This window comes from Oreochromis niloticus, linkage group LG3 (assembly GCF_001858045.2).
Source record: "Oreochromis niloticus isolate F11D_XX linkage group LG3, O_niloticus_UMD_NMBU, whole genome shotgun sequence".
Lineage (NCBI taxonomy): Eukaryota > Metazoa > Chordata > Actinopteri > Cichliformes > Cichlidae > Oreochromis > Oreochromis niloticus.
The window spans coordinates 51,339,711-51,411,799 of NC_031967.2; the positions used below are offsets into that span (position 1 = coordinate 51,339,711).

Sequence of the window (72,089 nt, forward strand, 5' to 3'; positions counted from 1 at the left end):
ACAGGGAACATTCACGATGTGCTTTCAATCTAGAAATTCTTCTGTCCTCAGATCAGTCATTCAGCTTGGTGACATGATCACACCAGCAGGAGATTTACAGACATGAAACATTTGAACTTGTAACTTACCACGAAGAGGATGTTTTCTATTTTTTATATATTTTTTTGAACCGACAGACCAACTGTCCGTCCAGCAGTTGCTCCTGGCTGACCTGCAGGTGAGAAACAGGCGTGTCAGCTGTCAGGTAGGTGATGAGTGAAGAAAAGAACAGAATCCATACAAAATCACCGCTTACTGACCAATCAGTAATTCCAAAAATTGCATCACCATTCCTGGAAGATCACCTGAACCTATGCAAGGAGAGCAGGAGGATCTAAAGGCATTACATTTCCCTTTTTATTACTTTATTCACAGCACAGAATGTTGCAGTAATTGTATCTTTCTATAAGCAATAATATATGATCCAAAAACATTACATCTACACGTACTTGCTGATTTTGCATCTGTTGTATCTTGTAAATTTTTATGTAGACTAAGTTAAACAGCAAAACTAAAACTATCAGGAGCAGGTTATGTTCTAAAATTTGGTTCAAAATCATCTGAAAGTGCCACATCTTCACTGACGTCTTTCATGTGAATAAGTGGGGAAACTCTGGGTTAACTAAACAGTATTAAGTTACGTGAATCCAGACAATGGAAAGTTACCCCTGGGTGCTCGAACCTAGAAGAAACATCAACAACCAGGAAGCAGCTTCACCTCTGATTACACACACACTCAACGCTACTCACTCACCTGGAGGATCAACAACACTCAGGTAGATGATGCTGATGGGGTCGGTCTTCAGATGAGCTCTCCTCTTGCAATTTGTTCCTGTCTTGATACAACACTCGTATATTCCAGTGTCATTAATGTTCACATCGGTTAGAATCAAAGACACGTCTCCATCCTTCATCTGTCTGTCCTGCAGATCCACCCTGTCTATAAAGTATGGATGCTGCTTGCCTCTATCGGGATGACCATCCAGGAACAAAAACACATACTCATCCTGCAGGTCAGCTCTGTTCCACTCTACAACTCCGATCACCTTGTTTGGAGCTCAACATGGCAGAGTGACGTTCTGTCCGACAGTGGCTGTGAGGTTCACGTGGACTGAAGGAGATTTAAAACAACACTAAGCAATTCAATTCATTGATACCAAAGGAGACAGAATCAAGTGTTTCCTGAATCAAAAACTCAAAACAAGTCAGAAAGATACATGAAGGGAGAGACAAGTGTACGATTTGTTTTTAAAAAGTGAATGAGTTACAATGCTGCTTGATCACACATTCAAATATAGATCAGTTATCGGTTAATAAGCTCATCCAAACTTGTTTCCTTCTCCTATGAAACATCTCAAAAATCCAACCTTTACTATTATTCAGTCATTTCAATGACAGTTGCAGTAAGTCCTCTCTAGCCTGTCTTCAAATGTGCCAGAACGCTGCAACTAGTCAACAGCAACAACTAGAGGGCATGAACACATCGCTCTTATCAGTGGCGGTCCTAGCCTGTTTGGCGCCCTGGGCGAACACCCCCTCTGGCGCCCCCCCCCCCCCACACACACACACACACACACAGATGAAGAGAGAGAGAGAGTATGCATTGTATGCAAACGGCTACTAAACAGACATCATAATATATAATATATATATATATATATATATATATATATATATATATATATATTGTTTGGAGTTTAGTCTGTTACTGTTACTATTTTTACCATTTCTTCTTGGAGGAACTGCAACCCACATAATTTCCTTAGGGATTAAGAAAGTATTCTGATTCTTAATGTTTTAGGATACATGACCTGCCATTATCCAATGACACATCTGCTTACCTGTATCTTTTGCTCGTTTCTCCTTGTAGGAGCCATAATTAAATGTATTGAATTTTAATGATCACTGGGTTTTCATTTGTTTGGTTGCTATGGTGATGTGTAACGGGAGTCACGTGGGTGGTAGCGGTGACATTAAGAGGGCGTTGTCAGTCTGTCATTCACTGGTTTGATTTTGACAGAGCAGGGCTGGGTAGCCGTAGTTTTTGTTGACCGCAGCACAACGAGTTTCCCCTTGTTGCATTAGAGCTGTGATGTTTTAAGAGTTTGAATCGCGAGCCGATCACATTGCTCTGTAAACTTTTCAAGCACTTTAATAAACAAGCAAGCAATTCCACCTCTCGCTACACTCCTCTTCTTTTCTCTTTTTTTAAAACTTTAAAAATGGGTTGTGTGTGAGACTTTAAATCAACAAAATATAAAATATACATTTTAAATTGTTACTGATCCCTTTACCCCGAGTCCTAAAGTGTGTATTTACTTTTTTTTTTACTGTTAAATATTTATTGTTTGTTTACTTGCACTGCTGTAACTGGAGCCTCGTCGTCTCGTCTCTCTATATACTGGACTGTATGTAGCGGAGATGACAAAGTTTACTTTGACTTCAGCAGCGAGCAGGCGCACCGAGGGCTCTCGCGCTCACTTTTCGCGTATAGAATTTTGAAAAAACATCGGTGCAAATTATAAGTCTGTATCATAATGTCTGCTGTTTTCGTGTTTGTTGGTTTGTTTTTATTTTATTTTGCGAGTTGGTTATTAGACGCTGCTCCAGTCAGCCAGAGAATCCCCCGCCGCCCCGCCCTCTCCTCCCTGTGCCGCAAGCAGCAGGCGTACCTCTTAAACGGAGGGCGCCCTTACTCCCAGCAAATGGGCGATAGAAAACCGATCGGTGCCTATGACATTCCCAATATGCGCTGGCTGATGTCGGGGCAGCATGAGTACGAGCAATTTTTTTTTTGCCGATGCCCGTGATGCCGCCCCCCACCACGATGCTGCCCTGGGCAACCGCCCGCGTCGCCCGTATCTAAAACCGCTACTTGCTCTTATTGTAGCTTTCCTTTAATGACTTCCATTGAAATTCAGAGTTCACGTTAAATTTCTATTATTAACTTGTAGAGCTGAGCATTGCTTATATAGGAAGGCTGCTAAGACCTTATAACAGCAGTTAGCCTCTGACCACCTAACCCTGTAAGGTTAATTTCATCTATGGTTTGTTTTAATTGACTGACAACTTTTATATATATATATAGGTTTACTTTTCCTTGATCTTTCTCCCATTATTTTGGCCATAATCGACATAATCTACCTCTAATGCATGTATGGAAGTGTTTATGTTTGGAACGAATGGAAGACTACATGTTAAAAAAACTGCCTGTAACTTCAAACTGCGAAACACTTTGTAACCGAGTGAAAAAATTCTAAAAAAAAATTAAGTTTTTATTGTAATTATTATAATGTTATGGTTGTGTTTCATTGTGGAAACCCTAGAAACAATTATCAGATTACCCGAATGACTATATTCCAACCAAAACCTGTGCACAGGGTCATAACACTGTCAGGCAGGCAGGACTCTCACAGACAGAACTGAACTAAGAAAAAACCACAGCTTTATCACTGGAATTACAGGTTATAAAGCTAAAATTGCATATACACTACAAGTCTAGACTAACAGGTAGAACACCAGCCAGGGAGGGAGGGAGATCATGACAATGGACAGGAGACAGACAATATATACACCACAGGGAATCAGGGCAGAGAGGAAACACGGCTGCACATAATCTAACTGACGAGCCCGGGAAAGCAAAACTGAACAAGATGCACACAGGACAAGAGACTGTCAGGATAAAACAGGAAACAAGAGAAACTCACACTGAGACGCAGACTGAGTAAATACAGGGAACAGAGGGAGAAGACAGAGACAAGACTAGGAAGACACAGAAACAAGGATGAGAGGGCACGGGACAGAGAGGGTGAGAGAAACCACACCGAGACACGATTGGGAAAACAGGCGAATAAACATGGAGAGACAGACTTCACAGTGAGGCACAGAAAACTAACAAAGGAGATGCTGGAGAAGACACACAGAAACAAGACCAAGACAAACTGGACATGAAAGGAAACACTCAGTTAACTAAGAACAAGAGCAAACAAATTCAAAACATGGGGTCAAAACCCAGAATGATGGTATTACAATCGGCCAAGCTGAGAGAAAGTAATGTAGAGGATTTCAACATAGAGAACTGGTTTAATGACTTTCTGAATTTGTTATCAGTGGAACAGACTTTTGCAGTTCTATAAAAAACAGACACACAAAGACACTGGGACATAGAGAGAATGACACCAATTCCAAGTGGACATTTTTTTTTTTTTTTTTTTTTTTTTTTCTCCCCCCACAGATGTCCTTATGACAGAATCCCCAGTGGCAAAATCACAGAGCAGCATAGAAGCCGCTAGTTTCAGATTAAAAGCCACCGCAGTGGCTTAAACTGGTCCAAAGCATCATCCGTCATCAGGTTCCCCACCAGCAGTGACTGTTAAGGTTGGCTGTGTGGCAGGCAGGCAAGGAGGAGTGGTGGACCCAAAATGCAGGACTCAGACTCAAGGGATGAACTCAAAATACTCAGCTTTATTTGCTGGCACGGGAAAACGAGCATGCAAAGCAAACTAAACTAAACTGGGAAACAACAAACTCACGGGAAACACAGGGAGATCCACACAGCATGAGGGACGACGCAACACTGACTCAAAGAAACACAGGGTTTAAGTACACTGGGAAGTAATGAGGGGAATGAGACACAGGAGGGCACAGCTGGGAGAAATCAGAACTAACGAGACAAGGAAGCAAAGCAGGACACATTCACATAAGACCCGGACCTTCAAAGTAAAACAGGAAGTAACACAGACTGAACTTACAGACCCAGACTCACAGGCAAGCACTACAGAGGGAACAGAGAGGTGGGAACAGGGCAGACACAGACACTGACTGGACACGAGGATATAGCGGACAGGGGAGACAGCATTACACAGAGACAAACCATAAGACATGACTCTAACAAAAACCCAAAGACTAGAAATTATAAATAATATAATAAACCCAAAAATCCTGGGTCAACGACCCAGGCATCCTAACAGTGACATCTACATAAGCATTCAGCTTAATGAGAAATGTACACGCCCAGCAAACTTGCACAGGCTGCAATGCTTAATGGATTGTTTCTGGGTGCTGTGAGACGCTTCAGCTCTACTGTTGAAATGAAACTCTACGGCTGAAATGTTGCCCCAAATCCAAAATTTAAACTGAAAATGTCAAATGTTTATTCATCACTCCAAGAAACTTTTAATTAACGGTTATTTTTACCACTAAATGTTTCAGTAAGTTGCAGTATGCTTTATGATGACAGTGATAGTAAAATTTTGAAGGAAAGTTCAAGTTTTGATTCTAAAGCTGCTGGTTGTAAGTTTGTTGCAAAGACACCTTTACTGATTAGTACTCGTTGTTATTGCTCATCAACTCACAACACAATTGATAATGAGGAGGAAAACTACCCATAAAGGCAAAAACTGCTTTGTTGCAGACTGTAAAAGATTTATATTTTGCTGTGAATAATTTGAACATTTTACAGTCTTTCCTGCGATCATAGAACTTGATTAATGATTGAAATCTGGGTTTGTGCAGTGGGCACAGACTTATGATGGGGAGCTGTATGAGTTCTCTATGAGAGACACGTAGCACACACAGTCCTGGTAATCAGCACTGCACTCTATGAGCTGTCTGTAAGTCATCTTCAAGGCTACAGAAAGCTGCTGCTCAAGTATCGATGAGAACACACATTTGTAAACACATCGAAACTCTCAACGTGTGAGAACAGAATTTAGAGTATGTGTGAGTCCTTGGCATAAAATCTGCACTGATCTGGAACAAAAAACTTTGTTTCGTTTAGAAGTCACGAAGAGTCATGAAGAATCTAAGACAAGGTGATGTTGAGTCATTTGCACTGCACCTGTTAGCAGCACAACAATGCAAAGTATTTCAACCATCACATACTGTTCATACTTAAACCCTCACAGTACAAAGAACTAAAGGAGCAGAAACTGAAACTGTGGATACAGAGTCACTGACAGCTAAAAGAGCAAAAAACAAACAAACATGAAAAACAAGAAGATAAAGAACAGCTATTAACAAGATTCGTGTCCAAATTCATGGGCTGCATCCTCCTGAGGACCCGACCCACGTAGACCGCGAAGGCCGGGTCCTCAGGAGGTCAGGCAGGCCGGAAGTAAATGGCTGGGGAAATTGGACGGTCTAGCCTTCTGATTAGCGTCACCGATGTCTCGGTGGAGTTTAATAAACTCGGCCGTCTGCTCCTTGCTAAAATTCTTGACCGTCTCACACTTCTGTTTAATCAGTTTTCTGTTTGACGTTTAGTCAGCTGTGTAAAAACCAAGGAGAACCCACCCGGGGTATTAATAAAGTTTTATTTTATCTAATCTAATCTAATAACTTTAATCTCAGCCAAACCGATTTACTCACGAAGAAACAAAACACTGGAAAAAGCCCAACAATAACATTTTTAGGTTGTCTCAGGTACTTATATACTATGTTTAACCCGAGTAGCGAAAGTCCGCGGTGATCTGAAAATGATGTGCCGGAGTTGTGCCGTTCTCGGCGGCTTCAGTGACCCTCGAGCTCCCGGCTACCTATCGAGCTGGTGGGTAACAGACGTCTCCGAAATCGTTGAAGCACTTTTGCAAATATGCGATATCTTGATAAACCGAGCAGATATTTGATATTTACACAGCTACGTTCTCGTCTGAAAATATGTTAAAAGTTTATTTTGTGACCCAGAAACATTAGTATGAGTAATTTTAAAACTTAGTAGTGGCCGCCATTGTTGGAAACTGGAGTTTGGCTGCGCCGCGCTGTGAATTCTGGGATATGGTGGGCCACGAAGGACACACCCGACCAATCCTTCAAATTCGGGGAAAAGGAGGACGCATTTGTCGGATGCATTCGGAGGAGTCTACAAATTTGGACAGCCTTTGGCGCGTCGCTGTGACGTAATCGGTCTACAAATGCGGCCTCAGAAGGATGCAGCCCATGAATTTGGACACGACCAATCATGATACAGACAAACAGCAAGAATGTAAAGACAAATATAACTATCTGCATGTATAGTAGCTCACCTGTGAGAATAGCTTTAATTAGCAATTATGCTAACGCTGTTAACATTAAAATTGATACAGTAATCCTCTGCTCTGGTCAAAGAATAGATGATGTGATTTAACAGCATGGTATTATAAAGTGTTGATGTGCATAAATTCATTGTTGAAAAGCTTCAAATGTAACAATATGGCAGAGCTATTCACGCCTCCTGGCGGCGTGGCAGTAGGACGCAGCGGCCACTCCGGAGCCAAAAATGGTGCTACATTGTTTACGTTTTTGTGTGTATCGTGTTTTTATTTTACTCCATGTATGGATATCGTCGGAACTGGTGTCCGTACATACAACAGCCAGACACTTTGCAACCTAAATAACCCGGTTAACGACATCCAAGAAGGGCTGCGGGAAACGCTACGCGAACTCGGCTTGCTCCGCGAACCAGGCCTCGAAGCCTCGTCGTTGCCTGATGCCGGCGGCCGGAGGAGGGGACATCGGAAGCGGTGCGCGAGGAAGCGGAAGCGCGGCAAGCGGGCGGGAGTCTGTGCTAGGCTAAAAACAAACCCTAGCCGGCCGGCTCTCCCGTCCATCATCTTATCCAACGTCTGCTCCCTGGATAATAAACTGGACTACATCCGACTCCAGCAGGCTACACAGCGTGAGGTTAGAGACTGCTGTGTCTTTATTTTCACGGAGACATGGCTCAGCGACAGAGTACCGGACGCCGCTATTCAGCTGACCGGGCTGGCCTCATTTCGTGCCGACAGAAACGCAGCTCTGTGTGGTAAGACTCGCGGTGGCGGCCTGTGTATTTACATCAACGCGAAATGGTGCAAGAACTCTGTGCTAGTTTCTAGCTATTGCTCATCGCTGGTGGAGTTTGTGACTGTTAGATGCAGACCTTTTTATTTACCACGGGAATTCACCACTGTTTTTATTATCGGAGTGTACATTCCACCTAGCGCTAATGCTAAGGAAGCGTTAGGGGAACTGTATACAAACATCAGTGAACTGCAAAACACACACCCGGATGGACTGTTCATTGTTGCTGGAGATTTCAACCATGCAAATCTCAAGTCAGTGCTTCCTAGATTCCATCAGTATGTGGACTTCGCAACAAGAGGGGAAAACACGCTGGATCTTGTTTATACAAACATCCCCGGCGCATATCGGGCAGAGCCCCGCCCCCACCTTGGCTACTCAGACCACATCTCTGTTATGCTAATTCCAGCATACAGACCACTCGTCAGGCGATCAAAACCGGTTCTGAAGCAGGTGAAAACCTGGCCAGCAGGAGCCACCTCTGCTCTTCAGGACTGTTTTGAGAGCACTGACTGGAACATGTTTAGGGAGGCAGCAACTTACGGCGACTTCACTGACTTGGAGGAGTACACGTCATCAGTGTCCAGCTACATCAACAAATGCAGCGATGACGTCACTGTCTCCAAGACCATCATCTCACGACCCAATCAGAAACCGTGGATTACTGCGGAAGTGCGTGCACTTCTGAGGACCAGAGACTCTGCCTTCAAAGTGGGAGATAAGGTGGCGCTTAGCAGAGCTAGGGCCGAACTTTCTCGGGCCATCAGAGAGGCGAAGCGTGCACCTGCCCAGAGAATCCACAACCACTTCAAGGACAGCGGCGACACACGGCGCATATGGCAGGGCTTACAAGCCATCACCAACTACAGGACGACAACACCTGCCTGTGATGGTGACGGCTCCCTCCCAGATGCGCTGAACAACTTCTACGCTCGGTTCGACAGGCAGAACGACGTGGCGGCGAGGAAGTCCACCCCTCCTCCGAACGACCAGGTGCTGTGTCTCACTACAGCTGAGGTGAGGAAAACTCTACGCAGAGTCAACCCACTCAAAGCTGCTGGTCCAGACAACATCCCAGGCAGAGTGCTCAGAGAATGTGCTGAACAGCTGGCAGATGTTCTCACCGACATCTTCAACATCTCTCTGAGCAGTGCCGTCGTTCCCACGTGCTTCAAGGCCACCACCATCGTCCCCGTGCCCAAGAAGTCTTCTGTGTCCTGTCTCAACGACTACCGTCCTGTTGCACTTACACCCACCATCATGAAGTGCTTCGAGCGGCTCGTCATGAGACACATCAAGACCCTGCTGCCCCCCTCACTGGACCCACTGCAATTTGCATACCGCCATAACCGCTCAACGGATGACGCCATCTCCACTGCACTCCATCTTGCCCTCACACACTTGGACAAGAAGGACACACACGTTCGAATGCTGTACATAGATTTCAGCTCAGCATTTAACACGATCATCCCCCAACAACTGATCGGAAAGCTGAGCCTGTTGGGCCTGAACACCTCCCTCTGCAACTGGATCCTGGACTTTCTGACCGGAAGGCCTCAGTCAGTACGGATCGGGAACTGCACCTCCAGCACCACCACACTGAGCACTGGGGCCCCACAAGGCTGTGTGCTCAGTCCTCTGCTGTTCACACTGCTGACTCATGACTGTGTGGCAACACACAGTTCAAACCACATCATTAAGTTCGCTGATGACACGACCGTGGTGGGTCTCATTAGCAAGAACGACGAGTCAGCGTACAGAGAGGAAGTGCAGAGGCTAACGGACTGGTGTAAAGACAACAACCTGTCTCTGAATGTTGACAAGACAAAAGAGATGGTTGTTGACTTTAGGAGGACACAAGGCGACCACTCACCGCTGAGCATCAACGGCTCCTCTGTGGAGATCGTCGACAGCACCAAGTTCCTGGGCGTCCACCTGGAGAAAGACCTCGGATGGTCCCTCAACACCAGCTTCCTGCACAAGAAGGCCCAACAGCGTCTCTTCTTTCTGAGAAGACTGAGAAAGGCCCAGCTTCCACCACCGATCCTGACCACCTTCTATAGAGGAACTATTGAGAGCATCCTGAGCAGCTGTATCACTGCCTGGTTTGGGAACTGTGCCATATCGGACCGCAAGACCCTACAGCGGATAGTGGGAACAGCAGAGAAGATCATCGGAGTCTCTCTCCCCTCTATTAAGGACATCTACACCACACGCTGCATCCGCAAAGCCACCAGCATTGTGGCTGATTGGACACACCCCTCTCACACACTCTTCACACTCCTGCCATCTGGAAAAAGGTACCAAAGCATTCGGGCACACACATCCAGACTGTGCAACAGCTTCTTTCCACAAGCCATCTGTCTCCTCAACAAAAAGGGACTGGACTGATAAACACACACACACACACACACACACACACACACACACACACACACACACACACACTCTATCACTCAGCTCAACTCAACTACCTCAAAGCACTGAGACTGGACTTACACATCAACCTGTAAATGCTCTTTTTGCACAATATTTTTATGTTTACTGTCCCTGCACTACCTACATACCAAGTATGTTTATGGTTTCCTTTGCACTACCTACCTACCAAGTATGTTTACGGTTTCCTTTGCACTACTTACCTAGTTAGAATAGTTAGTTTTAGTTAGTTAGTTTTTGTTAATTTATGTTGTAATTTATGTTAGGTCAGTCTGTCCTGTCTCTAGTTAGCTAGTTTAGTGATTTTCTGTTAATTTATGTTGTAAATTTATGTTGCATGTAGCACCTTGGCCCTGGAGGAACGCTGTTTCGCCTCACTGTGTACAAACTGTATATGGCTGAAGTGACAATAAAGCCAACTTGACTTGACTATACAGCCTGTTACCAGCCAGTCAGCATAAGGCCACTTCATTCTGAGAATTTGCCCTGCTGAAGCCGCATATTGAAATCTTTTATCTTTGCTTGAGGCTATTTTAGTGTTGCTGTAACAGGATTCAACAACATTGACAATGAGATTCTTTTAAAATGTTGAGAGCTTGAGGTTTGGCCTGAGTGCAACACTGTTGTTGTTGGGTTTTTTTGTGTCCCAACAGGAAACTGCTATTTATTATCAGCTCACTCCGTTGTGTCATTAATCAAGGACACATTTTAGGCCCTCTTTTAATTTTCATTGTATATGCTGCCCTTTAGCTCCATCCATCCATTCGCTTCCACTTATCCTTTTCAGGGTGGCGGGGGTGCTGGAGCCTATCCCAGCTCTCATATGGCGAGAGGCGGGGTACACCCTGGACTGGTCGCCCTTTAGCTTAATCTTTTGAAAATATTCACTGTCAATATTACAACTGCCCGGTTTTCCTTGTATTAGATTAAGAATATTGTGAAGGGAGAGTTTAACCAACTGAAAGCGATCCCTAAATTACGTGAGTTTCCTCACTAAAGGATCTGGAAAGAATTGTCGGCATCTTTTCTTTGTAACTGTTGACTGGAGAACTACAACTGCTTGTACATGAGAGTTGCAGGACATGCAGTAATCCAGTAGATTTTAATGTTAATGCTGCTTAGGTTGCTTAGGTTGCAAAGATAGCTTCCTCAACCAGCAAGTGGTTTTTCCTGCTTTGGTACAGTTGAGACCTTTTATTTGTTTTTAAACTATTCTGTGAACCTCTGAAGTGACAAGCCTTGGGCATAAAGGTTTCTATTATTGTTACTAGTAAAACAAACACAACACTGAAGAAGAGGCATGTAGCTGAGTCAAGAATCATACCAACATTTTTAACATCACTGCAGTTTCTGTTTGTAAGGTCACGTTAACTTCACTGTTTTATTTACAACTGAGCAAATCAGTTTGGCTCAGATTAAAGTTAAGTTTCACAACTGCATAGTTTTAGTGAAGTTTAATGGTCTCTTTTATCCCTACTGCGTATTGTCTCCTTAATGGCAAATAATTGTACTCGAACTTTCTATCATTATTATTGTCATTATTATTTTATAGTATTGTTCTGTTTATTTTTATCCTGCTGCTAAACTAATTTCCCCTTGTGGGACAATAAAGAAATTGAATTGAACTGAATTGAAATGTCTCACTAGAGCACATGGTAGACTGAGCCATCCTATTTGCTTTATTACCTGGTTTTCATATGTGTTCGATTTTTTTCTTAACCATGAATTTTGAGATAAAGCTAACATTAAAAATAATTTTTATAAAAGGAGGAAAAAGAAAGTTCATTTACACCGATGTTGGTGTTTCGGTCATGTAATGTTTAACTGTCAAAGGCTTGTTAGACACTAAGAAAACTAATACTGCTCATGAATGAGACTAAAGTCAGGAAGGTGTCCTTTACAACTAAACATGTTAATAACACCTCCACATTTATATCATAGTTTATGATATAGCACGTGTATTTCAGTAATAGCCTACTTATTTCAGTGTAGTGGTGAACAGTCACACAACTCATGTGGATGTTATCTGTAAATGGCCTGTATTTATATAGCACTTTTACTAGTCCCTAAGGACCCCCAAAGCGCTTTACACATCCAGTCATCCACCCATTCACACACTGTATCTGTGATACTCCTTAACTATAATTTAATCATCTTAACTTCAGTTAACCATTCAGACAGTTCTTTTGCAATAAGAAACATAAACACTCATACCATCGGTAAGTTTCCACAGTACCAGCTGTTTAATTCGCAGATGCTTATGCAGTAACCATGGTAACCACAAACTCTGAGTCTGTATCGACACAAGTCAGACAACAATTTTACATATATGATCTTAAGACAGCCACTATACGTGCTGGCCTCATATCAAATGTGAACGCAGACTGAGTCTATGTTTGACGTTTGTTTTATATCTAATCTTCCTCTCACACATTTAAACAGCAACGTGTGTGCAGCTGAGGGAATATAAACTCCAATTGTCTGAACAGGTTTGATTGTTACTGTTTAAAATCAGCTGGAAGCACCACGTTTTCACTCAGTCTTTTATTTACAGCATGATGAATGAATGATGGAGGAAATCTCTGCACAAACAGTGCCTGGCATTGTCATGCTTTAAAGAATCAGATCTGGGATAGTTGGCTGCTCTATGTAAGGTCTCCTCTTTACATATGTTGTGATAGGTTACTTACATTTGACTGAACTCTCAGGTCTAACTTGATGTTTTGATAATCACAGGGCCAATAATGTAGGGCACAACTGCTCACAGTTACGTCAAAAGGAAATATTTTTTGGTATTTATGATTCCAGACACTATAAATGAAGTGAACCTGTTACAAACACGTTTACAACACATGATCATATTTTATTCTCTTGATAGTGAAGGCTTCAAACTTTATATTTATAGAAAATTGTGTTTTGTTCCAGTTTAAAAGCCAATTTGTCAAATATCAGTGTGATGACTCCAGTTTCACAGATGGATGAAGAAGCATGAAGACATTTGTTTTGTCTTTCTTTGTATAACAATGTACAACACTGTATATGTTTTGCAGATTTTACATATCATGCAGCTTTCTGTCCAATCAGAGGTGTTGAAATGTCAGCTGACTGACCCTGTCCAACATGCTTGCACATATCTCATCAATCTTGCCCACTATATAGGTGGTTGTGTAGGTCGCCTACTAACCGGAAGGTGGGCAGGTCGATCCTAGTCTGCTCAGGTCTTCATGCCAAGTGACCTTGGCCAAGATAATAATTTCATGTTGCTCACATATGAATGTGTGTCAATGTTAGATAGGTAGAAGAAAGAAAGTTGTGTACTTTAATAACCAGTGAGATCTGAGTGAGATGTGAACACAGATTTATAAAGGGAAGCTGTTCATGATGGACCACATGTAGCAGACCCATTTCCAGGAACCAGCAATGCATCATGTGACTAACCTTTAAGGCATCTTCAGGTTGAAGAATGCTGCTGCTCAGGTCCTGATGAAGACAGATGTATGAACACTTAAAAATGGGCATGTCTTTCTGTTAAATGCATCACTGGGTGAGGCTAAACATGTGTTTCTTTAACACTACAGTCATGAAGAGTGTGACACAAAATGTAGATTCAGTTGTATCACAGCTGTTAGCAGGACAAAGAGCTTTAAGAAGACATGAACAGCATTATTGTTGAATGTCTTTAATCCTGCAGTGACAAACTTATTTCAGTGTTTCCTGTTGCTGTTGTCCTGTTTGTGTAAGAAGAGGCTGAATAAGCATCCATCAGTGGGAGGTTCCCATCAGGTGTCTCCACCGTGGACTCCACCTCCAACCCCGCTCTCCAGGATCCACATAAAGAGAGACGGACGGAGAGAGCAGCGTCCTCTTCACAGAGACACCAACAGAAGAATCACCAGAGAGCCTCCTGAGCAGCAGCCTTCATCCTCCTCATCCTCCATCAGAGCTGCAGGTAAGACGAGCTGCACACCTGGACTCTTGCTCTGCCTCTTGTAACACATCAGGACGGCTCAGTGGACACATGTCAGAGCTGAACTACACATCAGTGTTAGGACTGTTAACAGACTGCACAACAAACACATCACAGACAGATGAAGGTGTGAAAGCTGACGTTTAGTGTTTTATCCAGATGTTAAAAGTTGAGTTGAGTGTTTTGGGGCTGGTGGTCATCATTCCTCCTGTTCTTACTGGACATCAGGAGATCCTTTCCTGATGTGCTTGGAGCACAAAGCTCCACAGAGAATAGATTTGAATGTTTGTCTAATTTATCATTGTTGGAGACAAACTTCCTCAAACTGAACTAAAGTAAAACAGAAACATTTTATTTGGGCCTCCAACCTGTTACATGGATACAACAGTGCTGTTGGTCTGTTAGTGTTTCCTGTCAGGAACCTCGCTTACTTTCAGCTCCAGCTGAGCTCAACATCCTGGCTTTTTATGCACTCACACTTTTATTTACTTGTTTTATCTGATTGATTATTTATTGTTTATTTACTGCCTGTTTTGCATTGTTGGAATAATTTGGTGAATTTCCATCAAGCTGCTGACTCGCCCTCCTGCCCCTCCCTCACTTTCTTCTTAATAAAGCTTCTTATGTCCATTGTTGATAAGCTTCAGCTGGTTAGCAAACACCAGTTTGTCAGACCTGGACCAATCAACACTGGCAGCTTACAGGTGCTGTCGGAGGAACGCAGTGCTGTGATTGGTTTGTGATGATTAGGTAGTCTGGTCAGAGACCTGAGTGTGACTTCTACTCAGATAAACTGTGACACCTGAACACATCTTTACTTTATAAACATTTATTTTTATACTGGAGCCCCGAACGCCTCGGGCTGAAGACACGCCCACCTTTATTTAACCTTCAGAGCTAAAGAAAGCTGCTGCTCAGGTCCTGATGACAGAAACCTGTGAACACGTCAAAGCTGACAAAGAGTCCGAACACAGTTTGATGAATGTGTGAGTGCGTCACATGACACTGACAACACTGCTCAGTGGACACAAAAACACTCAGAGGGTTTTTTGTGTTTTTTATGTTGTTAATGTGTGATGTTATATAGAGCTGATCATGTATTATGTCATCTATAAGTTTGTCTTTGTAACATTACTGTGACAGAGTGTGTTTGTGTATAATGTGACACATTAAACACTTCAATAACTGATTTTTGTCTTCTTGTTTTCAGCAGAATCACAAACACAGCACAGGTTGGTTTTCCACAGAAACACAGCTCATGTTCATGTTTATGCTCGAGGCAAATACTGAACTCTGTGAGCTAAAAGGAGATAATGTTTGGTTTGATAAATCCATAAACTACAAGTGAAGTGACCTTGTTACAAACAGGTTTAAAGCACATGATCATGTTGTATTCTCTGGATGGTGAAGTCAAAACTTTACATTAGTGAAATTAAACTTTCAGAGAAAATTTTAAAAATACATGAACAGATACAAAAAACACAAACTGTGTTACAGGTTTCTGTCAGCTGATTGGCCCTCTCCAACATGCTCCGCCCTCTGCTCTTCCTGTGTGCTCTCATAGCGGTGACAGGTAAACGCACACACCTGTCAGCCATTTTGTCCTCACAATACTCGACTGCAAAAACATGAGAGTGACGATGAAGAAAGGTTTAAGTACAAATAATCGTCAGCAAACTTTCATCCTTTTTTTCCAAGATTTTAAATTATTTAAATTATTCTTTAACAATAAAGTAAAACAAAGTAGCAAACATACAAAAACAATAATTCAAAGTAAACAAACAACAATCTGCTCCTTCTTCAACCCTCAACATCCTCCAATCAGAGAAAACACACATTCAGATTTACACAGAAAACAACAACAAACCAAATGGATCACAAACAGAATCATTTGTGTTCATATTATTCATGAAATCAATAAATAGAGTTAAAGTTGAATAACTTATTATCTGCTTATTAAAATGACATTTATCAATAAGTGACATAAAGTCTCTGGTCTGTTATGTGTGTTTTCAAGAACAGCTAACTGATGATGTCATAGTAAAGCTTTACACTGATTGGTCAACGCTGTTTAATCCATTCATGAAGTCAGTTTTTCAGCCTGCAGCTCTCCCTGTTTGTCCGACCAGCTAACAGACTGTAGCTCACAGCTCTCATGTGTCTCTGTGTCTTCAGATGGTCAGTGGTTCTATCAGTCTTCAGTGTTCGACATCAGCTCATGTCCCATCACGTATTACGGACAGCAGTACGAGCAGCTCTATGTGAGTAGGATGAAGCCTGATGTTGTAGCAGATCTTTGTGTTTCCATCACTGTTGCTGTTTAGTCTCCACCTGTGGCAGAGATCATGTTTGCAGACTGAGTGAACATCAGCAGTTCATGAAGGTCACACACTCTCTGTTCCCGGGTTCAGGCCCTCAGAGGGCAGCTGGCTTTAAGCTCAGAGTCTCATTAATGTCCTCTGCAGTGATGCTGAGTATGTGAACATCAGCTGATGCAGCTTCCTGAAGCAGAGCGAGAGCTCTGACTGAAACCTGAGCAGCTCTGACACCAACAGTTCGGCTGTAAATGACTCAAAGCATAAAAGATGTTGATGTTTGACTCGTTGTGTCTCTGATTTTCCACAGGTGAACATCACATCTGGAAATCTTACCTTCTGTTTCAACGGCTTTTTCAGTCCTGAAACTGGAGGCGACTGTATTGTGGAGCGTCCACTGGGCACAGACCAGTTTTACTTTTACACATATTCATATCATTCTTATTATTATCCTTATTGCTACTTCTATATATCTTTCAATAATGTGAGTGTTTTTCTGTATCACACAGTTAAATCTGTCACTTTTCACTGTTTTACCACAAATTAATTGTATAAACACTGCAAACCAAAAATAAAATTTGAGGTTTTATCACATCAAACAGTTTTGTAAAAGCCTTTAGAGGAAACTTCCTGACAGTAACTGAAACTTTTCTGTTTGCTCGTTACAGTTTGCTTTGGTTCATTATGTCTATGACACACAACCATATCTGTACTCGTACAATTACATCTCTGATCCAACGGTGAGTCTCTGAGTGTTTATAAACAACTTTACATGTCTGTTAATGTTTAAATACTACATTAAATACTTTCTAACACAAACATCGTTTTCTCTGCTTTGTGGTCATAACATTGATTGTGTTTGTTTCTGTCCAGGTGTTTGAGCTTCAGGTCAGTGGAACCACAGTCGATACAGTGAATTTTACTTCATATTATTATTATCAATACTTCAACATCGGTGGATGCAGACACTCAGGTAAGTGAATCTAAAGCTCCAATTCTCCGATTCTGTGTCTTCTGTAAAATTGAACTATTTAAATGTTATTATGATGTTTGTGCTCACAGTTGTTAAATGAGTCAGTGATCTGCGAGTGTTTGAATTCCTTCCATCCTCAGGTCAGATGTATCGACCTGGTACAGTGATCAGCTCTGATCCAGAAACCTGCTTCAGTCTCACCTGTGATGAGACTGCACACCTCCACAACTCCAGCTGTGGTCCGCAGGAGCGTTGTCAAGGCAACAACATGTAAATGTCTTCTTTGTATTTTAAAAGAAAGTAGGAAGTGTTAGCATTAAATCAGCAGTGATTGAACTCATTTTGAACAGCAGCTCTAATCAGATCAAAGAGCTCAGTGAACAGTGAGTTTGATAAAATGCTCACACTTCACACACAGCTGCTGATTCACAGCTGGATTATTTGATGAATCAGGTTTCAGTTCAACCCCTTTTATTTGTCTGGCTGGCGTCTTGAACATGAGAGCTCCCCCTGGTGGCTGCAGCTCCCAACAGCAGCTCATTAAGATGTTCATGGTTGGATTTTTTTTTGTTGACCAGGACATGTCCTTTAGCGCACATATTAAACAAATATGTAAGACTGCTTTCTTCCGTTTGCGCAACATCTCTAAAGTTAGAAATATCCTGTCTCAGAGTGACACTGAAAATCTAGTTCATGCATTTATTACTTCCAGGCTGGACTACTGTAATTCATAATTATCAGGATGTCCTAAAAAATTGCTGAAAAGCCTTCAGTTAAACCAAAATGCTGCAGCAAGAGTCCTGACAGGGACTAGAAAGAGAGAGCAGATCCCTTCACAGGGACTCTAGACTAACTTTTGTCACGGTTGTTTTTCTTACATGCATCAGCATAAAAGTTGCACCCAGTTTTTTCAACTGCATTGCTTAACCCCACTGTTTTAAATGTTCCCTTTTTTAAATTGCTGTCCATACAGACAATATTGATTTTTAAATTTTAACTAACAATCTTGTCAACACAAAGTTCTTTATTTAGAGCAAATTTCTACAAGAAAGATAAGTTACTGGAAAAGTGCTCGTGCTTAAAGTGCGTTGGCACTTTAGCGCTTTTTGGCAATATTGTAGACAATGTTAAACTGAATCATCATCTCGGCTCCTCTGACGAGCTGTTTGTTGTTGCCTGCTGCTGAAAGGCAGTGAGGAGAGGGGACACTTGGGCAGTGCACTTATCACAGCATATAATTATTTCTGGATTTGATTCAACTTAGCCTCAGACAGTCAGAAATATTATAATTCTGATCATTTATCAGGGCTGACACTTGTGAGACTTCATCAGAGGTGTGAGCATCACAGCAGATGCCTTTGTGTCAAAGTAACTGAGGATAAAACAGAAAAACATGAAGGAGATTTTTCTGGCCTGGATTTTTATAGCAGAGAACCTTAAAATATTCTGCAGTAGATCGAAAACTGAAGAAAAACATGACTCAACATATAAAATTAAGTGAATGTTACAGAGGTTTTATTAAAAACACTGCTGAGCATTTTGCAATTTGGCATCTTTTTAAAACGTTCTTCGGTATTAAACAGCAGAAATAAGGCTTTCTTGTCAGAGGTCATTTTTGAAAAAGAAAAAAACAGCTGCTGACAGCGCTTGTACACAACAGTGTGAAATAAGCAAATGAATGGGAGAGAGAGACAGAGCTGTGCATGAAGCGTGATTTCATCTTGGTGGAAGCTAAACAGCAAAGATAATAGGGAATTAATGATGATATTTATCAAACGGGAACAGCAGTTTGGATCTTCTTTTGCTGCTGGCTCAGTGAATTTTGTTTGGAGAGTAAAAAAAACCTGCAGCTAAGAATCTGTGAGCTGTTTCAGCCCCGACAGCGTGTCCATGTTCATGCTGTCGGGAGAGAAAGCCGACAGCTCACAGATTCTGACGCGTCGGGTCCGCTCTCTTGGTTTATGTCTTTGTGTAGAATCTGTTTACCTGCTCTCATTTGCTGTTTTAGCTGTTTGGTGGTTGTTGAAATAGTTTTGCGAGTTTCTGGCAAAATAATTTACATTTAAAAATCGATTCAGGATTTAATGAATAAATATCACCTTATTCAAGCTGAAATCCATTTTAATTAGAAAGTTATTGAAACCCAGCCCTACTACTCACCTCTGTCTATCTGCCTGCACTTTCAAACATACACACACGTAGGGAGACAGAAATATCTGGAACACAATATGGGCATAATGTGTGTCTGTTGTTGACCACACGACTTTCAGAGTTGCTCAGACTTTTTGAGGGGGACCGAACGGGTGGTCGCACCAATACTATTTTGTTTTTTTGTTGCACCATTGAGAAATTAAGCCACATATGCGACCAAATTGGTCGCACTTTAGAGCCCTGCTTCATTGACTAACAGGTTTCCTCCTGATAAGATAGCACATATCCTTCAAACTGTCGACAAAGTTGTTGCACATAGGACGTGACATGATTGTTGGAGTTTTCATTCTAAGGTCAAAGGATCTTTATGTCTAAGTGACTGTTGTTGTGATTTAGGGCTATAAAAACAAAACTGAATGATGTCGAATTTTCTGCTTTTATCAGCTGCGTGTTGGATGCCATGTTGGCCTCCACCTGCACTGTGACCGGCCCCACTATCATCGACGTCCACGGCCAGATTAACTCCATCCAGGATCGGTGTGCGTACTCTCTGTTCTCGACTCCGTCACTCCCAGACTTCCAGGTTCTGGGGAATTTCAAGGACCGGCGTCGTAAAGATGTGAGCTTTTTGGACAGTGTGACGCTGCGTGTGGACGGGCATGACATTCACCTGGAACAAGGTGGGAGAGTTCAGGTAAGCGACCTACAGCCACAGTTCATGTGTCAGAGTGGAGTCTGATCCAAAGTCCTCCCTCATCCTCTGCTGTGTCTCCTCTCATCTTTCTTCTCAGGGCTGTTAGAAGCAGTTCTTTCAGAGCTGCTGAACTCAGTGGTTGTTGCTGTGAAATCAGCCTGTTTGTGTGTTTGACATGTTTCACTCAGTGTTTCCTCCACTTTGTCTCTGCTGTGATGCAGCTGGACGACTCCACGCTGACCCTCAGCAGCTCACCTCAGCTGGTTCACGGTGTGCAGCTCTCTAAGGACCAAACTGGAGTCACCGCCAAGCTGTCGCTCTCCAACCTCACCATCTCTGTCTTCTTTGATGGCGACACCGCACAGATCCACTTAGAAGGTACAGAAAATAAAAAGTTGAATAAATGGAATGTAAACTCCAAACTGTGCTGTTATTTATTGAGCTGCTATGTCTGTCCATTTTGAATATTGATGCTGATCTGACTCATTCTGTCCTGATCCTGTGCAGGACCTGCTGGTTCATCTGTGGAGGGTCTGTGTGGAAACTCCAGCAGGTCTCTGAGTGACCTGAGGCTCTCTGAGTACAGCTCCACCAGGTAAGACCTCATCACAAGAGTCCCTCTGACTGCTGCTGCTGATGTTGCAGATACAGTGGAACCCCGACTTATGAATACCCCGTTAAACGAAAAATTCAAATTGCGAAGGCACTGAACGGCAGTATTTCTGCCCGTGTTACAGCAAAATGCCCGTGTTACGAAATCCGCTGGCTCTGATTGGCCGAGCCCAGAATGCCCAGAATGCCTTTCCATAAAATTAATTGGATTTGGTCAAACAGATGTGTGGCAGACTTGCGTTTCAGTAGCTGCTACCGACAAACCAGCAAAAAAAACAAAAAAAAAACGCCAAATGTGTCATCTGTGACACTTGTGAGGTTATCTCAAACACACTCCGTCAGTCTTGATGCCGTTGAACAACAAAATGTTTAAAAATGTCGTGAGTTTACCTGGTGATATCCTCATGCATGACGCGATCGCGAAAACAGCAAACAATTAACACCACGCTGGTGTTGTTCACAGGACAGCAAGAGTAAACGATTGGGAGACTCTAGTCATTGTTATCGTTCCCCTCCTATGTTTTATAAGATAAGATAAGATAAGATAACCTTTATTAGGAAATTTGTTTTGTCACAGCAGGAAGTGGACAGTGCAAAAGTTATGAAGCAAAAATTAGAATAAAATAAAATAAGAATAAATACAGTACACAACTGTACAGAATAGAATAAAATAAAATACTATATACAGTAGAATAAAATAGAATAAAATATACAATGAGATAAAAATAGAGTACAAATGCTATATACAACTGAGTAAAAATACAATGATGCCAGAAAAGATTATTGCACATTAGTGTTATTGCACATGTGTGGATGTGTGTGTTTGATCAGTTAAAGTCTTTATTGTGGAGTCTGACAGCAGTGGGGAGGAAAGATCTGCGAAATCTCTCCGTCCCACACCATGGGTGCCGTAGTCTCCCACTGAAGGAGCTGCTCAGTGCTGTCACAGTCTCATGCATGGGGTGGGAGATGTTGTCCAACAGAGATGACAGCTTAGCCACCATTCTCCTGTCACTCACCACCTCCACTGGGTCCAGAGGGCATCCTAGAACCGATTTCACCGTTTTTGCTTCACAACTAAAGCGTGCAGTTTACTTTGTGTTAGAGATGGCACGATACCACTTTTTTATGTCCGGTACCGATACCGATATCATAAATTTGGATATAGGCCGATACTGATATGAAGTCGATATAGTGTGGTTTTTAATCAATAAAACTGTTTTTTAATATCTTGCTGCTTTTTGTATAAGTTCATACTCAAGTTAAAAAAAAAACACTAAAGCTATTCTGTTATACAAAAAATACACTGCACCCAAAATATTTCATAGTTCAGCAATACTGATCAATCTAATAAAGTTAAACCTACTCCATCCTTGCTATTGTGGTATTTTAAAGAGTAAGCAACCTAACCAATACGGTTCTAAAACTCCCAGCAAAAAATAAATAAATAAAAAAAAATAAGGAACCACCCTCCACCTCATGATGCTTAATTGACGTAATAAACTTTAATTTGATGCAGTGTGAAAAAAAATGCCCAGATATAAATTATTTTTCAAGAATAATTAAATAGATTCAACATCTTTCTTCAACAGAATTGCAGACTGCACAGATGGTACCTTCCCAAAGGAAAAAGTACTATAGCTTACTAGGGTATATTAAACTTAACAGTTACTATATACAGTAATGGACTTCTATACATTTTACATCCGATTAAAACTTTGGGTGTAAGATTCAGATAATTATTTATTAAAAGCTAGACATTTTAAATGAGAATAAGAAAGAAAAGTATGTCTTTGTGCCCCCTTTTCCCTGTTGATGCCCTATCGGCCCCCCTGGCTAAACTTTGCTAGACCCACCCCTGCACAGTTACCAGCCGTCAGGTACGTAGAAAACGATCCTGGTGTGGAAAGTAATATTAAATAAATTCTAACAACAGCTTGTCAAGCTTAAACGTGCTGCTGTTGTTCAGCCGCTGGTTTCCTCTTTCTGGTGCAAAGTGGGCCAAAAACAAACAAGAGAGACGGACTCGCGACAGAAAAGCCGATCAGCTGATCATTAATCAGTTTCATGATTGAAGTAGCAGCAAGAAGAGGCAGTCGCTCCATATATCGGTTGTTAAGCTTAACGCTGGAATGCTTTACAAACAGTCAGAGATGAACTTACACACTTGCTTTACTTCTCTCTGGGATAACTTCCTCGGGGAACAGCAATAGACGGGCAGGCTCGGTTGGGTTTAAAAGTGTCCAAGATTACATGTGCAACCTTATCACCGATGTTTAGAAGTGATCTGCTGTCGTTGACTATAAAACTAGAGGATTTTGGGGATGTAAACAGAGCAAAAAATAAGTGAACAACTAAAAAGCGCATAGACTGGAAAGAAGTCGTCGTGACGCCAACGTGCCATCTTAAGATTTAAAAATATCATTTTTTGTTCTAACCCTCAAACTCAATGGTAATTTAAGTATACTTATTTTTCACTTTTTCAAACGAAAACATCAGCACTTTTCATACTCCCGACAGCCGGAGCGGGGTGTTTACTGTGCGCACTTTGGCACACGGCGAGTCAGACCTGTACGCTGCTTGCGGAGCCTCGCCATTGTCTGTCAGTTTGTCGAAATCCTCCTGTGGCTGTTCCCATCGATCTCGTCTTCGCTCACAATTTGCAGATATTTGGTGTCGCTACATGATCCATGACAGTGTGAGATGAGACCTGCTCCATTTTCTGCTCAATGCGCGTCTTTTTACAAATGCGCTTTCTTAGCGTTCCATCAATGACTACTTCCGGGGCATAGGTCATTCAACTACAGCTCTGTTTAAAAAAAGAGTTTGAAGGGAAAAATAAAATCTAATTTGCTTTTGGTCCTTGCTTTTATATTTAATTTGTTTGTATTGCAGTGTGGCCGTCTGAGAGAAAATACTTTTGAATACTTTTGAATACATTTGAAAAAAGTGTGTTTGTGTTTTTTTTTCTTTTTTTTTAGGCATAAACACCTTTATATATTTTTTTTTAAAAAAAGGTCATTGATAGTGACACACAACACCACTCTTTTTTCACCTTTTAAAGCAGAATGACACGCTCAAAATCTGAATTTTAGGCTTGAGTTCGTTCAATGCTGAAATATGAAAAAATTGCACCACCTGGTGGCCAAATGAAAAAAATTACAATTTTAAGGCCCGGGCTCCAAAGTGTCACCGTCACTTACAGGACTGCATTAACTTTAGTTAAAATAATCGTGTAATGCAAAAAACAGTGTTTATAATGGTTTTCAATGGGACACAAATCGACCACTAGGACCATTAGAGGATGGGTTTTGTAGGTTAAGCATAGTATTGCTTAACCAGAAAGACTATCATGAGAAGATTTTGTCACTACTCAGTGATGAAAATACTTATGAGCCCCTGAAACGAGACCCAGGAAGTGGCTACAGGAAGAGGGTCATAGACTGTCTGAAGCAGTTAGAACAAGACAAGGCTATCGACCGGACCTCATACCACAGGCTGTACCCAGGGGAGTCTACACCAAGTCTGTATGGTTTACCGAAAATACATAAGCAGGGTGCACCTTTAAGACCAATTGTCTGCATGATCAACTCGGTCACCTATAACACCTCCAAGTTTCTGGCTTCGATCCTCAACCCGCTGGTGGGCAGCTCTGAACACCACATCCAGAACACCCTGGATTTTGTTGAGAAGGTGAGAGATGTCATTATGGAGGCAGATGAAACCATGGTCTCGTACGACGTTACATCTCTCTTCACTTGCATCCCAGTCACGGAAGCGTTGGAGGTAGTCCGTAAGAGATTACAGGATGACACCAACCTCAGCAACAGGACCACTCTCAGCATCAACCAAGTGTGTTTGCTTTTGGAACTGTGTCTTCATTCCACCTACTTCACATACAAGGGTCAGTTCTACAGGCAGAAACATGGGTGTGCCATGGGCTCCCCAGTTTCACCCATCGTGGCCAATTTGTACATGGAAGAAGTGGAAAAGAGGGCGTTGCTATCCTACCCTGGAACACCACCAAGCCATTGGTTCAGATATGTGGATGACACCTGGGTGAAAATCAAATCTCAGGACGTACTACATTTCAGGGATCACATTAACTCGGTGGACCGACACATCAAATTCACCAGGGAGGATATGAAAAGTGGCAGGTTAGCCTTCTTAGACTGTGAGATTTCCATCAGTAATGGGGGACATCTAAAAGCTGACGTGTACCGTAAACCTACGCATACGGATCAGTATCTAAGGTTTGACTCTCATCATCCACTGGAGCACAAACTGGGTGTCATCAGGACGCTACAACACAGAGCGAACACCATCCCCACTGACACAGCGGCCAGGGAGGCAGAAGAACAGCACATCAAGAAGGCCCTGAGTAAATGTGGTTATCCCAGCTGGACTTTTGTCAAAGCTGGGAAGGCACCTAAAGAAAGCTCCAGCCGATCCAGGAGAGAAGGACAACCGCTGCCCAGGCGAAAACCTGTAGTGATCCCATATGTGTCAGGAGTATCGGAACAGTTGAGACGCATTTTTTCTAAACACCGGGTCTCTGTGGCTTTTAAACCCCAAAATACGCTGCGCCAAAAAAACTGGTCCACCCCAAGGATCGGGTCCCCCGACACAAACAGAGTAACATAGTGTACGCTGTTAAGTGCCAGGAGGATTGCCAGGATTTATACATCGGGGAAACCAAACAACCTCTAGCGAAGCGGATGGCACAACACAGAAGAGCAACCTCATCAGGCCAGGACTCTGCAGTTTATTTACACCTACAGGCCAGTGGACACTCTTTCAACGATGAGGATGTACACATCCTGGACAGGGAAGAACGCTGGTTTGAGCGCGGAGTCAAGGAGGCCATTTACGTGAAAAGGGAAAGACCATCTCTGAATCGAGGAGGGGGCCTAAGGGTACATCTTTCGCCATCTTACAATGCTGTGATTGCAGCCATTCCCCAACTCTCTGTGAATGGTACTCATAGCCATTGATCAGTGTTCTTTGATCAGTGGGTTTTGGTCAGTGATTGTTGATCAATGGTCATGGGAATTTGCATAATTATGATTAAGGAACTGACCTCACAGCCCATTGTTCCTTCAGTGGGCTGGTTTCAGTCATTATGCAAATGTACTGTTTATAAGGTTTGGGGAAACCTGCAGTCAGCTGAGACTGAAGAAGTCACTTGGATGAGTGACGAAACGTTTCTCCCACAAAACGCTACGTCCAGATGAACAGATTCAACTTTTGGAGATGGGTTTTGTAGCTTAGCCACTGAAGCTAATTTAAGGAAGTCAGACTGAAATTTTAAAATAAAATTAAAAAAACAAAATTAGGGGGGGAATTTGGCTATATTCCATTCAACACAGTGCAAATGGCTTGGATTTGAAAAATGCAAAAGCCACAAAATGGTCACAGGATCTTTTTTAAACTTGATCAGCTGTTGTTAGAATTTATTTAATATTACTTTCTAGTATCAGCTGGTGTTTGCTGGAGCCACAGCTGTAAAAGCTGCTGGTCATGATATCGGTTTGGTTATCTGGTGAGAGGGAAACATGAAGATGAAATCAGGAGATATCCTTACTCAGTCATCACAGGTGAACAGGTGATGGAGAAACAGGTTTACCTTTTAGGTGACATGAATGGGTTGAAGGAAAGTTATGAACTGTTTCTGAGAGACAAATAACACCAGGATCCTTTTCTAAGTAGCTGACAGCTGGTAACTGTGCAGGGGCGGGTCTAGCAAAGTTTTGCCAGGGGGCCAGGTAGGGCATTAACAGGGAAAGGGGGGGCACAAAGAAATACTTTTCTTTCTTATTCTCATTTAAAATATCTAGCTTTTAATAAATAATTATCCGAATCTTAAAACCTCAGTTTTCATCTGATGTCAAATGTATAGAAATCCATTATTGTACATAGTAATTTTTTTGAGGGTCCCAACATAATTTCTTCAGAAGTAAGTACTGTATATGATGCCAGTATTTTCCCACATTTTTTAGATTCTGTACCAGTACTGTATGTAAAATGCCATCAAAAAGTCAATTAAATTTTATTCTTTCTCACTTGTCTTTCTTTCTCCTTTCACTTTTTAAAGGTTGCCATGTTAGAAAAACTATTTTGCCCTGCCATGCTGTTTATTGATGTGATAAATGAATAGTTTATGAAAATATCACTAAATCTGTCATTTATTATCTTTAATGTTCAGTAATGATCATGTCTCACCTGTAGTCTTCTCTGTCTTAATTTCAGGTTTCCACCATGTGTTGTAGATAGTTCAGGAGGTTAGCTCAACCAAGTCTTTGAGTTTCAGCTAAGTACTGTTTAGAATACCAGAATAGGGAGGATGGTGTAGGTTAAAGGTTAGTCGATTGATACATATATACCAACAAGACAGTGTACATCACTATCACAATGACGTTTTGTTTTCATTCAAAGGCTTTATGGTTTTTCCTATAACACCTGGTGGGTCGGTCTCTAGTCAAAATGCCCGGGACGATTTTTTGTCCCAGTCCAGCCCTGGCGAGGTGTGAAAATTAGTGCTATTGCACGTGAGTATGGCCGAAATCCTTCAACCATAGGAACAATTCTAAAACAAAAAAGAAGTGATCAAAGCAGGTAAACCTTCAATGGGCACCACCATCATGTCCAAAAGGAGGAGCCACATACACGACGAGATGGAAAGGCTTCTCCTTGTTTGGATTAAAGATAAGGGAAAGACTGGCGATACACTCACCGAGATGATCATTTGCGAGAAGGGCTCCTCAATTTATGATGATTTAGTAAGCAAGGCACCTTCCGATGAGCAGCCAACGGCATTGACGTCCTCGCAGGAGACACCCCCATCCTCCCCAGAGTTCAGCGCGTCGCATGGGTGGTTTGATCATTTCAAGAAGAGGACTGGCATCCACTCTGTTGTGCGTCACGGCGAGGCAGCAAGTTCCGATCACAAGGTTGCTGAAGAATTTATTAAAAAATTTAAGGAACTCATAAATCAAGAAGGCTACACGCCCCAGCACGTATTCCACTGTGACAAGAGCGGCCTCTTCTGGAAAAAAAATGCTGCGGCGTACCGCAGAGGAACTAAAGATGCCAGGCCACAAGCCCATGAAGGACCGTCTTACCCTCGCCCTGTGTGCTAGTCCAGTGGGGACTGTAAGGTCAAGCCACTCCTAGTGTACCACTCAGAAAACCCGTGTGCCTTCAAGAAACACAAAATTTTAAAGGAGAGGCTCGAGGTTATGTGGAGGTCCAACCTCAAGGCCTGGGTGACCCGACAGTTCTTTATCGAATGGGTCAACTTGGTCTTTGGCCCTGCTGTCAAGAAGTTCCTCGAGGAGAACAATCTCCCCATGAAGTGCCTGCTGATCATCGATAACGCCCCCGCCCACCCCTCTGGCCTCGAGGACGACCTCCTGGAGGAGTTCTCGTTCATCAAGGTTCTCTTCCTCCCTCCCAACATGACCCCTCTCCTCCAGCCCATGGACCAGCAAGTCATCTCTAATTTTAAGAAACTTTACACGAAACACATGTTCAAACTGTGTTCCGACATAACAGAGAGTATGCAGCTCACCCTCAGGGAGTTTTGGAAAAATCTTTTTGACATCGTTGCATGCCTCAAGTTGATTTCTTTGGCATGGCGGGAGGTGAGTCATCGGAAGCTAAATTTTGCTTGGAGGAAGCTGTGGCCTGATGCTGTTGCCCCTCGAGATTTTGAAGGCTTTGAGGGGGAGGAGGGAGAACCTCAACCTGAAGTCGAAGTTGAGGAGATCGTAAATTTTGGCAAGGCACTGGGACTGGAGATTGATGAGGAGGATATAAACGACCTTGTGCTTGAACATCAAGAGGAGCTGTCAACGGCAGAGCTGCAAGAGTTGGAGGCGATGCAGCACTCATCAGTACAGCAACAGTTCAGCGAGGAGGAGGCCGTCATACCATCAGCCAATATCAAGGACATTCTCTGCGATTTTCAGAAGGTGGCCGATTGTGTCGAAAGAAATCACCCTGAAAAGAACTTTACCGCTCGTGCTATTCAGCATTTTAGTGATGTCTGCCTCTCCCACTTCAGATCCATTTTGAAAAGTAGACAGAGACAGAGGTCGTTAGATAGATTTTTCGGAAAGAGGCCAGCAACAAGTCAACCTTCAGGTGAAAGTGTGCCTTAGAAGACGGAAATCGATGAAAGTAGCAGTAGTGATTAGTTAAAAAACATAAAAATGCACAAAAATATAAAATAAAAAAATATATAAAATAGAAAATTAAAAAAAATTATACAGTACAAGTTTAAAAAATATGTAAGTTTTAGTTTTAATGTTTAGAGTGTTTTGTACACGTAGCATACACATGCACGCATGCATACACATGCACGCATGCATACATACAGCTGACACATATGTACACTTATTCCTCTAGTTTTGAATTATTGGTAATATTTTTACCCAAATGCGATACATCATAAATTATAAGCAGACATAACAAAGAAAGTTGAATAGTACATTGTTTATTGTTGCCGTTCTTTTTCACTTGTAGTGTTTTTAGATGCCAGGGCTGTTAGCAGATTAAAAATGTTTGTTAATAAAAATAATGTTTTCTTTGGTCTTTAACATGCATTTCAGTGTCTGTTGCACTACCTTCTTATGTTTAAATTTATCTTTGAATGAAAAAAATCCAGAACTTTACACCCTAATGTTATGCCAGTTTTCCTCGTGGTGGTGCCGTATGCATGCATACATATGTTTTCTTCAGCCTCCGCCACCGAGAACTTCATCTCCAGCAGGCATCGCCTCACATCGCTTCGACATACGAAAATTTTCGTTTTACAAAAGCCCCTCAGGAACGGATTAATTTCGTAAGTTGGGGTTCCACTCTATTCTCTGTTTGTATGAATGAATCTGAAGGTTGTTGTTTGTCGCCCCCCTAGCTGTGAGATGCAGTACAGTGAGACTGCTGACAACACGATCGACTGCACCAGTGTGACTGAACGGTGAGCAACTGATCCACACAGTATGGAACATCTTACCATTTTATTTTTAATTCACTTTAAAACAACATAACAGCTGAACAAAGTCATCTACAAAAACATAAGATAATGAGGAAAAACATCAAATCAGCATTAAGTTAAGATAAAATAAACATTTATTAGTCCCACACATGGGAAATATTTTTGGTCACGGCAAAAAGTAAAAGTTAAGAGCAGTAAACATTAAGAAAAACACAATAGGATAAGATGAAACATAATTACATACTATAAAAAATAAAATAACATTGTGATGGACCTAGTTAAAAAAGCAGGAGTCAAATGAATTAGGGTTTTCATTTATTTAACCCCCACAGTCTTATTTACAAAAGTAATAAATGTTGAACTCATAAAAAGAAACGAAACTGAACTCGGGCAGAGAACTGCAAACTTAGCAAACCAAACAACTGCCCAAACAAACGTAACTGACCTAAAGAGGAAAGGACACAGTGGTATTGTGGGAATAAAGAAAATATTTTACTGCTACATATAGCTACATTAAAATGTTTATTAAAGCCACTAGCATTAAATGAAAACTTTTATTAAAGGTGCAACTATAATCACACATTGCAAATTGTGCTCATGAAGAGTTGATGCTCAGTCTATGGAAGGTCTTAAGCTTCGTTTGGCGCGACGTCCCGGCGATCTATTGTGTAAGTGACTTGGAGCAGCAGAAAGGTAACGCCTACACGCTTACAAACACAGAGGATTGAAGATAGGCCAAAGGCCTGAAATTCATTTAGCTTCAAAAGCATTCTGAAATGTATTTTTGGGCAGAGACCTATGCTGAGTGTGTTGCAGTATACCTCTCCCTACGCGTGTGTTCAATTAAATCATTGTTTGACCAAACTCTTCTGGACCATTGTTGTTTTGGTCTCATCCTCAATATTTGGAGTTCGGTTTCAGTACACATATAAAAACTTCCCCGCTCTGGTCGATCCTTCAAGCTTGGGTCCTCTACCAGAGGCCTGGGAGCTTGAGGGTCCTGCGCAGTATCTTAGCTGATCCTAGGACTGCGCTCTTCTGGACAGAGATCTCCGATGTTGTTCCCGGGATCTGCTGGAGCTACTCGATTAGCTTGGGAGTCACTGCACCTAGTGCTCCGATTACCACTGGGACCACCGTCACCTTCACCCGCCACATCTTCTCGAGTTCTTCTCTGAGCCCTTGGTATTTCTCGAACTTCATGTGTTCCTTCTTCCTGATGTTGCTGTCATTCGGAACCGCTACATCGATCACTACGGCCGTCTCCCATTTTGACCTCGGGACTTCCAGGTTATACTCGGCACAGATGTTCCTGTACACTATGCTGGCCACTTGGTTATGGTGTTCCATGTATGCCTTGCCTGCTAGCATCTTGCACCCTGCTGTTATGTGCTGGATTGTCTCTGGGGCATCTTTACACAGCCTGCACCTGGGGTCTTGCCTGGTGTGATAGACCCCAGCCTCTGTGGATCTTGTGCTCAGTGCTTGTTCCTGTGCTGCCATGATTAGTGCCTCTGTGCTGTCTTTCAGTCCAGCTTCATCCAGCCACTGGTAGGATTTCTGGATATCAGCCACCTCCTCTCTCTGCCGGTGGTACATACCGTGCAGGGGCCTGTCCTTCCATGATGGTTCCTCGCCTTCCTCCTCTTTCTTGGGTTTCTGCTGCCTGAGGTATTCACTGAGCACGCTGTCAGTTGGGGCCATCTTCATGATGTATTCGTGGATGTTCCTTGTCTCATTCTGGACTGTGGTGCTGACACTCACCAGTCCCCGGCGTACAGCCTCAGGGTGCTGGACTTGAGATGAAACCCTCCATGCATGGCAAGGAGCTTTCTTGTCTTTATGTCAGTGGCTTCTATCTCCTCTTTTGGCCAGCCTATTACCCCAGCAGGGTACCTGATCATGGGCAGGGTGTAGGTGTTGATGGCTCTGATCTTGTTCTTACCGTTCAGCTGACTCCTCAGGACTTGCCTGACCCTCTGCAGGTACTTGGTGGTTGCAGCTTTCCTAGCGGCCTCTTCATGGTTCCCATTCACCTGTGGGATCCCCAGGTACTTGTAACTGTCCTCTATGTCTGCAATGTTGCCTTCTGGTAGCTCGATCCCCTCAGTTCTGACTACCTTCCCTCTCTTTGTTACCATCCGACTACACTTCTCCAGTCCGAACGACAATCCGATGTCATTACTGTATATCCTGGTGGTGTGGATCAGTGAATCGATGTCTTGTTCACTCTTGGCATACAGCTTGATGTCATCTATGTACAGGAGGTGGCTGACAACTGCTCCATTCTGTAGTCGGTATCTGTAGCCAGTCTTGTCAATGATCTCACTGAGGGGTTTAAGGCCTACCAGCAGTGGGGACAGGGAATCTCCTCGTTAGATCCCGCACTTGATGGTGACTTGTGCTATGGGCTTGAGGTTGGCCTCTAGTGTTGTCTGCCACATCCCCATTGAGTTCCTGATGAAGGCTCTCAGGGTCCTGTTGATCTTGTACAATTCTAGGTATTCCAGGATCCAGGTGTGGGGCATTGATTCATAGGCCTTCTTGTAATCAATCCAGGCAGTGCACAGGTTGGACAGTCTGGTCTTGCAGTCTCGGCTGACTGCTTGGTCTGCCAGTAGCTGGTGTTTTGTGCCTCTGGTATTCTTGCCCATCCTTTCCTGTGCCCCGCTGATGTATTGACCCATGTGCCTGTTCATCTTAGCTGCTATGATGCCTGACAGGAGCTTCCACGTGGTGCTGAGGCAGGTTATTGGTCGGTAGTTGGAGGGGACTGGTCCCTTCTGGGGGTCCTTGAGGATCAGGAATGTACGGCCTTCAGTTTGCCATTCTGGGTGTTTCTCGTCAACTAGCAGCTGGTTCATTTGTCCTGCCAGGCACTCGTGGAGTGCAGTCAGCTTCTTCAGCCAGTAGGTTGACCAAGTGGGTCCAGGTGTCAAGCTTGGCCATGATCCTATCCTATTATTCTATGTGCTGGAATGTGCAGAAAATAGGTTTAAATGTTACACAAATTTCTTCCAGTCAGAGAATGTTGCATATAATTAAATTTTTTGCTTGATGCATAAAATTAAAAGAATAAAAGTAATAAAACAAGTTTTAAAAAGAGATGTTTCCATTTGATTTCATTTTGTATGATGGATTATGCAGAAAAAGTAGAATTGGGCTGAAAGATCTATCGCTTTATTACCTATTCAGGTTGTAAATTGTGTTTTTAAAAAGTCACTAAGTAATTAATTACTTAGGAAAATAAGTAATCAGCAAAGTAACGGGATTACGTTTTTGGGGAAGTAATCAATAATTAGTTACTGATTACTTTTTTCAAATAACTTGACCACCACTGACTATAATTAATTACTTTTTCAAAGTAACTTGCCCAACACTGGTCTTCACACCTTGGTGTGGGGCCAGGTTTCACAATGAGCTCACCCGAAACCATGGCTAATTGTGACCCACACCCATTTTCACACCTTGGCTCATGTGATTAGGAAGAGGATCATTAGGGGGTCGATTGTCCCTCTTGGTGGGATACTCCCACAGGTCTTAAATCTGGGACTCTCCACCGCTTGACCCTAGAACTGAAGAACCTTCTTCAATGTGAGGCCAAACGTCCTCAAGCAACTTAAAAAAGTCCAGACTCTTTTTCTTTCTGTGCTCTTGTTTACTTGTACCAGTTAAAAATCATGCAGCACCATTTTGTAACAATTGTAGAATGAGAGGGAGGCCTGGCTAATTCCAGTCAAAAGAGAATTACAATAATCCAGACGACAGGTCACGAACACATGGATCAAAGTGTCTAGGTGGTTTTTAGGGGGGCTTAACCACAGGGTTAACATACGAGTCATGTTTTAGGCTGCGGTCTATTTTCACAACTAAATTGGTGATGCTGGACTTTTCATGCAGGACCAAAGAGGAAAGATCAAAGGCAGCTGAAGCCACTGTATTTAAAAATCATGACCTCTGTCTTTCTTCTTTTTTCATTAAAATTAAGTAGGTTGAGTGCCATCCACCATCTTTCTGTATCATACTTAAATTATGTGTGTTGGGTCTGCACCTCGCAGGCCCCGTTGGTTCAAAGACTTATCACCCGTTAGCAAAGTAAGAAAAACAGCTTAACCGGTTTTTACTTGCTAGTAAGTGGAGTCTGGTCAGATCCTCAGAGCAGCACTTCTGCCCTCGACCTCAGACGACTCCGAAAGAACCAGCCTCCACTGCAGCCTTTTATTCTGTCACACACAGTTTCACAAACAGCCTTTGTAAAACCTCCCTGTGGTGCGTCATAAAATGTCATTAAACTAAGGCACTGAGCATGTGTATGCATGTCCGAGCGTGTGTGTGTGTGTGTGTGTGACTTCCTGATCACAAAGGATCATCTCCCCTCACCCTGTGTATGGCTTAACCCCTCTAATGGTACACAAGCACAGGTGAGGTCATAAATGGCAAGAAGTAAACATCCTCCCTAAATAAGGACAGAGAATCTTCACATAGGGTTTCTGCAGTTAAACACTAACCAAACACTAACCTCCCCCACCTAGATGTAGGCCGGGAGGAGGATGGAAACAGAAGAATGTCTTTGATCATACAGTTTGAACCAAGGCTTACAAATTTAAGTAAAACAATGACAACTATTATCAAAATTAACCTAACAATGTGACTTCAGCACAGATGGAAGATAAAAACACCTGATCACAGATGATTATTTTATTCTAATTAATCTTTTTTTTTTTTATCTGTGATACAGCTGTAATCTCCTGAAGGAGGCGCCCTTCTCCTCCTGTAACAGTGACATTGACCCAGAGCCCTACATAACCGCCTGCACCGACATTTTGTGTAAATATCCTGCGGTGGACGGACTCAACTGTCAGTTCCTGAAGGCCTACGCCAGAGCCTGCAGTCTACACAACCACACTCTGGATGGCTGGACATCAAACACCGGCTGCTGTAAGACCTTAATAAGACCTTAATAAGCTCTCCTTTGTTAAAGACCTGAACTGTGGATTTTTAGAGCTCACATGTTTTCAGGATAATACATCAGTGTGTTACTCTGTAGCCTCTGAGGCCTTCTGTCAGGACAGGACCTGCAGCGATCACGAGTTCTGTGGTGAGAAGACGGTCGGTGGTGACACTCGCTGCTTCTGTCGGGCCATTTTTGCCTCCAAGTACCAAGAAAACAACTCTTTGGGTACGACAGCTGTGACATCATCATGACAACAGGGCTGAATAATGGAGGGAAACTTCTAACTCTGATTTTTCTGACTGATATTGTGACGTTCAGGTGATCCAACAGTCTGCATGCAGAACTCTGCTTCACTCACTCTGGTCGGTTGTCTCCTGGAGGACAAAGGCATCGACTACTCTGCCTTACACCTCAATGACCCGACCTGCAGGGGTCAGGTGGACGAGCTCACCCACATGGTGACCTTCAGCTTCAACAGCAGCAACAGCTGTGGGACGGAGGTCACGGTGGGTTTCATCTCCTCCTCTTTACCTTCTACAAGCAGCCAAACATCTTCCAGCATCTGCTGAGCTTCTGCTGCTCTACTCCAGTTTGGGATCTTTCTGTGGGATCAGCTTCACCTCTGACCTCTGTGGCTTCTCATCATGTTGATGATCTGTGAAGTTTATACATAGAAACATCCAAGTCGGAGTTTGATTCAGTACAAGGAGAAACTCGCTACTGTTTGTGCTGTGTTAAAATAATGTGACTTCATTCAATGTGCTTGACTCGTCTGCGTGACACAAGCGGTCAAAGGCAGAGACAGAAAGGAGACCAAAGCTGCTGTTGTTGCTGTTAAGAACAAAGTGAATGAGTTTGATGTTTTTAAAGTGTCTAATCAGCAGATTGTTTGTGATAACATCATACTTCTGAGTTAGAGGTCCATCATCTTCAAAGTGCAGTCAAAGTGCTGATGTTCTTAGATTAAAATCATTGTAAAGAGACTGAAAATAAAGTTAAAGTGGCTGCATGTGTCAGTGCAAATAAAGCAAACAGAGCATGATTTACATTCACTTTTTCTAATTGATTAAAACTGATTAAGTGCACGTTGGGATTAATGAACTGAAATGTCAGTTGTTAAAAGTCAGTAGTAACATCTGATTGTGTGACTCTGCAGACCAACAACAGCCAAGTGATCTACAAAAACATCATCACGACCCAGAACAGCTCCTCTGACATCATCACTCGTCATGACCAAATCTACATCGACTTCTCCTGCGTCCAAACTCAACCGGATATCAAGACTGCCACCTTCAGGATCAGACACAGGTGTGTGGTTGAATTACTTTAAGATGTGAAGCTTCTCGTGAGGTTTGTGAGTCAGAGAAAGCTGAAGTGTGTTTGCGTTCTGCAGCTCTGTGATCCAGCACCTCACATCTGGAGTTTGGGATTACACTCTGATTATGAAGGCTTTCACTGACGCCGGCCGCACACAAGCTGTGGAGTCCAACACTGAGGTGCAGCTGAACCAGAAGATCTGGGTGGAGCTGAAGACTGACGGGCTGGATGGAGACATGGTCGTCATGGTGACCGACTCCTGCTGGGCCACTGACCAGCCATCACCCGACAGCACTCCGAGATACGACCTGATCATAAACGGGTGAGACAGACTCAGAGAGTCATGTGGTTTTGATCTCTCTCATGGACTCCTGAACAAAGTGTGTTTTCCTGTCTGTGAGCAGCTGTGCCAACCCTGCTGACCAGACTGTGCAGGTGGAGGAAAACGGACTGGGAACCTCCAACTACTTCTCCTTCAACATGTTCGAGTTCACCGGGGGCTCTGGTGAAGTCTTCCTGCACTGCAAACTTCACGTGTGCCCCAAACAGAACAACTGTGTCCCGGTACAGCTTTGTTACCAAACACATCACACACACAATCAAATGTATCTCTCTTCTGTTATGATCATTAAACAGATTATTTTCACTTATTCTTGTTTCTATTCTGACACAAAAGCTCAAATGTTCTCAGCAGATTCAGTCCTGAATGAAAGGATCAGTGTTGATCTTCTAAAGTCTGAACTTTGTCTCTCTTTGTCTTTAGACTTGTCCTGGAGCTGCTCACAGACGCAGATATGCCAGGTCCAAATATGAAGGTGAAGCCTTCATCAGCATGGCCTGGACTCATTAGGTAAGACACAGTCTGCTGTTTTAATAGTGCTGAGAAGTGTTTGTAGACAAAGTGCTGATTGTTAGTGCTGTAGCAAATATGTTTTCCACAGAGAAATGATTTATTTTATTCAACTGAAAGATATTTACTAAGTTCCTCACCAATGAGTTTGTGTTTCCAACTGTCCTCATGCGATAAACTAAATGAACTGCTGAGTGAGTGAAAACTCTTGGTGTGTGGTCTGTAGCCTGGCAGTCCAGGATCAGGTTGAAGGCCTGTAGTGTTTTCAACAAGCATGTTGGTGACACTGAGTTAAACCACAAATTATAACCCTGCAGATTAGTTGCAGCTTATTTAATTGTCTCCATGAACATGTGGTGAAAACTGAAATTACAGATAATAAACTCCATCTCAACAGGTAGAAGCATGTTTACATCAATAAAGTGCATAACGCTCACTAAAACATTCATTTCAGCAAACTATACATCAATATCCAAACCTATCTGTGTAAACTATCGTATAGAGAAACTCCCAGCCTAAATAATTCAGAGTAGATGGCATCTGATTACATTTCTATACTGCCTTTAACATGTGGCGCTAGTTTCCCAGCAAAAACCGAGCTGTGGACTTTCAGAAGTACTTGACCCGAACCGGAAGTACTTGACCCGAACCGGAAGTGCGCCACCAGAACCAGAAATACATTTTAGCCATCTTTTCCTTTAAAAAAAACGTATATAAAGCATGAATTATACATTTTAACATGTATTAATTTTTTAATGACAAATATTTTTAGAATTATTTATTTTAAACGTATTAACTTATTTATTCAGAAAAATGCCTTAGGGCAACATACTCCATGCCTGGCCTGAGGAGGCCGCTATGTTAAACAAACATTATGCAATCAATCCTTTTGCATGAGGAGGATAAATTCTGTAACCGGTCTCATAAAGGTCTTTACACACCCTTAATCGCATGTCGTTACCTCAATCTTCCTTACTCAATTGTCATTCCTTGGGAATTTGGCAGTGACCCTGGCCATGGGCCAGCTGTTTCGTCCAACCTGCTTGTCCATGGGCAGAACCAGGTCACCAACTTGGAGGTTTCTGCGTGACCCAGTCCATTTCTGCCTTTGCTGCAATGTGGGTAGATACTCTCACCTCCAGCGTGGATAGGGGATAGGACGAAAGGTTTCTCTGTATCAGTGGACACAGGGATGAGCGACCATGCATTTATTATGGCTGTAACTTCAGCCATGAGTGTGCATAACACGTCGTGAGTCAGTTGTACCTTATTTTGTAGTAGCATGGAGTCTAGTATTCTGCGGGCGACTTCGGTCATGCGCTCCCAAGAGCCTCCCATGTGCAATGCATGTGGCGGATTAAACTCCCAACTGCAGCCTTGGATGGTTAGGTACTGTTGCAGTGATTTATCCATTCCAAGTTATTTGAAGTGCCAATAAAATTGGTGCCACGGTCAGATAGCAGCTGTTGGGCGGGGCCTCTTAAAGCAAAGAACCAGCGGAGGGCATTTAAGGAGCTGGACGTGTCCAGAGATTCTATTACCTCAATATGCACAGCTCTCGAAGTCATGGAGGTATACATGATGGCCCACCGCTTACTTTCAGCTACTCCGCCCCTGGTTCACCTGGTTGTTATGGTCCACGGTCCAAAGACATCAAGGCCTAAAAGAGGACATGTTTTTAGGCATTCAGGTGGTAGATTTGCCGTGAGTTGTTGTTCTTGTTTTCCACACAGTTTGCGACAGGTTAAACATGTGTGGATTGCTGAATTGACTAGTATTTTGGTGCCTAAAAGCCACAGTCCAGCAGCTCTGATTGCTCCTTATGTCAGATGACTACCTTGGTGCCTTGTTAGCTTGTGGTAATGGCGAATGAGCAACACTCTCAATTTCTGCGTGTTTGAGTCGGCCTTCTACAAAAATTAGAGTGTCCTGTAACATTAGGCTGAGCTTCTTGAGGGGGCTCTGTTTTGAGATTGGCTTGCCGGCATCTGGGCAGAAAGTTCCTTCTCAAAGTATGCCTTTTGTGTCTCTTTGAAGATGACAGTTTTTCTCCTCTGGAGTGTGAGGCAGATGACATTTGTGCTAGCCTTTGCATTTTTTGTTTGGATTAGTCCCATTGACTGACTTTGCCATGTGGATAAGATTTGCTATGGTTCTGACTAAGGACTTAAAGGTGTAAAAGTGCTCAAAATGCTTACAAATGAGTACTTGGAGGGGAGTGACGTAAGTTTTTGCTTGTGGTCTAATTTCTGAGTCCTTATCTGGTTCAATCAGGTCAAACATTCCACTCACTTGTGTTGTGTCTGCGGCAGGATGGTGGATGAAGGATGGTCCGGTGAACTAGGTGGACTTTTTTAGTTGGAATGCTGACAATGACCTAGACGCATGGTCTGCTGGATTTTTCTCTGTGTGCAAATAATGCCACTATTCTGGCTTGATGACTGGCGAATGCACTGTACACTGTTGTGAACATATGCGTAAAACCTTTTTGACTCGTTACAGATGTAGCCAAGCACTCCTTACTGTCTGTATAGAAGTGCACTTCATCAAAGTTTAAGTCCAACTCATTTTTAATGAGGTCGGCCATTTCTGCTGACAAGATGGCTGCACATAGTTCAAGCCTGGGTATTGTAGGTTCTGAAAAGGGGGCTAGTTTTGCTTTGCCCATTACGAAGCCTACCTCCACGTTCCCATCTGTTTGAATTGCCTTTAACCTCCTAAGACCCAAACTCTTCCACGACATGCATCTTTAATTTCTCTTGGATATTTGGGCATATTGGGGCCCAATAAATGTAAAAACAAAGAATTTCCAGATTTTTTTTTTTTTACCTTATTTTTGTTTTTAAGAAAAATGAGAGCCACAAATGAGGATATTCATTTAAAATTTTGATAGAACAGTAGCAGTATAATGTCCTCGTAAGTGGATATCAGGCCCATGTAGAACAAAATTGAGTATTTTGGTCTAAATAACGCAAAATGTGATGTCCACATATGTGGACGGCAGGTCCTAGGAGGTTAAGAAGGCTATGGCTCCTGTGGCCTTAGTAGAGGCCATAGGAGCCATAGGAGAGATGGTCATGCTGAGGAGAGACCTCATGCTGAGGAGAGACCTCAGCATGACCATTGGAGAGAATCTTTTCCATAAAGGCCACATAATGCTGCTGCATTTCAGGTTTCCTATTTAGCGTCCGATTTGAGGATGAGAACCTTGTGGCTACCTTGTTGTCTGTTTTTTGGTAATTGTTGGTGGGGTTCCTTAAACGGAAGTGGGGCAACCCAACTGTTGTCCACATCTCTGTACATAGTTTAGAAAGTGTCCTGTATTGAGTGAGCTGGTTTATTGTCGTTATCTGTCTGGTTAAAAACTGTTTGACCCAGAGTTTGTTCGGGCACTTTACCTGGTCTATTTGTGTGTGGCACTTCTTTGAGTTGCAGAAGGCTGCTGCATGGTTGGAAAACTGAAGGACGGCCATTTTCCAGAACAACTGTCTTCAGGGTGCTGACTGTAGGTCTATAAACATTACCCAGACAGACCTTCCCAACTACAACCCACCCTAGGTCTAGGCGTTGGGCGAAGGGGGCATTATGGGGGCCACTAATTCTCTGCCTGACCTTGTGTGCCTGTAAAACATCTGCCATGTAAACCACATCCCTGGTAGCAGGAGTATTTCGGCTTTAGGGTCTAGTTCTGGGATGTACTTTGATATGGTTTGGAGGTGCGGCTGATGTAGCACTGCGCTGGGATTTGGGATTTCACTCCTATTGTTAGGAATGTCCTGACACTCTATGAGCAAAGGTAGAGGGATAACTACTGACCTATCCATTGACTCGATATGGAAGCCTTCAGCTGTTTTATCCCATGTTTCTACAACACCAGAGCATGTCCTAAGATTGCAGGAGAAAGGTTCACTTTTAATGTCAAAAAGTTCGAAGAACTCAAGCTTGGCTAAAGAACAATTGCTCTGATCGTCTAGTATTACATATGCCTTAACAGCTCTGTCCTTGTAACCTTTAGGGTACACCAATACAAGACATGGAACATGAACGTCCCCGCTGACCTGGACTGCACACGTCTGTGCAGCATGTTGTGACATCAACTGTGTCGTAACCAATGTTCCCTATAATTTTTCATGTGTCTGAGCGAACAGACAAACTCCCTGAGCGATCCCTTGGACCACTGTGAGCAACAGCAGACGTGTGCACTGTGGTCACGCCAGCATCGAATCCATCCAAGTTACATGGTTTATTAAAATAATCATATCACAGCATTTACATTTATGTTAGACTACTTTTAATTAACTGCTTTAGCCCACTTACAATGAAAATTAAAATACATCTTGTTCATGACCTGTGTAGTATGTTAACACTATTGGAAGTAAAAATAACTTGAACTCCAATTTTGAAAACACAGTTGTTTTCTTTTTTTAATAAAGCTCTGACTTGTATTATAAGTCTGCGGTCTGGGAGAGAGTCCTGTAACTCTGTCTGCAAAATACAGTATATAATGACCAATGTTGGGCAACTAATTATATAGTTACTTCTTCAAAAAAGTTACTGAGTTATGCAAGCAACAAAGTTTTTTGCAGCTGTTTACCTAAAAGTACAGTCATTTTTTAAAACAAACATTTCAAAAATATTTACAGAACAATCAGCTGTTCTGCATCAAATTTGATGCCACAGAAATTAATTTTGCCACTCCAAAGAATAATTTCTGTCCACTATGAGACAAAGTAAAACAACAGCCTGATACCTGCAGGCCTGACAACAGGAGATGTATCACTCCTGTAAGACCTGTAACACTCACCTCATTGTTCTCACACAGAACAAAACTACTGACTACACTACACACTAACCACACAAGATTTGGGCTAAACAACTAAATGCCATGTTGCCATATCATTTTTTGATTGGTCGAAATGGTACATTTTTCGACCAATAGGAAAGGGTGGGGGTTTTTTATTTTGTTTTTGCTCACAGGTGGAGAGCGCTTTCTAGCGTTTTCCTTTTAAAATGCTGTTTTTACCGTTTCTTCCCGCAGTAAATATAAACAACGATAGTATTCATAAAGAAAACCAAACATTGCAGATATTTTTATCCTAACACAATGTCATTAACGTGACTTCACTCCACATCAGCCACGCCGCTTTGCTCGCCAAAACACCGGTGTCGGCACATAAGGACGCTGTCATAGCCCATCAACGACGTTGATTAGCTGCGTATATACGAATGTGAATCACATTATTGGCTGGACTATGGGATAAGGTGGCATCGTTCTAATCATATACGGGAGCAGCCAGTCACTTACTGACTAACACTGCAAAACAGAATTGTTAACATATTTACTTTAATTTCAATTCAGGTTCAATTTTTTTTTTTTTTTTGTGCAATACAGATTATTTGTGCACAGAGACCGTGCCAGCAGTGTGTAATTTCGCACACACGCAGCTTAGAGGGAACATATGTCATGACTGCTTGCTCTCTCCCTGCCATTCTCTTGTGCTGGAGGTGGAGCCTTATTGGTCTGTGGTGGAGGATCAAGATGCACGACTGCATCGTGACCTGTGCTTTCACATTCAGAACACTTTACTGAAGATTTGCATTCCTTGGCAAGATGAGTGTCTGAAGAACAGCTTCTGAAGCATATTCATTTCTCTTTCAGGAAGGCCTTCCTTTCACCAAGTGGTTTCTTCCTAAGCATGAATTACACATTTTAACAACATGTATTTATTTTTTTTTTATGACAAACATTCTTAGAGTTATTTATTTTAAACGTATGAACTTATTTATTCAGAAAAATGCTTTAGGACAATACAAGGCCCATCTCAGCTCTGATGATGAGCAGATAAGAGGAAGAAGTGACAGCGAGCACTGAGGGTTGTTCAGCAGTCACAGTGGGGTCTGGTTTATCTTCTCAGGTGGTTTCCATGGTGACTCGGACTGACTTACCAGTTACTGACCTCCACGATGATCCTTGACTTCTGATTGGTCCTAAGCCAGAGTTTGGATGTTGGAAAGACTGAGCTGAGTTCAGCTGCAAACTCCCACAGCTGGAATAAGCAGATGTTATTTTAGAGCAGGACCAAACTGTCGTCTCTGACACATGATAAAGTTCAGATGATGTTTTTTTTTTTTCAGTTTCATTAGTAACTTGGTGAAAGGGAAGAGTGTGAGTGTGATTTCCAGCCTAACAATATAAATAGCCTGGGGTATATCTACACTCCTGAAACTTAACAGAATCAGATCTCACTAACACTGTCAGATATTTTACTTGAGTTGAGGATACCGACATATTTATTTCTTGGTTATATTCATAGAAAGAAATATAGGAGCACACGTCCAACGCTTCCATGAACAGTGAGGCCTTAACCAAAGCTGTATTTTTCTTTCTCAGGTTGTTGTAATTTAAAATGATTTAGGTACAAAGTGATGAAACTTTCCAGTGAATCAAGTAAAAAATGTTTTATTCTGTGAACATGAAGTGATTTAGAAGTAAATATGAAAATCATCTCTTTAAGAAGGTGGTAATCAGGGTAAAATATTTAAAGGGGATCATCTGGTTTCTTACTATTAGTTTTGTAGCTGAATGTTGTAAAGGTGAAGGTGTGTGGATTTCTTTTTTACCTGTTACCAGACCATTATAATCATGTGAGGTATGCAAGTAGAGTCTCAACTCAGATTGTCTTATAAAATAAGCCGGATGCAGCTCAAAGTGGACACAGCTGCTGAACTGTTATTAGAGAAAGAACCAAGAGAGGACCACAGCCGAGTTATCAAAGTTGTAATTTGGTCTCTTTAAGGCAGGTGAAACAAACCAGTGCTGGAGTCCATGTGACAGAAGACTGACCAGCTGTAACCAAAGCTGCAGTCAGCTGATCTGTGGTCATATCTTTAAACAACTGTGTGACAGTAAAACAAAACAGCTGGTTTATGTGTTTCCCATTTGAGCTGCTGATTGGCACTTAAAGTTGCAGGACAGCATCACCTTTACTGTGATCTTTAGTGCTCTGATAAACTCAGGAACATATGTATGATCCATCCTTCCTCTTAGAAAACACACAGTACAAAGTGATGATTTCATGGTGACTTTTTCCTTTCTGTGTTGTTTTTGGAGGCAGCAGTGTTGATAACAGCTCATTGAAACTGAGACTCGATGCCCTGCTCTGTCTCCTTCATACTTTACTGTTTGTTCCAAAAGACCAAAAAAATAAATAAAGGACATGTGTAATAAAATAATCAGAGTTTTTTTCTCTTCTTTGTCACTTCCACTCAGAAACTGTTTGTTGCCATCAGCTGTTTCCAGGTCAAAATTCTCTTTAAGTTCTAAGAGTATAAAACACATTTCTTTCATGTCAGTCTGTCCTTGATACATGTATGTGTCATACTGTTTCACAATGTGTGGCCTGTGGACCTCCACAAATGCGTTGTTTGATTTGGTCCATCATCAAACTTTGTCTCGAGGTTCAGCTGTTTAGGAAGATGAGATCAGGAAGTGTGTCAATAATGGATTGGATTTATATAGAGCTTTTCAAGGCACCCAAAGCGCTTTACAATTCCACTATTCATTCACTCTCGCATTCACACACTGGTGGAGGCAGCTACGGTTGTAGCCACAGCTGCCCTGGGGCAGACTGACAGAAGCGAGGCTGCCATATCGCACCATCGGCCCCTCTTTTTAACCAAACTTTTTAACCAATTAATTGTAACATTCTGTTTTTATGACACACTGACACACTGCCGTGGTGTGCTGCTCTTTCTTCATTTTGGGTCTCCTGAGTGAAGGAATAGACACAGTGCTCTTTTTACTCAAACCTTTGACTGCTTAGTAAATTTAAGAAAATGTACTTTGAGTTCTCAAAGTGTCTTTAATCATTAAAAAATGAGCCTGATAAAATTGCAGCCAGTACAGGGAAAAATTAATCACTTGCGAGAGAAAATGGGCCGAGATTAAAAGTTAAGAATGATTTGACATTATTAAACATGACCTGGGTTACACCATGTCTCAAGTTTTGTGAGGTGCTTTTGTGATACTTAATGGATCAGACAAAATTTTTTATTTCTCTCCGATATCCGATCCAGTAATTCAGGTCAATGTCAGACAGATACCAATACGTAATATCGGATTGGTCCACCCCTACTTTTGGTTGTTTGTTTGTTTGTTTTGCCTCTGTATTGGTATCAAAGACCAGCTAAGGAAGTAATTTCATCAAATTATTTTCAGTAAAGTGTTTAAAAAAATAACAAAAGGGTATAAATGTGTCTTTGCTTGTCATTGTTCTTTGTCTTTTTCTTTGTCTTGGTTTTGTTTAAAGGGTGCACAACGTCTGGTAAAACTTAAAGTGAAGAAGAGATGAGATCAGGTCTATTCAACAGAGTGCGACACCGTGTGTGCAAAAGAGTGAATTATGTGGTGTATTTGCATTGTACAGTAGATGTTAATGCAGCCGGTCAGTGTAGTTAGGCTGACGGCAGCTAGAGGGCGAGACCGGTGTGTTTTGAATAGAATGTTATGTTATGTGGGGAGCAGAGCAAGAATGGATAAATAAAGTGTGGTTATGAATCATACAGTGGACCCGCGTATAATTGAATAACACGACATGGTGTCAGAAGTCCTGTACTGATCCATATAACCTCAACTGAACGACCCTGTGAATATGGCGGATGAGACTGCACAGAGAGCACCGGCGAGGCCGAGCGCGACATTCAGCATCCAGCCCCCGGAGTCCTTCGATTTTTCAAAACCGCAGGAGTGGTCCAAATGGATACGGAGGTTCAAGAGATTCCGTCTCGCCAGTAATTTGAACGTCAGTTCGGAGGAGAACACGTTGATTTACTGCATGGGAGACGAGGCGGACGATGTGCTTCGCGGTCTGAGTTTAACAGCTGAGCAAAGGACAACATATGAGGGGGTACGTGATGGTTTCCAGGCTTTTTTCATTGTGAAGAAAAATGTGATCTATGAGCGCGCCAAATTCAATATGCGCCGACAGGGAGAAAATGAGACAGTGGATGCTTTTGTGACAGCACTGTATGCGCTAGCAGAACATTGCAACAATGGAGTGCTACATGATGAGCTGATACGTGAGAGGCTCATTGTCGGTCTCACGGACAAACGGCTGTCAGAACACATGCAGCTTGACCCAGATTTGACTTTGCAGAGGGCTATCAACATGAGGCAAAGTGAAGAGGTAAAGTGACAACAATCCTCCTTACGAGGTGACACTAGAGCTGAGGCTAGCGATGCTAAGTCCGTAGATAGAGTGCACAAAATCAGTCGTAAGCCTGTTAGAACCAAACCTCTCCAGACTGATAGTCGTCAAGCTAAAACACGTGGATTCCGAGAAGACGGCAAAAAAGGGCCAACCTGTCAGAAATGTGGTGGCGCTCCATCCCATTCAAAGCAGGATTGTCCAGCGAATGAAGTGAAATGCCATGCATGTGGAAAAAAAGGATATTACAGGCGCGTATGCAGGGCACCCAAAACCGTGCATGAGGTTGAAGAGGATGAACATGGTTTGTTCCTAGGCAGTGTTAAGTGTGAGGGTGAGCCGTGGGCTGTCAACTTAAGCATAAACAACAAAAACGTGTCATTTAAAATTGATACGGGTGCCGATGTGACAGTCCTACCCCTTAAGGTGTTTAAGGAGCTCTACAGACACAAACACCCCCCCAGTCTCCACAAACCAACCAAGGCTCTGCTGGGTCCCGGGAGGAGTCGTTTGGATGTCGTTGGTGTCAGTGAGCTTGCACTGAGGAAGGGAGACAAAGAAATACTAGAGGATGTCTTTGTCATCAGACACCTGCACACTGCTTTGCTGGGGAGACCTGCCGTTAGCAAGCTGGAGCTTGTGGCCCGTCTGGAGAGCATAACTATAGAGACGCTTAAAAAGTGCTACCCAAAGCTATGCAGTGGTCTCGGTGAACTACGTCAGCCGTACGACATCAAACTGAAACCTGGAGCTCAACCTTTTTCCTTGAAGACGCCATGGAGAATCCTGTTACCTCTAATGGACAAAGTTAAGCAGGAGCTGGCCCGTATGGAAGAACTAGGGGTGATCAGCAGGATTGAGGAGCCAACCGATTTGTGCTCAGGCATGGTGGTGGTACCGAAGAAGACAGAAGATGTACGCATATGTGTCGACCTTACACACCTCAATGAGTCTGTGTGCCGAGAGAAGTACATACTGCCATAATACACCACTTTCATCACACCGTTTGGGCGTTATTACTTCAAGAGACTGCCCTTTGGGATTGCTTCAGCACCGGAGCATTTCCAGAACAGGATGGTCACAGAGGTCACAGATGGTATGGAAGGGGTGGTTTGCCACATCGATGACGTGCTGGTCTGGGGCAGAACGCAGGAGGAGCATGACTCTCGCCTACACGCTGTGCTGGGCAGGATCCAAAAAGCTGGCATCACCCTAAACATTGACAAGTGCGACATCGCAAAACAGCAGGTGATGTTTTTAGGGCATGTTCTTTCAGCCAGCGGTATCAGCACTGACCCGAGCAAGACCCAGGCTGTGAGGGAGATGAAGGAGCCACAAAGTGTGAGTGAGTTAAAGAGCTTTCTGGGAATGGTTAACCAGCTTGGGAAGTTTATCCCACAGCTCGCAGAGAGAGACAAACCTCTAAGAGACTTACTGTCTAAGAAAAACTGCTGGAGATGGGACATTGACCAGGCTAGAACATTTCAGGACCTGATAGATGCGCTCACATCACCGCCAGTGTTGGCCATGTATGACCCAAGCCGTGACTGCAAGGTGTCAGCAGACGCATCATCATATGGCTTAGGGGGTGTGTTGCTTCAAAGATGGAACAAGGAGTGGAGACCCGTTGCCTACGCGTCACGCTCCCTCACTGCAACAGAACAGAGATACGCTCAGGTTGAAAGGGAGGCTTTAGGTCTGACCTGGGCTTGTGAGCGGTTCCGCAACTTTCTTATTGGCAAACACTTTCAAATGGAGACAGACCATAAGCCGCTGCTGAGTCTGCTGGGGGCACAAACTCTGGATGCGCTCCCTCCCAGAATTCAACGCTTTAGGATGCGCCTCATGTGATATTCCTACTTGATTTCGCATGTACCAGGCAAGCACCTGTGGACAGCTGACACGCTCTCACGATCTCCAGTGAAAACAAAAGAAACACTTCAAGACAAGGAGTTGTTGGAGAGCACAAATATTTACGTGGGCATGTTAATAGACAATCTGCCAGCTAGCAACAATTTCTTGGAGCAGCTGAGGGAAGAGCTGAAGAGTGACAGCGTATGTGCTCGTGTGATGCAGCTGTGTGAGGAAGGAAGGCCCACACATTTCAACAGCGAACCAGCACTAAGTCTGTACTGTGCAGAACGGACATTCCTCACTGTACATGACGGTCTGCTAATCAAAGAGGATAGGTTGGTTATACCTGCAACTATGAGAAATGATGTGCTCACCAGGCTACACGAAGGTCACCAGGGGGCGGTTAAGTGCAGAGAGCGGGCACGACAGTCGGTTTGGTGGCCAGGGCTAAGCCAGCAGATAAATGAGCTTGTCCTTAACTGTTGCACATGTTGCCAAGGGAGGGAAAACCGCATAGAACCGCTGATGCCATCACAGTATCCAGGGCGGCCGTGGCAAAAGCTAGGAGCTGATCTGTTCATGCTAAAGGGGAAAACCTACCTTTTTGTTGTGGATTATGCCTCAAGATTTGTTGAGATTGCCCCTCTCACACCTTCAAAGTCAGAGGATGCGATCCATCATCTCAAAGGGATTTTTGCACGTCACGGGATCCCCGAGCAGCTGGTAACAGATAATGGGCCACAGTTTTCAGGGGCAGCTTTTGAGACATTTGCAAAAGTGTATGGCTTCCGTCACATCACAAGCAGCCCAAAATATCCCCAAAGCAATGGCGAAGCTGAACGAGCAGTTAAGACTGTCAAGAATCTATTGCGGAAAGCTGCTGATCCACACTTGGCTCTGCTCGCTTACAGAGCCACCCCACTGCAGAATGGATATAGTCCAGCCCAACTCTTGATGGGGAGACGGCTTCGCACCACAGCGCCAATACTGCCATCTCTGCTTGACCCCGCACTTCCTGATAGTGTGGTTGTCGCCAGGAGGGAAAAGGAGAAGAGGACTAAAGAGGCACAGTCATATAACCTTCATCATCGCGCACGCAGCCTCGATGGGCTCACTCCAGGCCAAGAAGTGTGGATAACAGACCAGAGAGCCAGCGGCGCCGTTATTGGCAGCCACTCTACACCACGTTCATATCTCGTGGCGGGACCTCGTGGGACAATTAGGCGGAATCGTCGACACCTTGTTCCCATGAAATGCTCTCCAGACCAAACTGAGAGTGATAATGGGAAGCCAGAATCTGCAGAAGCTGGGGAGCAGTGCTCCACAGACATGCCAGAGACAGTTTCTCCAGAGCTTCCATCTACACCCAGAACCAGATCTGGAAGAGTGGTTGTGAGACCAACCAGATTGGACTTGTGACGGATCAGAGGGAAAGGACAGTTTTACACAAGAATACCCCCCTTTCGTAGTATTCTTTGCACAGTAAGGGGAAAAGTGTAAAAGCTAAAAGGGTGTCATTTTCAAATATGCATGTTCAGAAGTTGGGAAATACAGGGGGTGTGACGAGTTAGCATGTAAGAATTTGTGTTACTTAACGGGTTAATTAGAGTTAAGATTTTCGTTATATAGTATTCCTTACAGGTAAGCGCAGGACCAGACCTTCCAGCCAAAGAGGCAGAATAACCCTCTAAGGTCTGGTGAGTCAATGGTAGTCTACCCATTGATTCTAGAAAGGGGAGATGTGGTGTAATTGCATTGTACAGTATATGTTAATGCGGCCGGTCAGTGTAGTTAGGCTGACGGCAGCTAGAGGGCGAGACCCGTGTGTTTTGAATAGAATGCCGTGTAGTGGAATCTGAAAACAGCAGAAGAAAGAGAACTACCTGCTGAAAACACTGTGTAGAAGCTGAACTCTTTGCTGAAAACTATTGTATTTGAAAGGGTACACTAAGCAGTATCAATAAAGCAGAGTAGATGCAAGCAGGGAAGATGTGCAGCAAATGTCACATGTAGGATTCAAACCTACACCACTAGATCTCAAAGCGGTTGCTCTTCCCATTGAGCCAAACCAGCTCTAATCTCAAAGAAAGATATAATGAGAGAAAAAATGTTCACTGTGCAGAAGAAGCTAAATGGTGCTGAAAAGAAGTGAAAATGCTCAAGGTTCAGCAAAACAAAAGATAAGGAACCTGAAAATTGTGCTGAAAAGAGGTGAAAAAGCTGAAAATTGTGCTGAAAAGAGCAGAAGAGGCTGAAAATTGTTCTAAAAAGAGGTGAAAAAGCTGAATATTGTAATGAAAAGAGGTGAATCAGCAGAAATATTTGCTGAAAAGAAGTTAAGAAGCAGAACTTTGGGCTGAAAACAGGTGAATCAGCAGAATTTCTCCTGAAAAGAGGTAAAGAAGCTGAAGTTTGTGCTGAAAACAGCTGAAGAAGCTGGAATTTGTGCTGAAAAGTAGTGAAAAACTGAAAATTTTGCTAAAAAGAGGTGAAAAAGATGAAATTTGCGTGGAAAAGAGTTTAACACAATGGGCAGCACATTGAACACATTTTATAAGTGGTCAGAAACTTGTAAATAACTCATGAAAGAATAAAGTTACGTTAAAAGCAACCACACCATTGTTTTTCTTGTGACATTACCAATAAGTTTGATGTGTCACATGGCCCTCTTCCTATTGAAAAAACAAAAGTTGTATCCAAGATGGCCGACTTCTAAATGGCCACCATGGTCACCACCCATCTTGAGGAGTTTGCCCCCTCACATATACTAATGTGCCACAAACAGGACTTTAATATCACCAACCATTCCCATGTTATTACGGTGTATCCATATAAATCGCCAACCCTGTACATATATATATATATATAGATAGATAGATATAGAAAAAAAAAAAACACCCAGCATGCCCCTGCGGGTGGTTTATCCTTCAAGCTCGGGTCCTCTACCAGAGGCCTGGGAGCTTGAGGGTCCTGTGCAGTATCTTAGCTGTTCCCAGGACTGCGCTCTTCTGGACAGAGATCTCCGATGTTGTTCGCGGGATCTGCTGGAGCCACTCGCCTAGCTTGGGAGTCACCGCACCTAGTGCTCCGATTACCACTGGGACCACCGTTACCTTCACCCTCCACATCCTCTCGAGCTCTTCTCTGAGCCCTTGCTATTTCTCCTGCTTCTGGATAGCGTAGTGGTTAGACTACACGCCTTTGGAGCAGAGGATTGCAAGTCGATTCCTGCCTGGGGCAATCCAACACAAACTATATATACATATTTATATACATATATATATATATTAAGGGTCCTAAGGATAGACCCCCTATATAACCAGTGCAGGGGCCACCCTACACCCCGGACTCTGCGTTGTGTAAGTTTGTGTTGGATTGGGGTGCACAGTAGAGAGACCAGTCGGACACAGGCGTTCAATTTGTGGCTCGGACCGCACCGTTTATTCAGATGCTGGGGCAAACACCACTCCAACTCTGCTGCTGGCCCTTTGCAAATCACAGTAAACACTGCATGATTATCAACATATAGTGAAAGCCAACAACAAATATATGAAAAACACATTAAACAAAAATAAGCATGTCTTTACAAAATTCCTCGGTCTCAGGAATGTGTATGACACAAAACTAACATAACCGGACTACCAGCAAATTGTAGCTGAAAAGCTAATGCTTCATCTTGCATTACTTTCTGACCCCACATGCATTTGCATACATTATAGAGACCAACACTAGTGCTGACCATCATTTTCTCTTCCCCTCGTAATCATTTTTCGTCATCTTTCTTTGCTATTCCACTTGACTGGACATACGTTTAGCTTTTATTTTAGCTACAACTGGTGAAGTTGTGGTAATATGCTAACATTAGCCTATTCATCGTAGCAAGCTAGTCTCCAGTTAATATTTGCTAGATCTCATCAACAGGTTAGCACAAAATATTCAGCAACCTCATACCAGCAGTTCCTGTAATCACGAAGAGAACAGAATCATCACAAACTGAAATATAAAGTTTATCCCTCAAATCTGAAATACAGCTGTTTGTTCTCTGTCCTCACTCACTTCAGGATCTAATGTTCTTCTCTGTAGATGAGAAGATGGAGATTTCAGTCTGCTGCTGCATCATGGTCACCAACATACGGTGGTATTATCAGCAGTGTTTGAGCTGCTGCCTAGTATTGAACAAGAAATGTTAATATTTCAAATTATTTCTCTCCAACGATGCAAGCTGTATGGCTGTTTTCTCTGGAGTAGGCCTCTGTTTGCAGGATGTCGAGGGTCGAAGATGCTTCTGGAGGACAGATTGTTTTTCGTTTTGTTTGAGTTATTGTTTTCCTTATTTGGCTCTTTCTTTTACCTTTTTGTTAAACATAATCGGAAAAAAGATTACAGTTTGCTGACGATGTCATATTATCTGTACTTAAATCTTTCTTCTTCATCATCATTTTTGGGCTTAAGCACAAGGTTCCTGACTTCTTAACTAGAAAAAGGATCTAATAGCCCCAAGGGCAGAGGCTCATGGGAGGTTGCCTGAGCATCTACAGTCTGCAGAAGTAACGCCTAAGCGCCTGACATGTGATAGGTGGCGGTGTTTTTGCACTTTTGGTCCGTATAAGGCAAAAGGCATCGCTGAGGATGCTTGGCGAGTAAGGGATCTGGATCCAGCAAAACAGCGAGCATTTTCCTGTTCACCCATCCCCGTTTGTTCTTCTCCTTGTGCCCCATTGCAGGCTGCTCTGCAGGCCCTGAAAGCCGAGGTTGACCTGGATTCCTAGCCCCCTCCCCCCATTCAGAGGGCACAGGGCACAAATGCCGCCCTCAGATATGTATCGGATTCAGTACCACATATGAAAGTGACCTAAGTTCGCATTTGTGCTGTTCAGACTGTCATATCGTGATCTGATATGGGTCACATAGGGTCAAAAAAGTCGGATTTGATGCGCTTTCACCTGCATTGTGAACGTAGCCTAAGATTGTGGCCACCAAAGACCAGAAGAAACAGGGCGTTGTCATCAATCACGACAACAGACTGTCAATAGAAAACTGTACTTAGTAGTTAGTATAATCTTTTAATGATATAAGTTTCCATATATGCTTAATCGATTGTGTAGTGATAGGATGTGTGATCTTTAGTAGGCTGCAAAGGTTTTGTGTGCATTCCAGAGTGTTCTGGCATTCACACCCACATCCTGGGAGCATGGGAAAAGGGCATACCTTCTCTTATTGTTTTATGGTAGGATAAATGTATCTATGTCTGTTTTTAGCTAAGTGCCTTTTGTTTAGATGAACTGTTGGACTTCCAGACCAGCAGGTTTAGGGAAGTCTTTATGGGGTCACACTCTGCCTGCCCCCCCCCCCCCCACACACACACACACACACACCCAGTGATGTATATAAATAAAGACCAGGGCAGTGGCACGGCGCGACTCTCAGAGCCCTCACTTCTGTGCGAGTGCTCTGTGACTGCCCTTGCTTGCAAGTAACTAACTGCAGTGTGTGTTTCTCCTCTCTGATTCGAAGCTGAAGAAGTGTCTTAGAATACATCTCTTGACACAGACATTTGGTGGAATTGATGACACAATCATTTTGACAACAACTGATGTGTCCCGACCATCAAAGGAGACCATTTTTTAAACACACTAAGACCACTAAGAGATGGACTTCAGACCAACAACAGACAATTACACCATCAGCTGGTATTACCTCATAAAATATGGATTTAGTCACCCGTGCAGTCACCCATTGTTTTCTGGACAGGGTTGTTCTATATCAGTTGATCAAATTTAGGGAAAAATAATCTGAGCCTGCCCATCTCTGACTTTCCTAAAATAAAATTTGGGATGATGATATACATCATAACAGAAAAACTGCCAAATTTTATCCTTCATTCTGCTTGAATACTAGTCTAGCTCTACTTATCATTGTTGAGTCATTTGTTCTCATCTGCTTGTGCTACTTTTTCAATGAGATTACTTATTATTGTATAGAGTAAATGTATTTGTTTGATTACTTAAGTAGGAGTACTGTGGAAAGGTTTACAAGGACCTGCACTTACATACGTCTAACAGTACAAGCTCACCGGGTTCTGAGGTACCACATACGAAAGTGACCCAGGTTGGATTTGAAAATATCGGATTTGTGCTGTTCAAACTGGGTCTGGTGTCCCAGTGTCCATGTGTTTTTGACTATGTTTAATATTTCTTGGTTTTGTATCAGTTAGAATTGTTGTGCTTATGTTACTTTTTAGTCGCTAGGTTTTGGAAAGTGTTTATTGGGTTAAAAGGATATTAAGTTATATATAGCTATAAGTTAGATTAGGTTCTCTGAGTGTCAGGGTCTGCAGCAGCAGACATGTGGAGTAGTGAGAGGGAGGACCCAAACAGTGAAATAATAATAGATGGTATTTATATAGCGCTTTTCAAGGCCCTCAAAGCACTTTATAATTCTACTATTCATTCATACACTGGTGGAAGCAAGCTACAGCTGTAGCTGCCCTGGGGCAGACTGACAGAAGCGAGGCTGCCATATCACACCATCAGCCCCTCTGGCCAACACCAGTAGGCGGTAGGTGAAGTGTCTTGCCCAAGGACACAACGACCGAGACTGTCCGAGCCGGGGCTCGAACTGGCAACCTTCCGGTTACAAGACAAACTGCCAACTCTTGAGCCACGATCGCCCTCATATAAAGAATAAAGAATAGCTATTTAAAAAACTCTGCACTACGGCTCCCATGGCAATTCTCCCTGAATCCCCAATAGTGATGTGTCAATCTGAAATACAGCTGTTTGTTCTCTGTCCTCACTCACTTCAGGATTTAAAGTTCTTCTCTTTAGATGAGAAGATGGAGATTTCAGTCTGCTGCTGCATCATGGTCACCAACATACGGTGGTATTATCAGCAGTGTTTGAGCTGCTGCCTAGTATGGAACAAGAAATGTTAATATTTCAAATTATTTCCCATAATGAGCAAAAGCATCGGCTCTAATGCAGCTCCGATGCTTTATAGTGAATCAGTGCCTCAGGTTTCTCATTGGCTCACACACTTGCGGAGGCGTAGCACGCACATGAATGAGAGGCTGAAGGTGATTGTGGTTCCTATTAACAGGGTGTAGCCAACTATCCCGCTAACTGCAAAGTTTACTTTTGTCTGTATGTCATATTTACGATTTAAAAAAAATAGAAATGTAAATTTTTTTATCAACGTAGATATTGATATTTTGGTATGCAAATTGATCCTGCAGCATGAAACGCTGGTAATGGAAGTATTGATATTTCAGGATTGCTCTGCACATCACTACCCCTCAGTCAGTGAGTGAGACGGTAGACAGCGGCTAGGAAAAAAGTGCGAGTGCATCGCAAAAAACACATAAATATGACCCCCATAAACGAAGCAGCATCTGGCTGCAGTTTAAAGAAGAAGCAGATACTGCATCAGCCCATCCAAGCTGAGGCATTTGATTTTACTGAATGCAAACCTCACTGTAAAAAAAAAAACTGTCAAATTTACGGTAAAATACCGGCAGCTGTGGTTGCCAGGAATATACCGTGAAAAAAATGTGGAATCTGTAAAAGACAATACGGTATACTGGTTTTGTAACCCTAAATTTTAAGAAGGACAACGTATTATTTTACCAAAATCATGATAGAAAAAAACAAATATATTTGTCAATTATACAGCAATTTAATGTAAAAAATGCAACTTTCCATAGCTTTTTACGGATATTTGCAGTAAAAAAAAGTTATAATATAATAATATTTACAGTAATTTGTTGTTAATTTAACAGTAATAGGATAGACCCTATTATTGTAAATAACTGTAAAAATAACAGAAATATGTTAAACCTTATTAAAACCTTTGACAGTAAAAAACACAGTGAAATTGTATAAGAAATTACAGCATTTTATTTTGACCAGATACATTTTACGGTAAATTCCTGGCAACCACAGCTGCCGGTATTTTACCGCTAAAAATACAGTACAATATGAGGAACATAAATGGTTTACCGTACATTTTACATTTGCAACCGCTAAATATAGAAAAATCTAAAGATGCTCATATATAACCAAGGTAGTGAATATTACTGATAAACAATGAGAAAATTTGACATACCATTTGAAAACAGACTAAACATATCATTTTCTCTATTCCTACAAAACAGCATAGATCTTGAGAATACAGCATTTGTCCATATATATGGCTGGTAATCCATGGAGGAATGAATAAACATGAAACAAAATATTACCTGCCCCTGACCTATCAACAGTAATGAGTCACTGGGTCCTGCCTTGGTGAAGGAAAGGACTCAGTGGAGTTTCTAATGCGCATGGTGTCGAAGATACAAGCTCTGCAGGAGTACTTCAATGTCCATCAGGAGTTCACTTTGGACTGGCAGGATCCCCTCTGCAGCAAAAAATGAACAAAGTTTGATCAGTGCTTGAGCAAAATGCACAGAAATGAACAAAACGTGCTGCCAAAAACAGATCTAATGATAAATGATTTCTTAAGTGTAAAATATACAGTTCTTAAAGGATAGCTATTGTCAAAATGCAACCTGGGCTGTTTTTTTTTTACTGTAAACGAGACAAACATATATCTAAAAGCATAATTACGACAAACGAGCCGTTTTTGAGATTGACCGTGATTTTGTTTTGTGGTCAATAGCCAGTGAATGGGAATACTAGGGGGCCGGGGCATAAATTTGAGCGCATCAAAATCGATACAGAAAAAAAACAAAACAGCCCAGGTTGCATTTTGGCAATAGTTATCCTTTAAATGGCCTGTATTTATATAGCGCTTTACTAGTCCCTAAGGACCCCAAAGCGCTTTACATATCCAGACATCCACCCATTCACACACACATTCACACACTGGTGATGGCAAGCTACATTGTAGCCACAGCTGCCCTGGGGCGCACTGACAGAGGCGAGGCTGCCGGACACTGGCGCTACCGGGCCCTCTGACCACCACCAGTAGGCAACGGGTGAAGTGTCTTGCCCAAGGACACAACGACCGAGACTGTCCAAGCTGGGGCTCGAACCGGCAACCTTCCGATTACAAGGTGAACTCCCAACTCTTGAGCCACGATCGCCCTTTAAATCCTTTAAATCTACTTATGTAAAAGTGATACATAGACAACGCAGCCCTAATCACAATCATAATTTGTTGGAAAACGTATTTAAGTTTCCTATTGATTTATCATAGAACTTTAAGTTAATGGCTGAATGCATGGTGATGAGACCTATCATTCAATCTACATTTTATAGCGTATGAAACTGCTCACCTGGACATGAACCTGAGCTCGGCTGATTAAGATTAGTGTCTCCTGTCCATCTTTTTTTAGCAAAACTTGAATAATACCACTGCTTACCTCTTATTGAATCTTTGGGTGCAGACTTAATTGAAGGGCCTCGTATAAACAGGCAGGGTGTGATGTTTAGGGAAACCAAAGAATACAGGCGCCATCATTTCTGCCAGAAGACTCATGGGGTGCAACGAAGCTTTCATTGTGGACTGGCTAGATACCTTCTGCATTCAGAAAGAAAACAAGAAGGGCATACACCATAAACAATAATAACTGACAAAAATAATGAGACAAGAAATTAAAGTAACAAAATAAGTGCAAATCAAGTTTCCCTGTGTTGCAGTGTAGCTGAATGTTTTTCAACAATTTGATTTACGGTAAAACACATACCAAATATTTCCAGCCAAGGTTTGTTTCAATCTTCAGCATGTTTTTCCTGCCATTGTCTTGAAACTGTTTCATCTGTCCCTCTCATTTGATGCTGTTTACAAAAACAAAACAGCAATATTGTAAAGGGAAAAAGGAAAATGAATTTAATGGAAAAAAAAAAAGAAAAAAAGATTATGACCTGAAATCTCACCATTTCCTGAGTCACAGGTCCTTTGAGTATCCTTATGGTTTCTGCTCAAATTCAGTGTCTGAAAAGGGCAGGAACAAAACAAACCTTTTTAATCATAATAAAGACAAAATAAGATTTAGAGACAGACAACAAAGAAATGTGTAAAATATCTTCTTGAATCTGTTTACTCCCTCAAAGATATCATGACCTAGACATGGTGGCAAGCCTGGCATACAAACGTTGAAGTATTTCAGTGAATTGAACACTGACCTGAACTTCACTCCTTCGACGTCTGGTGTATTGTCAAGGCTTTTTTAAAGGTCTGAGCTCTGGAGTGCACTGTCCTCAATGGCCCGGTATGACATGCAGAAAAAAGATCATAGCTTTTGACAGACTCGCAGACTTTGTTGATGTCCTCCTCTGATAATGATGTGTCATCTTTTAACAGTGATGCAAGTTTACCCAAACTGTATGTTCTGCATTTCCTCCACAATGTTCTGTATGGTTGAAGCAGGCAGTAGAAACTGACCCTGCAATTTTAAGTAGAATAGTGAAACGTTTCTCAGAAAAACTGACGTGGCTCATTCCGATGCAGTTTACAATGAAGCACGTAGCCCCTTGGTGACTGAACTACCTTACCACAGAAATTACAGGTTAACATAACTCCATGTACTTTGGTAATTCCTCCCTAGCGAATTAAGCACGCCAAACACAGAAACTAATCCAGAGCAATGCTTCCCTCGCAACAGTAATGCTAACTCAACTCACAAATGCTAACTAAATTCACAACCTCACTCATAAAAAACGAACTGCTAAAATTATCTATAAACGCTGGGCTGGTGGATTTTTATAACAGAGATAACTTGAAGTTGCATGTACTCACCTCACCTCGAACTAATTGTAAGCTGCCAGGATGTCTACAAATTCCGAAGATGCTGTGGTCCAAGCAGCAATAAATGGCGTTAATATAGGAGTTCAAAACTGTGTCCGTTAGCGAAGCCAACTTGAATCTCCTGCATGAAAAAAAGAGCGGTTGGCACACAGCTCAGCAGCGCGCCACGCTATTGGTCATTTTCAGGTGACGTCATCCCGCACTGTAATGTCGCTCTTTGTTTCTTTAGGAGGAGGTTCGAATTTGATAAGAAGTCACGTCTGCAGACCGCTGCAGCCACGTCTTGCCTTGCTTCCCCTTTTTTTGGTGAAATGGTTCGCTCATACTGCACAATGTTGCTACCAGAATTTTTTTTTCTCTGCAATTCGAATGTAAAACGTCTGTAAACAGTTTACCAGCAGTTTAGCTACCAATCAACAGCGATCAGACAAACTCAAAATTTAAGGCGGACCCACTTAAGGTGGTCTGATAATATGGCGTGAAACACAACAACATAAAGTTGTTTTAAAATAATAATTAAAAAAGATTATTGAAATCAATTTTATTCACAACCATGAACTTTATTTTTAACATCTTCTTTTGCTGTTGATTTTTTTTTTATCAGAAGGTTAACAATGATATACTGCAGGCCTAACCTTTAATCTGTATATCAGTATCTGAATTAAAAAAAAAAAAAAATACTATCAATTTTATTGTCTTTCACTGCTGATATTTGCTTCTTTTTTTTTTAAAATGGTATTTACTGGTTGTATTATTACGGTGGATCCTATTGTTTAACATCTTGCTTCTGTAAAAATGAATGTTTTTGTTTGCTTAAAAATCTACAGCTTTATAATGTGAATTCCAATGTGCACAACCCCAAAAGATGTAGTTTTACTCAAATAATACCGTAAAATCTAAGTTTTTCAGACATTTTCAACATTACAATATTTAATTGTAAAATGTATGCATATTTATTTGTTTTCACAGACAATATTTATAATTTCAACATTTTATTACAGTAAAAAACAAAGTTTTATCCAGTCTCACAATTAACGGTTATTCAATCTATTTAATACAGTAAAAGGAAGTTTTTGGTTTTACACTCCATTACCGTTGGAATTTGACGGTGTTTTGCTGTGTATTTTACTGACTTTTGTTGAAGACATACTGTTTGGCTACTGAGTTTGAGTCCGTTTCTGTTCTGTGGATTTGTTCGCAATGTTTTGTTATTGTGTTAGCACTGTTGCCGCACAGCAAAAAGGTCCTGAGTTCAATTCTCCATCAGGCCGAGGTCTTTCTGTGTGGAGTTCTCCCCATGTTTGCATGGGTTCTCTCTGGGTACTCTGGCTTCCTCCCACAGTCTAAAGACATGAAGTTTGTGGGGAAAGGTTAATTGGATAATCTAAATTGCCCATGTGGGAGTGAATGTGAGTGTGAATGGTTGCCTGTCCCTGTGTGTTGGCCCTGTGACAGACTGGTGACCTGCCCAGGGTGTACCCCTCCTCTCGCCCTATGACAGCTGGGATAGACTCCTGAGACCCTAAAAAGAATAAGCGATAGCGAATGGATGAATGGAAAGCTTCTCATAAAAACACTAAATGCAAAAGGGTTTATCAACATATGAGGCATTCATATTTGCCAAGTAAGGTTAAAGTATGAGGCTACAGATGATAATAAATTAAGAACAATTTGGGAGCCAAAAGAGCCGGCTCTTCTTTGGGAGCCATGCCACAAGAGCTCTGAAAAAAGCCGAACTTCCCATCACTAATCCCCACACAGTGCAAGTGTCCGTAAATAGCGAAAGGCGACAACTCCAAAAAACACCCAGTTCCAAACCATGGCTCTGCTCCAGTGAAAACACCGCTCCACTCCTGATTCCTATTAAAGACAAACAGAACACACTGATGATTAGGCAATCTTCTGATAGCGAGGGTTGTTCAAATAACAATGTAATCCACGGCTGTACTGATGGGGTTAACTCAATAATCCAGCATTGCCTGAAGCCCAGCCACACTGTTAAGTAGAGCAGCTCCTGATGAAGGCAATCAGCTACGGCTGATGAGCTACAGGTTTGGCTGACTTCAGCGCGGGAACTCCTCTTGGCCTGACGGTGCATGTAAACCGACCTTCCAGATACACACACAAACACTTATACCTACAAGCAGGGAAACAGAGGACCAGAAGAGGGGCCACGACAAAACGCACAAAAGCAGAGCATACCTAACACAGCCCCACAGGCAGGACGACCTACGAGAATCGTCAGCCTGAAGTAACTCCAAAAAAACCCATGAGCCCTGGGTACTCAAAACACTCAGTGTCATGGGGCCTGGGTCTTTGTTCTTCTTGTGCTTTTGGTCTTCATGTTAGGTTGTTTAGTTTCTTGCTATGAGTGATTATGTTTACCTCTCTCAGTGTCTAGCATTGTCTTGTGTTTTGTGAGTTTTGTCTGAGTTTCATTCCCCCAGTTACAGTGTGAAGCTTGCGTGTCTTGTCTGAGTCTACGTACTTGTTATGCTTCTTATTTTATTTTGATAGGCCCTGTCTTGTATTCAGTGTATTTAGTTTTGCTTCCTTTCTGTCTCGTTATGTCAGATTCGTACCAGCTGTGTTTCCACCTTTACTCCATCCTCTCATTATTCTGCCTGCGTATTTAAGTCCTCAGCCTCCCCTTGTTTGTTGTTAGTTTCTCCACGTAGGGCCCATTGTTCCTTCAGTGGGCTGGTTTCAGTCATTAAGCAAATGTACTGTTTATAAGATTGGGGAAACCTGCAGTCAGCTGAGACTGAAGAAGTCACTTGGATGAGTGACGAAACGTTTCTCCCACTGAAAACGCTACATCCAGATGAACAGAATCAACTTTTGGAGAAGTCAAAGTTTCATACAGACAGATGTTTTATGTTGTGTGGCTCAGTCTGCTCACTGTTCAGTCACACTGGTGCAGTTGATCGTGCTGTCAGCAGGCTCACTGTACATCATCTCAAAGCTAGGGGGCGACAAACAGCAAAGTTCAGGCTCATTAATACAAACACAGAATATCTACAACATCAGCAACAGCAGTCAGAGCAGGGGTAGGGAACTCCAGGCCTCAAGAGCCGGTGTCCTGCAGGTTTTAGATGTGTCCTTGACAGTGTTGGGCAAGTTACTTTGATAAAGTAATTCAATTATAGTTACTAGTTACCAAGGTTATTATCGTTAACGAAAACTAACGAAATAACGAAAACTAGAAGTGAAAAAACATTTTCATTAACAGAAATAAAAATAAAAACAAAAAAAGGAAAACTAACTAAAACTGTAATGAGTGTTCACAAAACTAACTAAAATTAACTGAATTTATCGCAAAAATGCGTTTAGTTTTCGTTGATGTGTGCGTGTCATACAATAGTCAAGGGTGAAAAAGAAGTTTAGTTTCCAGGTTTTTTTCTTGCTGTGTCTCATTATGCCAGCAGGTGGCAGTACGTTAGTCGAGTCGTCTGTGTTGGTGCTCCGTCCACGCGCAGAATCATGTCAGGAAAAGTCCAATTTGGGATTACTTTGAATATGACTGTGTTTTGGATAAAGCAAGTGTCTTGTAGTGGAACGAGACAAATTATGAGGGACATTTCTAAAGGGAAAAAAAATCCCACAAACCTTAAAGTGCACTTGAAAAGCTCACACAAGAAGGCTAACCTAGCTTACCTGGAGAAGGTAAGGGAGCACGCCCAACCCTCATCACCAGAAACAGAAGCTAACCCCAGGCAAGGCAGCGTGATGCATCCCGAGACAACAGGACTGGGATATCTACATAACTGTGTGAGTCAATTGCCTTAACACCCGGTGCTGCAAGAGTTAATAGTCTCATTGGGGCCAAGATATACATTTTATAGTTGCCATCAATGGTTGTTCATCTGCCTTTATTTGTTTATGTAAAGAACCCATAGGTGGGAATGTGAGTTGTCTGTCTCTGCGTGTTAGCCCTGCGACAGACAGGCGACCTGTCCAGGGTGCAGGGTATGGTAGCTGGAATAGCAACATACCCAAGGATAAGCAGAAGAGAATGACTGATATGATGAAACTGGGATTTTGTTACACTTAATTATTGCAAACACAACTAAAACTATAACTGAAACTAATCAAAACTAAACTGAAACTAATGATTTTCAAAAAAATAAAAACTAAACTAAACTAGCAAACAATTGGTAAAAACTAATTAAAACTAATATAAAATTGAAAATCTGAAGTCAAAACGAAATAAAAATAAAAACTAATGAAAATTGCAAAACTATTAAAACCCTGCTAGTTACTTCTTCAAAAAAGTAACTGAGTTAGTAACTGAGTTACAATATTCTAAAAGTAATTAATTACTTGGAAAAGTAACTATTGCGTTACTTAAAAAAAAAACAAAGAACGTTTAACCCTCTGGGGTCCAGGGTATAATTGGCCATTTTTTTACTACTCTTGATTTTCCCTCCACATTTTACCTTTAAAAACTATTAACTTTGCCTTGTTTGGTATCATTCTTTTTAGCACAACCTCACGTGCCTGAATTTACTGTTATGTTCCCATTTTGTCATACTGTATAACCAGAATTGATCTAAAATCAGACAAAAACCATAAAATCAGCGTAGAAAAAGTTATATTTTTACTGTAACAGCCACAAACATGTTTAATGAATCATATTTCATAACTTCAAATGCAAATATTAATTGTCAATTTTAAAATCCTATGCACAAGTTTTGCAAACAACAAAGTTATTTGCATCCATTTACCTTTTACCCTTTTTTTAAATAACCATTTCAAACTATTTACAGAACAATCAGCTGTTCTTCAATAAGATGCCACACAAATTATTTGTGCCACTCCAAAAAATACTTTCTGTCCACTATAAAGGAGAACATCACAGCCTGATACCTGCAGGTCTGACAGCAGCAGGTGTATCACTGCTGTTTCTACCTGGAGACAGCAGTCGCCTCTGTGGAGAATAGAAATATTTTCCTGCTATTATTTGCTGCTATCTCTATAATCATCATTATCATTTCAGTATTAATAGTGATGTTGCTTTCCCAGATGCATTCAGATGTTCAAATATATTGGTATTATATCAGTCTTTATTACAAGTCCAGCAAGAACTACTTTAAACTGTTGAGTTGAATCTATAATGTAAAGGTTTTTGAATGTTTTATATTCTTATACTGAAGTCTTCAGTGGGTGAGAAGCTGACTGCAGGCTGACAGGAAGTTATAGGCTTTTGAAGTTGCAGGCTTTTGCAGAAGTGTAACGGGTGAGATGTGAGAGCATTTAAGGGCGAGACACACATACAGACACAAATAGTGAGAGGTCATGACACGTACACAGTACACAGCACGCACGCGCCCCCGCACGTGCACACATACACACCATAATAGATCTATTTTGGTAGGGCAGAAGTGAAGATGTATTTTTGCTGCAAATGCAGAATTGTGCCGACGTACTTAGAGGAACTGCAACAGATCTCCCACAGGGAAGCGACAGCGAAGACGAGCTGAGGGGAAGCACCGACCCGAAGACTATGTTCTTTTAAAACTATGTTAAAGTTCACGGAACATTTTGTGGTTTAGGCTGACGTATGCTTTGTTTAAATCTGCCTACCAACAGAAAAGGGGGCTGTACTATCTTAACCCTATAAAACTGTTGTCTGAATATGGTAAAGACAGTTCAATACTGATTGGGTTGTTGAACTCACACATGTGTTCATTAAAATACTGTCTAATTGCACACTGGACCGGATCTGTGGTTATTTATGGATTCCTCTCTCAACAATGAACCTTAACACCTCATTGTTCTGACACACAACACAAAACTATCCACAACACTACACACTAACTACACAAGACAACACATTAACTACACACTCCAAACACGCTAAACGTCACAAATCTCACATCTCAAAACTCTCTCTCTCTCTCTCCCTCGCCGTCACTCCTAAAACTTTCCCTGTTTTGTTTTGTTTTTTTGCTCATAAGCAGAGAGTGGTTGCTAGCGCTAACGTGGCGAAACTATTGAGAAAAAAACGCTGCGTATATATTGTTTATCATGACTCTGGTTTTACGTGGCCTATCAACACAATTTAAAAACTGGTATATGTCACCTTGTTGCTTTGTCTTTAAGTGGTCACGTGATTGACTTACCACGACTACTTTATTCTTCCTCAGTCAAACAGCAGCACTCATGCGATTGTTTTGCCCCCTGAGCTCCAGGTGTTGTGCTAGACAGTGATCGTGATTACCGTCGGCGGGAGCGCGCAGCTGCTTAAAGCTGTAGCGTCCAGATTACTTACAGCTGCTTCTGTGCAGCTGATATAAGATGCGGTAAACTGAACACAGCTTCAGCCGTCTGTTTGTTGAAAAATAGTAACGGACCGCATTTCCTTGTTAGTAACTGTAACGGCGTTGTAACGATAGGAATAGTAATTAGTTAGATTACTCGTTACTGAAAAAAGTAACGCCGTTACTTGTAACGCCGTTATTCCCATCACTGGTCCTTGATCCAACACAGCAGATTTAAATGGCTAAATGACCTCCTCAACATTTCTTTAAGTTCTCCAGAGGCCTGATAATGAACTAATCATTTGAATGAGGTGTTGTGACCCAGGGTGAGATCTAAAACCTGCAGGACACCGGCTCTCGAGGACTAACGTTCCCTACCCCTGAGTCACAGGGACTTTTAGCTTGTGATGAGGTCTTACCTGGTGGAGCTGTACTCAGAGAGTCTCAGGTCAATCAGAGACCTGCTGGAGTTTCCACACAGACCCTCCACAGATGAACCAGCAGGTCCTGCACAGGATCAGGACAGAATGAGTCAGATCAGCATCAATATTCAAACTGCACGAACACAGCAGCTCAATAAATAACAGCACAGTTTGGGGTTTACATTACATTTATTAAACTTTTTTATTTTCTGTACCTTCTAAGTGGATCTGTGCGGTGTCGCCATCAAAGAAGACAGAGATGTTGAGGTTGGAGAGCGACAGCTTGGCAGTGACTCCAGTTTGGTCCTTAGAGAGCTGCACACCGTAAACCAGCTGAGGTGAGCTGTTGAGGGTCAGCGTGGAGTCGTCCAGCTGCATCACAGCAGAGACAAAGTGGAGGAAACACTGAGTGAAACATGTCAAACACACAAACAGGCTGATTTCACAGCAACAACCACTGAGTTCAGCAGCTCTGAAAGAACTGCTTCTAACAGCCCTGAGAAGAAAGATCCCTCATTGAGTCTCTGTGTCACCACAGCTTTTCTTTGATACACAAAGATTACATATTTACATGTTGTTGCCTTGACAATGCTGCAGCGGAACAAAGCTGGAGTTGTGGAGGATTGCGGTCTCATTACACGTGAGACTGAAGCAGGTTTCTTGAGAGTTGATCACTGTAGCAGGTCGATACAGCTCACCTGAGGATTGAAGGAGAGTTTATTTTAGTTCAAACACTCACAGATCACTGACTCATTTAACAACTGTGAGCACAAACATCACCGTAACATATTACAGAATCCCAATCTCGAGTTTGGAGCTTTAGATTCACTTACCCGAGTGTCTGCATCCACTGATGTCTAACAAACATTGAGATGAAGAAACAGAATTCAGTGAAACAAACACAATCAATGTTACGACCAAAAAGCAGAAGCAATGTCGGACTTGTTAAAAGGAAAACAATGATGTTTGTCTTAGAAAGTATTTAATGTAGTATTTAAACATTCAATTCAATTTCAATTCAATTCAACCTTTATTGACAGACTTTATGTCCATAAAAAAACAAGACAAAACACAAAAAGCAAAACTCAACATATAAACCTTAATAAAAAATATATAAAATATGAAACATTTGTAAAAATATAAAACCATAATACACATAAAATACACAATTACTTAAAATAAATAAATAAATACACAAACACTTCAGCCAGTGCTTTCTCAGGCTGGTAATGGGAACCACTCACAGTCGGATCTGTGAATGCTAAAATTATTCTGTTACTACGCCATGCAGCTGTTCTCTAAAATTGAACATTAACTTTCTTAAAAGTGCTTTAAATGTCCAAACACCCACAGCTACAAACATTTTGACTGGCACTACCCCCTCTAGGTGTCCTACAAAGGATTCTCATCGCATCATTATATGCAACATGCAGCGTCTGCATGCTACGTTGTTTGTAGGATGACCACAAGGGGGCAGTATATAGCGGTGTGCAATATGCTTTAAACAAAGGCACTTTAACTGGGCATCGACAAAAGCTGAATGTGCGTGCATTGGTATTTGCATGCACATAGAGCTTACACTGTTGTCTGTATATGTTTGTCATCATTTATATGATCAGTAATAAAGTGACCGAGGTATTTCACCTATGAAGCTCCTGTAACCCAGCACTACTTGGACTAAAAACAACCAAGTCATCTGCATACATAAGATGATTATCAAAGTTTTATCTAATATGCACCCAGTGTTACAGGCCCTCAGCTGTATGGATGAATCATCAGCATATAAATTAAATAAAATTGAAGATGACACCATTGCTGACACCAAAGGGGGCAGAAATACTGCTTCCCTATTTAACCTGCATGTTCTGATGAGTGTACCAGTGAGAGAGAATCATGAACTAGCATGTTTTAAATGTTCTGCAGTGATGTAATCCAAACCACAAGCTTTACTATCAGATAACCTATGAATGGCTTTATATACCTCATCTGTCCTTACACTTATTGTGTCATTACTCATTTCAAAATTGTCCTCATATGGTTCACTTTTTATACAGTTAAACAACGCACTGTTATGCTGTCCCCATAATGCTGCAATGTTATCTGCCCCAGAAACACCTTCAACAGTTGATGGTAGAGATGGTTTACACTTATTAACAGCTTTCACCTCTTTCCACAAATCTGCCATATTATTACACAGCATTGTCCTGGCCAAAGAATCTGATCTCAGCATTTGCTCATTTTTAGTTACGAAACCAACAGCGTACTTATATCTGGCATTCACACATTTTTTCTGTTCAAATTCTGGGCCTTGTTTAGGTCTTCCAGCCATGGCCCAACATTTATAAGCTACACGAGCTTCATCATGGTACATGGCTACATGTTCTTTCCAGCTGTTAGGTTTCGTATGCTTATACTGTTTATCAAGCAGTGTGCCACTTTCATACAGAGCAGTCACTATATCATCATACATGGAGCTGAGTTCATGTTTATGTAGAGCATTCTTACAGATGACATCCTTACTCAAAATAGCTTCTTTGGGCAAAGAAATGTTGTTCAGATGTGTATCGGTATTACTATGATAAGCTAAGAAGTCATCTTCACTAAATGCTGACTAGTCTAATTATACAGCAGTAGCACTACTAGCAATATTATTTCCAGTTGTTGCTGGCATTTGTTCCACATTCACAGTAAAATCAAAAGGTATATGGTCTGACACAGTTACCTCATACCTGATAGTCATGTTTGCTAAAGCTGCATATCCATCAGCTGTACAGATACAGTGGTCCAGCCATGATGTACTATGCCAGGCTTCACTTATGTATGTGTAGCTATCTGCAGTCAGTAACACTTTGGTAGACAGGATAAGATTATTATCTTCACAAAAGTGGGTTAAGTGGTTAGAAAACCGAGAACTGCTGTCTGTGAGATCAGCATTAAAGTCACCTGAAACATATATGCTGTAAGTATCGTTGTCTTGAATAAATGCAACCAGCTACTGAGGTATTCTTGCTCATTTTCACAAGATTCATAGGGAGGATATATATCAAGAATAATAAAACTACTATTGTTCTGTGTATATTGTATACCAATACTCCAGTCTACATCCAGTCTAAGGGGCTTTATCACATTAACAGACGTGTATAGTTGTTTAGAAACACTGAGACACTCACCACTGGATCAGGGATAAATGTGAACAACTCCACAGCTGTTTGTGTCCCAAAGTGATACAGCTCCAAACCAAACTGTAACGAGCAAACAGAAAAGTTTCAGACACTGTTGGAAAGTTTGCTCTAAAAGCTTTTACAAAAGTGTTTGATGTGATAAAACCTCAAATTTTATTTTTGGGGTTTTCAGTGTTTATACAATTAATTTGAGGTAAAACAGTGAAAAGTGACACCAGTCAGATTTGACTGTGTGATACAGAAACACTCACATGAGAGAAAGATCTCCAAAAATAACATTCCAAACTGTTCTTAATGGTGGGTAAACTTTCATAAATAAAACTCTCATCATCAGAGGAAGGTTGTAGAAATGTCCCAAAGTAAAATCTTTTTGCGCCCCGTGAACGCTCCACGATACAGTCGCCTCCAGTTTCAGGACTGAAAAAGCCGTTGAAACAGACGGTAACATTTCCAGATGTTATGTTTACCTGTGGAAAATCAGAGACACAACGAGTCAAACATCAACATCTTTTGTGCTTTGAGTCATTTACAGCTGAACTGTTGGTGTCAGAGCTGCTCAGGTTTCAGTCAGAGCTCTCGCTCTGCTTCAGGAAGCTGCATCAGCTGATGTTCACATACTCAGCATCACTGCAGAGGACATTAATGAGACTCTGAGCTTAAAGCCAGCTGCCCTCTGAGGGCCTGAACCCGGGAACAGAGAGTGTGTGACCTTCATGAACTGCTGATGTTCACTCAGTCTGCAAACATGATCTCTGCCACAGGTGGAGACTAAACAGCAACAGTGATGGAAACACAAAGATCTGCTAAAACATCAGGCTTCATCCTACTCACATAGAGCTGCTCGTACTGCTGTCCATAATACGTGATGGGACATGAGCTGATGTCCACCCCTGAAGACTCAGCGAATAAGTAAGTCTTCTAAGTTTCTGTCTGAGCACCTGAAGACACAGAGACACATGAGAGCTGTGAGCTACAGTCTGTTAGCTACAGGCTGAAAAACTGACTTCATGAATGGATTAAACAGCGTTTGTTCACCAATCAGTGTAAAGCTTTACTATGACATCATCAGTTTGCTGTTCTTGAAAACACAGATAACAAGTAATGACAGCTTGATAAGACTTCTGGATACTGAAGGTAATAAAACAGAATCAGGAACTTCCTCAATAGTCTGATGAGAAGTTAAATAGATCAAACTTTTTATAATAACTGTTGTGTGAAAAATAATTTATGCTTTTAAATAAATTATCACCAGCAATTTGGATATTATCAATGCTGTTTTGGCTTTTGTTGATGGCAGTAATTAGGGAAAGTTAGGTCACATTTGTGGGTGGTTGATATCAGCACCTCTTTGTAGGGAGGAGTGAGATAGACTACGATAGTCATATTCATGTTGATGGCTTTTTTTTCCTTTAATTGATTAATTGATTTATTTATAATATAATCTGTGCATGTCTTTATAAGTTGAATTTCATTAAATAAATCATTTTTCATTTATTAAGTACTGTCAGGGTAGTAGTAGTGTTAGTAGTTGTAGTGGTGGTAGTAGTGTTAGCCAGTGATGGGCAGTAACACGTAGTCCAATTACTTTTTTCAAGTAACGAGTAATGTAAGGGATTACTATTGCAAAAACAGTAATTAGATTACCGTTACTTTCACGTAGGAACGCTGCGTTACTGCGTTACTACAACCGTGATTTTTTTGCGAGAATGTCTCATGACAGTGACGTAAGCGAGTGCGACGTTCGTGACAACAGCTGTGTGCAGATCAACAATGGATAATATATCAAGTACGGGAGAGAGTATGAGCGTGCAGCGTTTAAAGCGTGGAAGTACTGACCTTACTTTGAGTTTGAGTCCATAAAAAGTGACAAAAACATTAGTGTCCGTTGTGCGTGGGAAGAAAACGTCTTTTTACAGTGAAAAAAACCCTTAAACTTCCGAGCAAGCAGCGAGTGTACTACGACTGTAATGGGAAATTCACATTCCTACCACCTGAAGTATTCAGACTTTTTAGAGAGTGTGGCTATTTTTCACTTGGGCTGCTGGTTTGGTTCAGGTGTTCATCAGCACTCCTGTCTTAGAGGGTTATTCTGCCTCTTGTTTGTCTGTATCTAAACAGTCTCCTGAAATTAATGTATTACCATTTCACGTTTGTATTTAAAAGTGCTTGGAAGAGGAAAGCATAAATATATTATCTTACATTTCTTTAACTGAACAAGCTAACACCTTTCTAGTCTTTCTTTCCGTCAGTCACACTGCTTTTCATTATCTCCCACTATTTTTATTTTCTCAAATAAATGTTTAGATTTGTTGAGTTAATTATTAGGTATGCCCTCACTGTCATTTGTTATGCTCTTATTTTGTAAGGATGCTTCCTGTTTGTGCACGGAGTATGCGCGAGTTCAATAAAACAAAGTCACCCCTTGCGGTGTGAATGTTCCGGTGAAAGCCGATGCCCCACGTGTGATTATTCCTCCGTCTAGATATTAAGTATCTTCAATATTCATGCAGATTCCGCTGGAAGACCCGTCTCTGCTAACAGGTTATGGGCCCAGTAACATATTGAAGCTACGCAAGGAGAAAGTTTACCACCAGAAAAGTCGCAAAGTACAGCGTGTTCGGTGAGGACTAGCATGCTAAGTTAGCACCATGAGTAAGCGTGCTGGTGAACCTAGTGGCCGATGGGCAAGGTTGGTTTTTGACGGAGATGAGAAGAATTATGAACTGTGGGAGACAAAATTTTTGGGACATCTTAGATTACAAGGTCTGAAAGACACAATATTGAAAAGTGATGACGAAGATGAGGACGATGAAGATAAGAATGCCCAGGCCTATGCAGAGTTAATACAGTTCCTGGATGATAAGAGTTTATCGCTTGTGATGAGAGAAGCTGCCGATGATGGACGCGAGGCACTGAAAATTTTAAGAGATTATTATGCAGGAAAAGGTAAACCAAGAATTATCAGCCTTTATACTGAACTGACTTCTCTGAAGAAGGCAAGCAGCGAGAGCGTCACGGAGTACATCATACGCGCAGAGACATTTATTACAGCCCTGAGAAATGCTGGAGAGACACTTAGTGATGGTCTGCTTGTAGCGATGGTGTTAAAAGGTTTACCAGAAGCTTTTAAACCTTTTTCTGTCCACATAACGCAAAGTGAATCAGAAATCAAGTTTGCGGAATTTAAAACAAAACTCCGCAGCTATGAGGACACTGAGAAAATGCGGTTAGTGGAACAAGAGGATAACATCATGCAGGCGAGAGTGCAACCTAGCGCGAGACCCGCAGCAGC

At 42.0% G+C, this 72,089-nt stretch overlaps 1 protein-coding gene and 2 long non-coding RNA genes across 5 annotated transcripts; 2 read left to right on the forward strand and 1 right to left on the reverse strand.

The window, feature by feature from the left end:
• Nucleotides 1–13,882: 13,882 nt before the first annotated feature.
• On the forward strand, nucleotides 13,883–15,833 carry LOC109202547 (uncharacterized). Its single transcript, XR_002062467.1, has 3 exons — nucleotides 13,883–14,242; nucleotides 15,471–15,492; nucleotides 15,758–15,833. It is a non-coding gene; the product is annotated as an uncharacterized LOC109202547 (long non-coding RNA).
• Nucleotides 15,834–17,347: 1,514 nt separating this feature from the next.
• On the forward strand, nucleotides 17,348–44,337 carry LOC106098950 (alpha-tectorin). The gene is made up of 15 exons (XM_019360213.2): nucleotides 17,348–17,353; nucleotides 17,449–17,548; nucleotides 17,689–17,818; nucleotides 20,144–20,393; nucleotides 20,615–20,771; nucleotides 20,901–20,988; nucleotides 29,923–29,985; nucleotides 34,742–34,941; nucleotides 35,051–35,182; nucleotides 35,276–35,463; nucleotides 36,114–36,265; nucleotides 36,351–36,596; nucleotides 36,679–36,838; nucleotides 37,038–37,124; nucleotides 43,040–44,337. Exons 1-14 carry the CDS (start codon nucleotides 17,348–17,350, stop codon nucleotides 37,122–37,124), a joined length of 1,959 nt encoding a protein of 652 aa, XP_019215758.1. The 3' UTR covers nucleotides 43,040–44,337.
• Nucleotides 44,338–56,427: 12,090 nt separating this feature from the next.
• LOC109202549 (uncharacterized) lies at nucleotides 56,428–58,080 on the reverse strand. Of its 3 annotated transcripts, none has more exons than XR_003219392.1 (4): nucleotides 58,060–58,080; nucleotides 57,870–57,960; nucleotides 57,546–57,703; nucleotides 56,428–56,578 (listed from the first exon to the last, which is right to left on the reverse strand). It is a non-coding gene; the product is annotated as an uncharacterized LOC109202549 (long non-coding RNA). The 3 variants fall into 3 exon arrangements; XR_002062470.2 differs by having other exon boundaries at nucleotides 58,048–58,070; XR_003219391.1 differs by lacking the exon at nucleotides 58,060–58,080 and having other exon boundaries at nucleotides 57,870–58,023.
• Nucleotides 58,081–72,089: the final 14,009 nt, after the last annotated feature.

Bases quoted from the DNA above. Each gene is read 5' to 3' on its own strand.
- LOC106098950 (XM_019360213.2), top strand. The intron at 20,772-20,900 runs GTACAGAAAATA...GATCCTGTGCAG, and splicing joins CGCACAGATCCACTTAGAAG to GACCTGCTGGTTCATCTGTG. The intron at 29,986-34,741 runs GTGAGCAACTGA...TCTGTGATACAG, and splicing joins TGCACCAGTGTGACTGAACG to CTGTAATCTCCTGAAGGAGG.